Genomic DNA, 60,948 nt, shown 5'->3' with positions numbered 1-60,948 from the left:
TCTTGTACTATTAATGTATCTGCAGTAACCACTGGATTCAGGGGGGGGGGATCCCACAACTTCGCAAGCCCCCCTGTAACTCCCCTTCTTGTACCTATCTAATGTATCTGCCAGTACACTGATCTCAGGGGGGGATCCCAAACTTCCCAGCCCTGTAATCCCTTCCTTGTACCTATCTAATGTATCTGCCAGTAACACGATTCAGGGGGGGGATCCCACAATTCCAGCCCCTGTCCTCCCGCTTCCTTGTACCTATTAATGTATCTGCCAGTACCACTGATTCAGGGGGGGGGGATCCACAACTTCCGCAGCCCCCTGTAACTCCCCTTCTTGTACCTATCTAATGTATTGCAGTACCTATGATTCAGGGGGGGGATCCCACAACTTCCGCTCCCCTGTAACTCCTACTGCCTTGTACCTATCTAATGTAATCTGCAGTACCACTGATTCAGGGGGGGGGGTCCACAATTCCAGCCCCTGTACTCCCTTCCTTGTACTATCTATATGTATCTGGCAGTACACTGATTTCAGGGGGGTCCGAAACTTCCCAGCCCCCTGTAACTCCCTTCCTTATACCTATCTAATGTATCTGCAGTACCACTGATTCAGGGGGGGGTCACAACTTCCAGCCCGCCTGTAATCCTTCTTGTACTATCTAATGTATCTGCCAGTATACTGATTCAGGGGGGGGATCCCACAACTTCCCAGCCCCCCTGTAACCCCCTTTTGTACCTATCTATGTATCTGCAGTACCACTGATTAGGGGGGGGATCCCACAACTTCCCAGCCCCCCTGTACTCCCTTTCGCTTGTACCTATCTAATGTATCTGCCAGTACACTGATTCAGGGGGGGATCCACAACTTCCAGCCCCCGCTGTACTGCCCTTCCTTTGTACCTATCCTAATGTATCTGCAGTACCTACTGATTCAGGGGGGGGGGATCCCACAACTTCCAGCCCGCCCTGTACTCCCCTCCTTGTACTATCTAATGTATTGCAGTACACTGATTCATTGGGGGGGGGGATCCACAACTTCTCAGCCCCCTGTAACTCCCTTCTTGTAGCCTATGCTAATGTATCTGCAGTACCATGATTCGGGGGGGGATCCCACAACTTCCAGCCCTGTAAACTCCTTCCTTGTATATCTAATGTATCTGCCAGTACACTGATTCATGGGGGGGGTCCCACCACTTCCAGCCCCCCTGTACTCCTTGTCTTCTTGTACCTATCAATGTATCTGCCAGTACCATGATTCAGGGGGGGGGGTTCGCCACAATTCCCAGCCCCTGTAACGCCCTTCCTTGTACCTATCTAATGTATCTGCCAGTACCACTGATTCAGGGGGGGGGGTCCACAACTTCCGCAGCCCCCCTGTAACTCCCTTCCTTGTACTATCTAATGTATCTGGCCAGTACCAATGATTTCAGGGGGGGATCCAAATTCCCAGCCCCGGCTGTAGCTCGCCTTCCCTTTACCTATCAATGTATCTGCCAGTACCCACTGGATTCAGGGGGGGGATCCCACAACTTCCAGCCCCTGTGACTCCCTTCCTTGTACCTATCTAATGTATCTGCCAGTACACTGATTTCAGGGGGGGGGATCCACAATTCCAGCCCCCCTGTAACTCCCTTCCTTGTACCTATTAATGTATTGCCAGTACCACTGATTTAGGGGGGGGATCCCACAACTCCAGCCCCCCTGTAACTCCCTTCCTTTGTACTATCTAATGTATCTTGCCAGTACCACTGATTAGGGGGGGGATCCCACGAACTGTCCAGCCCCCCCTGTAACTCCCCTTCCTTGTTACCTATCTATGTTAATCTGCAGTACACTGATTCAGGGGGGGGGGATGCCACAACTTCCAGCCCCCTGTAACTCCGCTTCTTGTACCTATTAATGTATGCTGCGATAGCACTGGATTAGGGGGGGGGGGGATTCACAACTTCCAGCCGTGTAATCCCTTCCTTGTACCTATCTAATTGTATTGAGTACGACTGATTCAGGGGGGGGGGATCCCACAACTTCCAGGCCCTGTACTCCCTTCCTTTACCTATCTAATGTATCGTGCAGTACTACTGATTCAGGGGGGGGCCCACATTCCCAGCCCCCCTGTACTCCCTTCCTTGTACTATCTAATGGTATCTGCAGTACCACTGATTCCAGGGGGGGGATCCCACAACTTCCCAGCCCCCTGTACTCCCTTCCTTGTAACTATTAATGTATCTGCCAGTACCACTGATTCAGGGGGGGGAATCCACAATTCCGCAGCCCCTGTAAACTCCCCTTGCTTGTACCTATCTAATGTATCTGCAGTACCACTGATTCGGGGGGGGGGATCCCACAAATTCCCAGCCCCCTGTACTCCCTTCCTTGTACGCTATTAATGTATCTGCCAGTCTAACTGCTCTCGGGGGGGGGGATCCACAACTTCTCCGCCCCTGTATCGCTTCCTTGTACTATTAATGTATTGCATCTACTGATTCAGGGGGGGGGGATCCCACAACTTCCAGCCCCCCTGTTCCGCTTCCTTGTACTATCTAATGTTCTGCCGTACCATGATTCAGGGGGGGGGGGATCCACACTTCCATCGCCCCCTGTAACTCGCCTTCTTGTACCTATCTATATGTATCATGCCAGTACCAACTGATTTCAGGGGGGGGATCCACAACTTCCCAGCCCCCTGTAACTCCCCTTCCTTGTACTATGCTAATGTTATCTGCCAGTAACACTGATTTCAGGGGGGTCCACAACCTTCCCAGCCCCCTGTAACTTCCCTTCCTTGTACCTATCTAATGTATCTGCCAGTACCACTGATTCTTACTCCATGGGTTCCTCCATTATGGGTTTTTCCATCATGGCTTCCTCCTCTGTTGGTTCTTACTCCATGGCTTCCTCCTCCATTGGTTCTTTCTCCATGGGTTCCTCCATCATGGCTTCCTCCTCCATTGGTTCTTACTCCATGGGTTCCTCCATTATGGGTTTTTCCATCATTGGTTCCTCCTCCATTGGTTCTTACTACATGGGTTCCTCCAATATGGGTTTTTCCATCATTGGTTCCTCCTCCATTGGTTCTTACTCCATGGGTTTTTCCATCATTGGTTCCTCCTCCATTGGTTCTTACTCCATGGGTTCCTCCATTATGGGTTTTTCCATCATGGCTTCCCTCCTCATTGGTTTCTTACTCAATGGGTTCCTCCATTATGGGTTTTTCCATCATGGCTTCCCTTCTTCATTGGTTCTTACTCCATGGGTTCCTCCATTATGGGTTTTTCCATCATTGGTTCCTCCTCCATTGGTTCTTACTCCATGGGTTCTGCATTTAGGGTTTTTCTATCATTGGTTCTTCTCATGGTTTCTTTCTCCGTGGGTGTTCCTCCTATATGTTCATCCTCATTGGGTTCTTATCCCGTGGGGGTTCCTCCTCATGGCTTCTCCTCCATTGGGTTTTTACTCCATGGGCTCCTCATTATCGTTTTTTTCGCATCATGGTTCCTCCTCCATTAGTTCTTATCATGGGTTCTCCATATGGTTTCCATCATTGGTTCCTCTCCATTGGTTTCTATCCAGGTTTTTTTCCTCCTTATGGGTTCCTCTCAATGGCTTCCCTTCATTAGGTTCTTACTCCATGGGTTCCTCCATTATCGTTTTTTCCATCACTGGTTCCTCCTCCATTGGTTCTTACTCCATGGGTTCCTCCATCATGGCCCCCTCCCCCCATTACCTTAGTACAAGTATTACTACTAATATTAAAAACACAAATGAGCCTTTTATTACAGTAAGTTGAATTCTTATACAGTTGTGATTGAAACCAATGAATTGCCCCCCCCCAATGATACAGAGCAACTGGCGGTTACTGAGCGGTTGCTTTTTCTGGGGTTCAGTGCCGGCGGCCAGGCCTTGGCGGGTCCCTAACATTGTGGCCCTGCAGCACCGTAAGCCGTTGGGGTAATTTTTTCCCATTTACTGGGTGAGGGGCAAGGGGACCTAATTCTTCTCCCTCCGGATGGGGCAGGGGGTCCGGCAGCCCCGGGGCAGCTCAGCACTCAATCACATTTTTACACTCTTCCTTCTCCTCCACCCGCTTGGTCTGCCTGTTGATGGGGTCACAGCGCACTCGGGGGGTCCCAGAGAAAAACACATCCACTAACTTGCCCGTCTGAGTGAAGGTGGTCTCACTAGGGAGAGACAGAGGAGACAGTCGTGAGAGACACTCCTACTGGCACACCCAGTCACACCTATTCGCACTCTCCGCCACACCCACTGGCACACTCAGTCACACCCACTGGCACACTCAGTCACACCCACTGGCACACTCAGTCACACCCACTGGCACACTCAGTCACACCCACTGGCACAGTCACACCCACTGGCACACTCAGCCACACCTACTGGCAGACTCAGCCACACCTCCTGGCAAACCCAGTCACACCTATTCGAGCTCTTCCGGCGCACACCATGGCACCTCAGTCACACACCACTGGCACAGTCACACCCACTGGCAACTCGCACCCTACTGGCAGATCAGCAAACACTCTGGCAAACCAGTCAACCTATTCGACTCATCGCACACCACTGGCACACTCAGGTCACACCCACTGGCACAGTCAGACCACTTGGCACAGTCAGTCAACCCACTGGCCAGTCACATCCACTGGACATAGTCACACTCCTGGCACACTCAGTCACACCTCCTGGCACAACCCAGTCATCACGTATTGCCACTCAGCCAACCCACTGGCACACTCAGTCACACTAATTCGGCACAACTTCCAGCACACCCATGGCACACTCAGTACTACTCTCTGGCACACCCAGTCACGACCTATTGCGCACACTCATGCCAACACTGGAACCTCAGTTCACAATTCCCTTACCACCCAGTTACACCCTTCCTGGCAGCACTCAGTCACCTATTCGCACACTCGAGCCACACCCCTGGCACATCTCAGTCCACCACTGCATACTTAGTCACCTACTGGCACACTCATCACCTATTCCACACTCAGCACACCTCCTGGCACACTCAGCACACCTCTGGAGCACTCAGCACACTTGGCACACTCAGCCACCTCCTGGCACACTCAGCCACACTCCTGGCACATCTCAGCCACACCTCCTGGCACATCATGGCCACACACCTCCTGGCACATTCAGTCAACTATTAGACACTCAGTACCTACTGGCACATCAGTCAACCTATTTCGCACACTCAGTCACACCTCCTGGCACACTCAGTCACACCTATTGGCACACTCAGCCACACCTCCTGGCACACTCAGCCACACCTCCTGGCACACTCAGTCACACCTCCTGGCACACTCAGTCACACCTATTCGCACACTCAGCCACACCCACTGGCACACTCAGTCACACTCTGACAGCACCTCAGTCACACCTCCTGGCACCTCAGTCACACCTATTTCGCACACTCGCCACTCCTGGCAAACTCAGCCACATTGGCACACTCAGCACCTCCTGCACTATGGCACACCTCCTGGCACATCAGTCACCTATTAGAACTGCAGTCACAACCTATCGCACACTCACAGTCACACTCTGGCACACTCAGTCACACCTATTCGCACACTCAGTCACACCTCCTGGCACACTCAGTCACACCTATTCGCACACTCAGTCACAACTCCTGGCACACTCAGTCACACCTATTTGCACACTCAGCCACACCTACTGGCACACTCAGCCACACCCATTCGCACACTGCAGGCGCTTGTGACACCCCAACACAGGCAGTTGGGGCGCTAGGCACATATGCCAATGGGGCGGTACTTACGGGTAGTCGGGATACACCGGCTGGCACACCCTCTCCCTCTTTCTCTCGGATTTCCCGCAGGGAGGGGAGCACAGGCCCCACTCACTCCACTCTGACCAATTATTTTCATCATCTGTAGTGCAAAGAAACGTGCAAATTAGTGCAAGCTCCGCCCAGAAACCCAGGACTCCGCCCAGAAACCCAGGATGTGTAACAAATAGAGAAGCGACTCACAGCGACACCCCTCGGCGTTGTAGCAACTGCGGCTCTCCCGGTGGTTGGACTCGCACCATTTGCCCCCGAATTTATCCCCCTCGCACTCCCGCTTCCTGCTCTGCGTCCCCACCTTCTTGGTACACGTGATATCCTCCTGCAGGCGGGCACACGGGCTCCACGGCTGCCATTGGCTCCACGTCCCGTCCACTGGAAGGAGGGAAAAAAACCATGAGATTTGCCCCCGGCCAATGAGACAAAGCAGCCATCATACACAATGAGGAGCCTTAATGGCTGCAATACTGGGAACATCACTTCCTGCTGCAGGATAAGCCCCTCCCACTACTCAAACATGAGTACAGGATTGGCCAACTGTGAAATAACTTCCTAACATGGGAAGTAATTGTTTCATTCCCAGCAAGGGCAGCATTGGGGGCATCAGCGCACTGGCACGCCCACTGGCACATCCACTGGCACATCCACTGGCATGCCCACTGGCACATCCACAGACACACCCACTGACATGCCCACTGACACACCCACTGGCACATCCACTGGACACAACCCACTGCTACAAACGCCACATGGCACATCCACTGGCACACGCCATGACACCCACTGGCAACACCCACTGACAAACGTCCACTGGTACAATCCATGACAAACACTGACACGCCCACTGGCAGTCAGCTGGGGACACCCCACTGAACACCCCCCAACTGGCCACACCACTGGCACATCCGACTGGCCCCGACTGACATCCCCCCCCACTTGGCACACACCACATGGCAGCAACCGACTGCACCCCACAATGACACCATCCCATTGACATGCGCACTTGGCACATCCCCACTGACGACGCGACTTCCTGGCTTTTTGTTATTGCACATGTGTTGCCTGGTGTCGGGACCCTCACAATATCTCCCCCCATGTTTGGGGGCCGGGGAATCACAGACCCTCCTTTCTCTCACTCGGCCGATGCCGCAGGTGACGGAACATTCGGAGTCCGAATTCCAGGCCCCCCAACCCCCGGCAACTGCAGAGAAACAATAGAATCAGCACTTATCGGGGGGAGGGGTGGGTGGGTTCATATAATTATTTGGGGGGGTCCGATCAGCAGCATTTAGTTACCCCGTACCAGGTTATGGTTCTGCAGTGGCAGGTTGGAGACCCAGGAGTTTAACCCCCTACAGATCATATTAAGGATCTCTACACTTCATGAGTGATGTCACAATCGTAACCAATGATCAGATCTGTTGCCCCCCCCAGGGGCTTTAGCCGCTACTTCTGTCAGACTATAACCCCCAGCATTCATAGCCAGCCTGAAGGTTCTACCTGTGAGCTTAGAACCTACCCGAGCAGCAGAACTTGGGCCCATGTGATTAAGTCATGGAACAGGGATGTCACAATGGGGAGGAGTAACGGGGGTATTACCAGTCTTAGGGCAAACGAGGGTATTTCCCACCTGGGCAGAAGGGCAGAGAGGTGCAGTCCTGAACTTGCTGGTCTTCCTGGAGGCAGGGCCTCCCCGGGGGGTCGCGAGAGGGCGGGGGGCTGTTGCACTGGCGCTGGCGATGCTGCACGGGGAAAACTCCGGAACCTTCCTTTATACACGATCCAGAACATTGGCCCCAAGGGCCCCAACTGCCCCAGGCCCCGTGAGCTGCAAGGAAAAGGGCAAACGTGTCATTGAGCCGGTAGGGTAACTGGGGAAATGTATTGCCCCTGCCCCCCCCGGGTACTTACTGGGGCAGATCTGCTTGGTGTCGCACATTTCGGTTTGTAACGAGCTCCCGGCGCAGGATCCGCCGCACTGAGGCGCTGGGTGGTCGCACCGTCGGCTTCTCTGGGTCGTCCAGCTCCTGGCTAGCGTTTTAACCGAGCAACTGACATGGCGACCAGGGGGACAACAAGCCATCCTCTGGGGGGGCACAAAACGGAAAAAAAAAAAAAAAACCCCTTTTTTGGGTTTTTTTTAAGTTGGGATTGGGGGGGGGGGGGGGCGGGGTTTTTTCCGTATGGAACACAGGAAATACTGAGGGGTCTCTGGGGTAAACTGTAGGTCTGTCTCTTAGCAAGAGAGGTCTCTTTGACTCACCCAGGGTGCTGTTCACTCTCCTACCCCTACTCACACTCCTACTCAATCCTATCTAACCCCTTACTCAACTCTCATACCCCTACTCCACACTGCCTACCCTATCACTCTCCTACCCCTCTGCACACTCCTACCTAACTCACTCTCTACCCTCACTCAACTCTCCTACCCCTACTCACTCCTACTCACACTCCTACCCCTACTCACTCTCCTACCCTACTCACACTCCTACCCCTACTCACTCTCCTACCCCTACTCACACTCCTACCCCTACTCACACTCCTACTCACACTCCTACCCCTACTCACACTCCTACTCACACTCCTACCCCTACTCACACTCCTACTCACACTCCTACCCCTACTCACACTCCTACTCACACTCCTACCCCTACTCACACTCCTACCCCTACTCACACTCCTAACCTACTCATCTCCTACTCACACTCCTACCCCTATCACACTCCTAACCCCTACTCACACTCCTACCCCTATCACACTCCTACTCACACTCCTACCCCTACTCACACTCCTACCCCTACTCTCACTCCTACCCTACTCACACTCCTACCCCTACTCACTCTCCTACCCCTACTCACACTCCTACTCACACTCCTACCCCTACTCACTCTCCTGACCCTACTCACACTCCTACCCCTACTCACCTTCCTACCCCTACTCACACTCCTACCCCTACTCACTCTCCTACCCCTACTCACTCTCCTACCCCTACTCACACTCCTACTCACACTCCTACCCCTACTCACTCTCCTACCCCTACTCACACTCCTACCCCTACTCACTCTCCTACCTACTCACACTCCTACCCCTACTCACACTCCTACTCACACTCCTACCCCTACTCACACTCCTACTCACACTCCTACCCTACTCACACTCCTACTCACACTCCTACCCCTACTCACACTCCTACTCACATCCTACCCCTACTCACAACACTCCTACACCCTACTCACACTCCTACCCCCTACTCACTCTCCTACTCACACTCCTACCCTACTCACACTCCTACCCCTACTCACACTCCTACCCCTACTCACACTCCTACTCACACTCCTACCCTACTCACACTCCTACCCCCTACTCCACACTCCTAGCCCCTACTCACACTCCTACCCCTACTCACTCCTCCTACTCAACTCCACCCTACTCACACTCCTACCCCTACTCACATCCTACCCTACTCTCACTCCTACCACACTCCCTACCGCCTACTCACACTCCTACCCCTACTCACACTCCTACCCCTACTCACTCTCCTACCCTACTCACTCTCCTACCCCTACTCACACTCCTACCCCTACTCACACTCCTACCCCTACTCACTCTCCTACCCCTACTCTCACTCCTACCCCTACTCACACTCCTACCCCTACTCACTCTCCTACCCCTACTCACACTCCTACCCCTACTCACTCTCCTACCCCTACTCACTCTCCTACCCCTACTCTCACTCCTACCCTACTCACACTCCTACCCCTACTCACTCTCCTACCCCTACTCTCACTCCTACCCCTACTCAACACTCCTACCCCTACTCTCACTCCTACCCCTACTCACACTCCTACCCCCTACTCACTCTCCTACCCCTACTCACACTCCTACCCCTACTCACTCTCCTACCCCTACTCACTCTCCTACCCCTACTCACTCTCCTACCCTACTCACACTCCTACTACTCACTCTCCTACCCCCCATTCACTCACTCTCCTACCCCTACTCACTCTCCTACCCTAACTCACACTCCTACCCCTACTCACACTCCTACCCCTACTCACTCTCCTACCCCTACTCACTCTCCTACCCCTACTCACTCTCCTACCCCTACTCACACTCCTACCCCTACTCACTCTCCTACCCCTTCACTCTCTACCCTACAACTCTCCTACCCCTACTCACACTCCTACCCCTACTCACTCTCCTACCCCTACTCACACTCCTACCCCTACTCACTCTCCTACCCCTACTCACACTCCTACCCCTACTCACACTCCTACCCTACTCACACTCCTACCCCTACTCACTCTCCTACCCCTACTCACACTCCTACCCCTACTCACTCTCCTACCCCTACTCTCACTCCTACCCCTACTTACTCTCCTACCCTACTCACACTCCTACCCCTACTCACACTCCTGCCCCTACTAACTCTCCTACTCACACTCCTACCCCTACTCACTCTCCTACTCACACTCCTACTCACTCTCCTACTCCTACTCACACTCCTACCTCACTCTCCTACCCCTACTCACTCTCCTACCCCTACTCACTCTCCTACTCACACTCCTACTCACTCTCCTACCCCTACTCACACTCCTACCCCTACTCTCACTCCTACCCCTACTCACACTCCTACCCCTACTCTCACTCCTACTCACACTCCTACTCACTCTCCTACCCCTACTCACTCTCCTACTCACACTCCTACTCACTCTCCTACCCCTACTCACACTCCTACCCCTACTCTCACTCCTACCCCTACTCACACTCCTACCCTACTCTCACTCCTACCCCTACTCACACTCCTACCCTACTCACTCTCCTACCCTACTCACACTCCTACCCCTACTCACTTCTCCTACCCCTACTCACTCTCCTACCCCTACTCACTCTCCTACCCCTACTCTCACTCCTACCCCTACTCAACTCTCCTACCCCCATTCACTCACTCTCCTACCCTACTCACTCTCCTACCCCTACTCACACTCCTACCCTACTCACACTCCTACACCCCTACTTCAACTCTCCTACCCCTACTCACCCCTACTCACTCTCCTACCCCTACTCACACTCCTACCCTACTCACACTCCTACCCCTACTCACACTCCTACCCCTACTCACTCTCCTACCCTACTCACTCTCCTACCCCTACTCACTCTCCTACCCCTACCACACTCCTACCCCTACTCACTCTCCTACCCCCTACTCACTCTCCTACCCCTACTACCTCCTACCCCTACTCACCTCTACCCCTACTCACACTCCTACCCCTACTCACTCTCCTACCCCTACTCACTCTCCTACCCCCTACTCACTCTCACTCCTACCCCTACTCACTCTCCTACCCTACTCACACTCCTACCCCTACTCACTCTCCTACCCCATTCACTTCTCTCTCCTACCCCTATCACTCTCCTACCCCTACTACACCACTCCTACCCCTACTCACTCTCCTACCCCTACTCACACTCCTACCCCTACTCACACTCCTACCCCTACTCACTCTCCTACCCCCTACTCACCTCCTCCCTACTCACACTCCTACCCTACTCACTTCCTACCCCTACTCCTCTCTACCCTACTTCACTCCTACCCCTACTCACACTCCTACCCCTACTCTCACTCCTACCCCTAACTCTCACTCTACCCCTACTCCCACTCCTTACCCCTACTCACACTCCCCACACTCCTACCCCTACTCACTCTCCTACCCTCCCTCCACTCCTACCCCTACTCACTCTCCTACCCCTACTCACTCTCCTACCCCTACTCACTCTCCTACCCTACTCACACTCCTACCCCTACTCACTTCCCTACCCCCATTCACTCACTCTCCTACCCCTACTCACTCTCCTACCCCTACTCACACTCCTACCCCTACTCACACTCCTACCCCTACTCACTCTCCTACCCCTACTCACTCTCCTACCCCTACTCAACACTCCTACCCCTACTCACTCTCCTACCCCCATTCACTCTCTCTCCTACCCCTACTAACTCTCCTACCCCTACTCACACTCCTACCCCTACTCACTCTCCTACCCCTACTCACACTCCTACCCCTACTCACACTCCTACCCCTACTCACACTCCTACCCCTACTCACACTCCTACCCTACTCACTCTCCTACCCCTACTCACACTCCTACCCCTACTCACTCTCCTACCCCTACTCTCACTCCTACCCCTACTTACTCTCCTACCCCTACTCACACTCCTACCCCTACTCACCACTCCTGCCCCTACTAACTCTCCTACTCACACTCCTACCCCTACTCACTCTCCTACTCACACTCCTACTCACTCTCCTACCCCTACTCACACTCCTACCCCTCACTCTCCTACCCCTACTCACTCTCCTACTGACACTCCTACCCCTACTCACACTCCTACCCCTACTCACTCTCCTACTCCACTCCTACTCACTCTCCTACCCCTACTCACACTCCTACCCCTACTCTCACTCCTACCCCTACTCACACTCCTACCCCTACTCTCACTCCTACCCCTACTCACACTCCTACCCCTACTCACTCTCCTACCCCTACTCACACTCCTACCCCTACTCACTCTCCTACCCCTACTCACTCTCCTACCCCTACTCACTCTCCTACCCCTACTCACTCTCCTACCCCTACTCACACTCCTACCCCTACTCACACTCCTACCCCTACTCACTTTCCTACCCCTACTCACTCTCCTTCCCCCATTCACTCACACTCCTACTCCCTTCTGACCCCTGTAGGTACTTACCTGGGCAGCAGTTCTGCAGGGAGCAGGCTCTCACCTCCACCTTGTTGCCCTCGCAGTCCCCTTGCCCCGTGCAGACCCTGTCCCTTCGCTGCACCCCGTCCATACAGGACACAGTACAAGGGCCCCAGGGGCTCCATTCGCTCCATTCGGCAGGACTGGGAGAGACAGAGGGGCCTGAGTTAGAAAGTGTAGGAATGGACCTATTTCTGCCCCAAAGTAGGCGGAGTCCTGGGTTTTATCCCACCGCCCCGGTGTCAGTTCGTGGGTCACTTGCCTCCTATTGGCTCCAGCTCTATAGGTGACTTTATTACAGTCATTCTAGCCCTTTCCCTGGATAGGATAATGAGCAATAGGCTACACCCCATAGGCTGAACCCACAGGCACCCAGTCTGCACCCACACACACACCCAGTCTGCACCCACACACACAGGCACCCAGTCTGCACCCACAGGCACCCAGTCTGCACACCCACAGGCACCCAGTCTGCACACCCACAGGCACCCAGTCTGCACACACACAGGCACCCAGTCTGCACCCACACCCACAGGCCACCCAGTCTGCCACCCACAGGCACCCAGTCTGCACCCACACCCACAGACACCCAGTCCACACCCACAGGCACCCAGTCTGCACCCACAGGCACCCAGTCTGCACCCACACCCACAGGCACCCAGTCTGCACCCACAGGCACCCAGTCTGCACCCACACACACAGGCACCCAGTCTGCACACACACAAGCACCCAGTCTGCACCCACAGGCACCCAGTCAGCACCCACAGGCATCCAGTCTGCACCCACACCCACAGGCACCCAGTCCACACCCACAGGCACCCAGTCTGCACCCACACCCACAGGCACCCAGTCTACACACACACAGGCACCCAGTCTGCACCCACAGGCACCCAGTCTGCACACACACAGGCACCCACACCCACAGGCACCCAGTCTGCACACACACAGGCACCCACACCCACAGGCACCCAGTCTCCACCCACACCCACAGGCACCCAGTCTGCACCCACACCCACAGGCACCCAGTCTGCCACCCACACACACAGGCACCCACAGGCACCCAGTCAGCACCCACACACACAGGCACCCAGTCTGCACCCACAGCACCCAGTCAGCACCCACAGGCACCCAGTCTGCACCCACACCCACAGGCACCCCAGTCTGCACCCACACACACAGGCACCCAGTCTGCACCCACAGGCACCCAGTCAGCACCCACAGGCACCCAGTCTGCACCCACACCCACAGGCACCCAGTCTGCACCCACAGGCACCCAGTCTGCACCCACACACACAGGCACCCAGTCTGCACCCACAGGCACCCAGTCAGCACCCACAGGCACCCAGTCTGCACCCACACCCACAGGCACCCAGTCCACACTCACAGGCACCCAGTCTACACCCACAGGCACCCAGTCTGCACCCACACCCACAGGCACCCAGTCTACACCCACACACACAATCTGGGTCCCGGGTGACAATGGTTTGTCCCCCCCACTCAAGGGCCAATCAGCAGCCATAGAAATCAGTTCCTTTATCTGCCACAGCAGGGGGGCCCCATGTCAGGAGAAGGGTTAACCCTTTCACTACAGACAGACATTACACATTAGTGACCCCCCCCATGAGCTGTATATCAGTGGGGTACACGTGCTGGCCCCCCAGTTTGGGAAACACTATACTCAGGGAGATATGTAGGTGCAAGCTGGCAGTACCCCGGGGGGGGGGGGCATTAGTACTGGGGCAATTCTGTGCCTATATAAAGTGCAGGTTGTGCCCGGCTCCCAGAATGCCCTTCTCTCACCGGCAGGCCTGGCACGGGGCATCGGCGCCACGCTTGAAGCTGTACTTGATATTCAGGCAACAGTCCTCCTCGCTCACCCCCCCGCCCAGCAACTCCCCGCAGCCCCCCGTCCGCTCATCAAAGTCACTGAAACACACGACTTCCTCCGACACTGGGGGGGCAAAAACAAAGTGGCATTAAATACCCTCTCTGCCCCCCCCCAAACACCCTCCCAGAATGAATCAGCCCCCCCAGCACTCACCTGAGCAGGGCAGGAGGGCCCGACCCCCCAGAATGAATCAGCCCCCCCCCCCAGCCACTCACCTGAGCAGGGCAGGAGGGCCCGACCCCCCCAGAATGAATCAGCCCCCCCCCCAGCACTCACCTGAGCCCACCCCCCCGAATGAATCAGCCCCCCCAGCACTCACCTGAGCAGGGCAGGAGGGTCCGACCCCCCAGAATGAATCAGCCCCCCCCAGCACTCACCTGAGCAGGGCAGGAGGGTCCGACCCCCCAGAATGAATCAGCCCCCCCAGCACTCACCTGAGCAGGGCAGGAGGGCTCACCCCCCCAGAATGAATCAGCCCCCCCAGCACTCACCTGAGCCCCCCGGAATGAATCAGCACCCCCAGCACTCACCTGAGCAGGGCAGGAGGGCCCGACCCCCCAGAATGAATCAGCCCCCCCCCCAGCACTCACCTGAGCAGGGCAGGAGGGCCCGACCCCCCCGAATGAATCAGCCCCCCCCCAGCACTCACCTGAGCAGGGCAGGAGGGCCCACCCCCCCAGAGTGAATCAGCCCCCCCAGCACTCACCTGAGCAGGGCAGGAGGGTCCGACCCCCCCAGAATGAATCAGCCCCCCCCAGCACTCACCTGAGCAGGGGCAGGAGGGCTCACCCCCCCAGAATGAATCAGCCCCCCCAGCACTCACCTGAGCCCCCCGGAATGAATCAGCCCCCCCAGCACTCACCTGAGCAGGGCAGGAGGGCCCGACCCCCCAGAATGAATCAGCCCCCCCAGCACTCACCTGAGCCCCCCGGAATGAATCAGCCCCCCCAGCACTCACCTGAGCAGGGCAGGAGGGCCCAACCCCCCCAGAATGAATCAGCCCCCCCCAGCACTCACCTGAGCAGGGCAGGAGGGCTCACCCCCCCAGAATGAATCAGCCCCCCCCAGCACTCACCTGAGCAGGGCAGGAGGCCCAACCCCCCAGAATGAATCAGCCCCCCCCCCCCAGCACTCACCTGAGCAGGGCAGGAGGGCTCACCCCCCCAGAATGAATCAGCCCCCCCAGCACTCACCTGAGCAGGGCAGGAGGGCTCACCCCCCCAGAATGAATCAGCCCCCCCAGCACTCACCTGAGCCCCCCGGAATGAATCAGCCCCCCCAGCACTCACCTGAGCCCCCCAGAATGAATCAGCCCCCCCAGCACTCACCTGAGCAGGGCAGGAGGGACCCCCCCAGAGCCAGCAGCCAACCCAGCGACAGGAGGGACATTTTGGGGTACAAACTCGCCTCTCACTTCCCCACAATAATAAGAGTTTCACTTCCCTCCCGGGTAAAAAGGCTCAGAAATTCCACCCCCAGCCCCCCAGTCCCCCCCCCCGGCCCCTTCTCTGATTGGTCCGTCCCTTTGTGAAAAGAATACAAGCGCCCCCTCCCACGGTGGATGTTGAAATCTCCCTGGGGGGGGGGGGGGGAGGCTGCAGAGATAGGGAGGAAATGATTAGTGAGGATTAAAGGGCAACTAAGGCTGAAATAGAAAAAGAAGCCGGTAACTAGTGCCCCCCCAGGGCCCATTATTAACCCCCCAGGGCTAGAAATGCCCTATTCCAAGCAACTTTGCAATTGGTCTTCCTAATTATTTCTTATAGTTTTCTTTGCAGCTTTCAAATGGGGGTCAGTGACCCCGGCAACCAAACCCTATTGCTCTGTGAGGCTCCAGTTTTATTGTTACTTTTTATTCCTTATCTTTCTATTCAGCCCCTCCCCTATTCATATACCAGTCTCTCATCCAAACCAATCCCCGGTTGCTAAGGTAACTTGGACCCTAGCAACCAAAACCCTATTGCTCTGTGAGGCTCCAGTTTTATTGTTACTTTTTATTCCTTATCTTTCTATTCAGCCCCTCCCCTATTCATATACCAGCCTCTCATCCAAACCAATCCCCGGTTGCTAAGGTAACTTGGACCCTAGCAACCAAAACCCTATTGCTCTGTGAGGCTCCAGTTTTATTGTTATTGTTACTTTTTATTCCTTATCTTTCTATTTAGCCCCTCCCCTATTCATATACCAGTCTCTCATCCAAACCAATCCCCGGTTGCTAAGGTAACTTGGACCCTAGCAACCAAAACCCTATTGCTCTGTGAGGCTCCAGTTTTATTGTTATTGTTACTTTTTATTCCTTATCTTTCTATTCAGCCCCTCCCCTTTTCATAGTCCCATCTCTGGTTTAAACCGCTGCCTGGTTGCTAAGGTAAATTAGACCCTAGCAACCAGCTAGCTGCTCAAATACCAAATGGAGATCTGCTGAACAAAAAGCTAAATAACTAAAATAAAACCATAAAAAATGAAGACCAATTGCAAATTGTCTCAGAATATCAGTCATATCCCTTTTACTGCTGCCCCTACATGGGGCACTTACACGGGTACCTGCCCCTGTGCCATAGACTTGCCTTCTTATTGGTATAGGGAAACCTTCTATAAGAAGCCCTGGTGGGGCATGCTGGGAATTGTAGTTTGGGGAATGGCAGCTTGGCTCTGGTGCAGTAGGGAGGGCTCGGTGCCGAGTATCGGGGGGAGGGAATGGGGCAGGCTGCAGGGGGGGGGAAGCCAAGAGCCCGGGGCAGACAAAGGGCCACATGATTAACTGCCGGGTCCGGATTTAGGGGATTATTCCATAGAAAGATAAAGATGTTTAAAGGGCAAATATTCCCATTGGCAAAGCAAGCTCCTGCCATTCCTCCTGCTGATTGGCTGCTGTTCCCGGGGGATGTCAGAGCGGGCAATATGGCAGCACCCGGGGGCCGAGGGCAAGTTGTGCCAACATGCCAGACTGTGTATCCAGGGCCACAAACCCCACATCAACCTGCCCCTCCCCCTGTTACCCCCAAATCATTCACTTGCCCCTCCCCCTGTAACCCCCAAATCACACACCTGCCCCTCCCCGTTACCCCCAAATCATTCACTTGCCCCTCCCCCTGTTACCCCCAAATCACACACCTGCCCCTCCCCGTTACCCCCAAATCATTCACTTGCCCCTCCCCCTGTTACCCCCAAATCATTCACTTGCCCCTCCCCGTTACCCCCAAATCACACACCTGCCCCTCCCCGTTACCCCCAAATCATTCACTTGCCCTTCCCCCTGTTACCCCCAAATCATTCACTTGCCCCTCCCCCTGTTACCCCAAATCATTCACTTGCCCCTCCCCCTGTTACCCCCAAATCATTCACTTGCCCCTCCCCGTTACCCACAAATCACACACCTGCCCCTCCCCCTGTTACCCCCAAATCACACACCTGCCTCTCCCCCTGTTACCCCCAAATCATTCATTGCCCCTCCCCATTCCCCCCAAATCATTCACTTGCCCCTCCCCTTGTTACCCCCAAATCTCTCACCCCCCCATTACCCCCAAATCACTCACCTGCCCCTCCCCATTACCCCCAATTCCCCTGACCATTCTCAGTATCAGGGGGGTACAGATCAGGGCAAACCATACACATAGGGGTGCCCGCGGTGCGCAGCTTGGTTATAGGCTCCCCTGCAAACCTGATTGGTTTCCCAGCTACAGAACCGCCCACCTATATGACCAATGAGACTTTGGCACAAATGTTTATATATAATATAGTTGGGTCATTTCCCTATGGGGACAAACTGTAAATTACTGTATATCCTTATAAACACTGCTTAGTGATGTCATCAGTTGTAATCGGAGCTTAGTGATGTCATCAGTTGTAATCGGAGCTTAGTGATGTCATCAGTTGTAATCGGAGCTTAGTGATGTCATCAGTTATCATCGGAGGTTAGTGATGTCATTTCTGTCACATGACTCACGGAAACTTGTATATTATAATAAATAAAGTGCCCCCTGTTGTAAAATATAAGGATATTAGAAGTCACCTCGTCCCATGACCTGTATAAAAGCACGAAGCTGTCAGCCTTGTACCTTTATAGGGTCCTGAAACCCCTCAGTGCCTGCTAATATCCTTATCATTTACATTAGGGGGTACATTATCCCTTATAATACATGAGTGATACTCAGAGTTCCCTGTATAACTCAGCCTGCAGCCTTGTGCCTTTATATGGGGGGCACAGAACCCCTCAGTGACTGCTAATATCCTTATCATTTACAGTAGGGGGTACATTATCCCTTATAATACATGAGTGATACTCAGAGTTCCCTGTATAACTCAGCCTGCAGCCTTGTGCCTTTATATGGGGGGCACAGAACCCCTCAGTGACTGCTAATATCCTTATCATTTACAGTAGGGGGTACAGTACCCCTTATAATACATGAGTGATACTCAGAGTTCCCTGTATAACTCAGCCTGCAGCCTTGTGCCTTTATATGGGCACAGAACCCCTCAGTGACTGCTAATATCCTTATCATTTACAGTAGGGGGTACATTATCCCTTATAATACATGAGTGATACTCAGAGTTCCCTGTATAACTCAGCCTGCAGCCTTGTGCCTTTATATGGGGGGCACAGAACCCCTCAGTGACTGCTAATATCCTTATCATTTACAGTAGGGGGTACATTATCCTTATAATACATGAGTGATACTCAGAGTTCCCTGTATAACTCAGCCTGCAGCCTTGTGCCTTTATATGGGGGGCACAGAACCCCTCAGTGACTGCTAATATCCTTATCATTTACAGTAGGGGGTACATTATCCCTTATAATACATGAGTGATACTCAGAGTTCCCTGTATAACTCAGCCTGCAGCCTTGTGCCTTTATATGGGGGGCACAGAACCCCTCAGTGACTGCTAATATCCTTATCATTTACAGTAGGGGGTACATTATCCCTTATAATACATGAGTGATACTCAGAGTTCCCTGTATAACTCAGCCTGCAGCCTTGTGCCTTTATATGGGGGGCACAGAACCCCTCAGTGACTGCTAATATCCTTATACTGTACAGTAGGGGGTTACATTACTCACTATATAATACACACACAGCGTCCCGGGCCCAAGCCAAGAGCGGATTCCTCAGAACCTGATATTGTGCAACTGTTGATATTAGGAGATAGGGGGGAGAGGGGGCGGGGGGGATGGGGGGAAGGGGGGATGGGGGGGAGGAACTTACCGGAATGGGGGGGGGGGGGGGAGTCAGTAACACTGGGGTTAATGCTTCACTCCTTTATCTATTAACTCTCTCAGTACTGCTGCCCATCAGTCAGTCCTGCTACTCAGGGTGCCCCCCCCCCGTCTTGCATTCTGGATCTGTTATTAGTATTTTTTAATACAATAATTCATGGGGGCAGGTGTGCGGGTGATGGGGGCAGTTGTGCCGAGGGTGGGGGCAGTTGTGCCGAGGGTGGGGCCAGGTGTGCGGGTGATGGGGCAGTTGTGCTGAGGGTGGGGGCCAGGTGTGCAAGTGATGGGGCAGTTGTGCTGAGGGTGGGGCCAGGTGTGCGGGTGATGGGGCAGTTGTGCTGAGGGTGGGGCCAGGTGTGCGGGTGATGGGGCAGTTGTGCTGAGGGTGGGGCCAGGTGTGCGGGTGATGGGGCAGTTGTGCTGAGGGTGGGGCCAGGTGTGCGGGTGATGGGGCAGTTGTGCTGAGGGTGGGGGCAGGTGTGCAGGTGATGGGGCAGTTGTGCTGAGGGTGGGGCAGGTGTGCGGGTGATGGGGCAGTTGTGCTGAGGGTGGGGCCAGGTGTGCGGGTGATGGGGCAGTTGTGCTGAGGGTGGGGCCAGGTGTGCGGGTGATGGGGGCAGTTGTGCTGAGGGTGGGGGCAGGTGTGCGGGTGATGGGGCAGTTGTGCTGAGGGTGGGGGCAGGTGTGCGGGTGATGGGGCAGTTGTGCTGAGGGTGGGGGCAGGTGTGCGGGTGATGGGGCAGTTGTGCTGAGGGTGGGGGCAGGTGTGCGGGTGATGGGGCAGTTGTGCTGAGGGTGGGGGCAGGTGTGCAGGTGATGGGGCAGTTGTGCTGAGGGTGGGGCCAGGTGTGCAAGTGATGGGGCAGTTGTGCTGAGGGTGGGGCCAGGTGTGCGGGTGATGGGGGCAGTTGTGCCGAGGGTGGGGGCAGGTGTGCGGGTGATGGGCAGTTGTGCTGAGGGTGGGGCCAGGTGTGCGGGTGATGGGGCAGTTGTGCCGAGGGTGGGGCCAGGTGTGCGGGTGATGGGGCAGTTGTGCTGAGGGTGGGGGCCAGGTGTGCAAGTGATGGGGCAGTTGTGCTGAGGGTGGGGGCCAGGTGTGCAAGTGATGGGGCAGTTGTGCTGAGGGTGGGGGCCAGGTGTGCAAGTGATGGGGCAGTTGTGCTGAGGGTGGGGCCAGGTGTGCGGGTGATGGGGCAGTTGTGCTGAGGGTGGGGCCAGGTGTGCGGGTGATGGGGGCAGTTGTGCCGAGGGTGGGGCCAGGTGTGCGGGTGATGGGGGCAGTTGTGCTGAGGGTGGGGGCAGTTGTGCCGAGGGTGGGGCCAGGTGTGCGGGTGATGGGGCAGTTGTGCTGAGGGTGGGGGCAGTTGTGCCGAGGGTGGGGCCAGGTGTGCGGGTGATGGGGCAGTTGTGCTGAGGGTGGGGCCAGGTGTGCAAGTGATGGGGCAGTTGTGCTGAGGGTGGGGCCAGGTGTGCGGGTGATGGGGCAGATGTGCTGAGGGTGGGGGCCAGGTGTGCGGGTGATGGGGCAGTTGTGCTGAGGGTGGGGCCAGGTGTGCGGGTGATGGGGCAGTTGTGCTGAGGGTGGGGCCAGGTGTGCGGGTGATGGGGCAGTTGTGCTGAGGGTGGGGGCAGGTGTGCGGGTGATGGGGCAGTTGTGCTGAGGGTGGGGGCAGGTGTGCGGGTGATGGGGCAGTTGTGCTGAGGGTGGGGGCAGGTGTGCGGGTGATGGGGCAGTTGTGCTGAGGGTGGGGCCAGGTGTGCAAGTGATGGGGCAGTTGTGCTGAGGGTGGGGCCAGGTGTGCGGGTGATGGGGGCAGTTGTGCCGAGGGTGGGGGCAGGTGTGCGGGTGATGGGGGCAGTTGTGCTGAGGGTGGGGGCAGGTGTGCAGTTGATGGGGGCAGTTGTGCCGAGGGTGGGGGCAGGTGTGCGGGTGATGGGGCAGTTGTGCTGAGGGTGGGGGCAGGTGTGCGGGTGATGGGGGCAGTTGTGCTGAGGGTGGGGGCAGGTGTGCGGGTGATGGGGGCAGTTGTGCTGAGGGTGGGGGCAGGTGTGTGGGTGATGGGGGCAGTTGTGCTGAGGGTGGGGGCCAGGTGTGCAGGTGATGGGGGCAGTTGTGCTGAGGGTGGGGCCAGGTGTGCGGGTGATGGGGGCAGTTGTGCTGAGGGTGGGGGCAGGTGTGCGGGTGATGGGGGCAGTTGTGCCGAGGGTGGGGGCAGGTGTGCGGGTGATGGGGGCAGTTGTGCTGAGGGTGGGGGCAGGTGTGCGGGTGATGGGGGCAGTTGTGCTGAGGGTGGGGGCAGGTGTGCAGTTGATGGGGGCAGTTGTGCCGAGGGTGGGGGCAGGTGTGCGGGTGATGGGGGCAGTTGTGCTGAGGGTGGGGGCAGGTGTGCGGGTGATGGGGGCAGTTGTGCTGAGGGTGGGGGCAGGTGTGCGGGTGATGGGGGCAGTTGTGCTGAGGGTGGGGCCAGGTGTGCAGGTGATGGGGCAGTTGTGCTGAGGGTGGGGCCAGGTGTGCGGGTGATGGGGCAGTTGTGCTGAGGGTGGGGCAGGTGTGCAGGTGATGGGGCAGTTGTGCTGAGGGTGGGGGCAGGTGTGCAGGTGATGGGGCAGTTGTGCTGAGGGTGGGGCCAGGTGTGCAGGTGATGGGGCAGTTGTGCTGAGGGTGGGGGCAGGTGTGCGGGTGATGGGGCAGTTGTGCTGAGGGTGGGGGCAGGTGTGCGGGTGATGGGGCAGTTGTGCTGAGGGTGGGGCAGGTGTGCAGGTGATGGGGCAGTTGTGCTGAGGGTGGGGGCAGGTGTGCAGGTGATGGGGCAGTTGTGCTGAGGGTGGGGGCAGGTGTGCAGGTGATGGGGCAGTTGTGCTGAGGGTGGGGGCAGGTGTGTGGGTGATGGGGGCAGATGTGCTGAGGGTGGGGGCAGGTGTGCGGGTGATGGGGCAGATGTGCTGAGGGTGGGGGCAGGTGTGCGGGTGATGGGGCAGATGTGCTGAGGGTGGGGCCTGATCCCTTCTATATGAATTGCCCCCCTCCCCTCTATATGTTGGCACAGGGATTGCCCATTTGCCCCACACTGAGGTGACAGTTTCTGTGCCTGTGAGTGACAGTGATGGGGGGGGGGGGGGGGGGCAGATGCCCAGACTGGGGGGGAGAGATTTTTCTACCCGACCTGATAGAGGACTGTGACTTGCTGGAATGTCAGTGCGCCCCCTACAGTCTGTTCCGCTGAGTGACCCCCACACCCTACAGCCGGGGGGGCCCTTGCCCCATTATAACTGTAATACAGAGAATATATAGCTAATATTACATTACACATAAACATATTGCAGTTGGTCTCTTTGTTGAGAGAACAAGGCTCCGGGCAGCGAGGGGTTAATAGCCCCGCCCCTCCCGGTGAGTCATGTGACGCCGCTCGCACAGATGATACATATTTATTATATCACTTTCTATATCGGCCCCGTTACCCTGGTGCCAGTCTGTCCCGCCCCCTCCGGCCCGGGATTGGCTGCGCCGCTGGCCCCCTCAGCCCTGTGATTGGCCCGGCGGGGCCCCCTCAGATTGGCCGCTCCCTTTATCTGTCACAGACACAAAACCCCGGAGCACAAAGAAACCCGGCGGTTCCGGGGGGGAGAGAAGCGGGTCGGACCCACCCACGCACGGATAACGGGACCGGGGCAAACGGGAGAGCCGAGGGAGTCACAGGGGCGGCCGAGCGCAAGGCATTGTGGGAATATCCCGGAGCATCCTTTCTGCTGGGTAAGGAATCTCCTGCTTTCAACTACAATTCCCAGCATGCACCGCCAGACACTGCCATTAGCTACTGCTCCTTATACCCCTGCCTGGCACCTACTGCCCCCCCAGTGCCCCCTGTAACTGGCACCCCTTCTAAACTTTATAGGCAGTCATGGACCATTAGGTGCCCCCCTGGGTCTGGCACCCACTGGCACCCACAGGGCTTCACCCTCTCACACACATACCCACATAACCCAGATCCAAAGGATGGAGGTTGCTAAGCTTCCTGCCCCTAGCAACCAGGCATTTGTCTGAATGACAGAGGGACAGGGCAGGGGGGGGGGGATGAGCAATAATAATAACTATGTCAATTCAGCCCCATGGTCACCCTGGTGTCCGGTTGCTAGGGGCCACTAACCTTAGCAACTGTTAACGGAAGGGAAATCCAGGGGCGGAACGCTAAAAGTTTATTTAAAGAGACAGGAGCAGTAAAAATGTAAGGGGCACCCCCACCCCCTATGTCTGGGCATAGTCTGTGCCCCCCCCCCTACCCCGGGGTCACCCTGGCACAGCACTGAATTATATTGGTAATATTGGGGGGCAAGGGGGTGCCCAAGTGACTAGTTAGTCCTCCTACAGGGGGCTGGGGGGGGGCACATGTTATTGCTAGGTCTGTAGTAACAACTGGGTGGCATAGATTGGGGTGCCCGCTGGGCTCCGTGCCAATATGGCTTCATGCAGTACATTGGGAGTGTACGATGCCCCTTTACCCCATGGCACGGAGTGTGAGCCCTTGGGCACAGCTGGGTAGGTGCCAGCCTGGGTACAATGATGTCAGATAATGGGCGCTGACTATTCATGCGCTGGGTGAGTCACTGCCTGGCACAGAGGGGCATTGCCAGCTGGGTGGGGGCAAACAGGGGCACCGGCTGGCACAGAGACTGGCATTGCTTTAGCCTGTGTGTAAATGCCACCCTCTGGGCACCCTGCGCTTCCTGCTGTCGTTGCCATGGGGTCTGGGAGGAAGTGGCTCGTGCAACGGGAATATGTGCCCCCAGTGCGCGAATGAACCCTCCCAGCTCTTTGTTCCCCCAGAGGGGGAGGGGCCACTCTCTATTCCTGATGCCTTGGAATCTGTCAGCGGAATCCCATTATCCCTTAGCGGAACGTATCTGTCATTATTCCTGGGTGCCCCCCCCCCCCCACTGATCCCCTGAGCCCCCCCCCCCCCATGGGGATCCACTGAGTGACAGAGAGGCTTTAGCTTTAGGGGGGGAATGTGTCGCTGCCTCTGTAGGATGAGAAAATTGTATGCGGTGCCTGAGCCAATCAGCACGAGCTGTCCCTGGTCCTGAAATCCTAAAAACTATGGCCCCTCCCACCCATATGTATAAATACAAATATACAGAGAGGGAATGTTCTGGGCACACAATAAGCTGTACCCCCATACTGTACTGTCTAAGGGAAACACTATGGCACCCCCTACCCATATGTATAAATACAAATATACAGAGAGGGAATGTTCTGGGCACACAATAAGCTGTACCCCCATACTGTACTGTCTAAGGGAAACACTATGGCACCCCCTACCCATATGTATAAATACAAATATACAGAGAAGGAATGTTCTGGGCACACAATAAGCTGTACCCCCATACTGTACTGTCTAAGGGAAACACTATGGCACCCCCTACCCATATGTATAAATACAAATATACAGAGAAGGAATGTTCTGGGCACACAATAAGCTGTACCCCCATACTGTACTGTCTAAGGGAAACACTATGGCACCCCCTACCCATATGTATAAATACAAATATACAGAGAAGGAATGTTCTGGGCACACAATAAGCTGTACCCCCATACTGTACTGTCTAAGGGAAACACTATGGCACCTCCTACCCATATGTATAAATACAAATATACAGAGAAGGAATGTTCTGGGCACACAATAAGCTGTACCCCCATACTGTACTGTCTAAGGGAAACACTATGGCACCCCCTACCCATATGTATAAATACAAATATACAGAGAAGGAATGTTCTGGGCACACAATAAGCTGTACCCCCATACTGTACTGTCTAAGGGAAACACTATGGCACCTCCTACCCATATGTATAAATACAAATATACAGAGAGGGAATGTTCTGGGCACACAATAAGCTGTACCCCCATACTGTACTGTCTAAGGGAAACACTATGGCACCCCCTACCCATATGTATAAATACAAATATACAGAGAGGGAATGTTCTGGGCACACAATAAGCTGTACCCCCATACTGTACTGTCTAAGGGAAACACTATGGCACCCCCTACCCATATGTATAAATACAAATATAAAGAGAAGGAATGTTCTGGGCACACAATAAGCTGTACCCCCATACTGTACAGAAGGCCATTTTCTGTGACATCCCATAATATATCGTTGTAGGCAAGAAATCCATCATATCAATAGACACAGGGAAGGTGCTGAGATAATTTATGGTTAATACATACTGAAGGGCAGGAGTGTTTAACCATTTAGTATCTGTAATGGCAGACAACACATTGTGCGGCAGATACAACCGACAGTCAGTTGCCACCAATCAGTAGGAACGAGGTAGAAGTCGCTGTGATTTGCCGGGGGGGGGTGAAGGTTTCCAGGAATGGCTCCTTCTGGCCTACGGAGATGTAACTGGGGGTCTCGTTTAGCAGCCGAGGGGTTAAGAGCGTGACTTGATTTTCCATGTCATTAAGAGAATGTGCTGAGGCTGTTGCCATGGCAACGTGTGAAGAGCGGGCGTAGAAAAGGGATAGGAAAATAAAGAAAGTGGCCAAAGCGAGGTGGTTGGCTGGCTGGCAGTGTGGGGGCGGCGGCAAGGCACAAAGATGTGCCGATGGGGGTCATTAGCCGATGGGGTAGGTGAATAGAATGGGGACAGGGAGCTCGGGGTTTGGAGGTGCCCCCCCTAATTGCTAAGCCTTAATTCTACTTGTTTTACCCCTGCAGATCTGCCCCTGCCCGACAATGCGCCACACAAACCCGACTCGGAGTCAGAGGATGAAGCCCCGTCTTTGGATGGAGACCTGCCTGTTTGTGATTGTCCTTCACTCTGTCTTCTTCTCCACGTTGGGAGTGTGCCCCCCCCAGTGTGTCTGCGAGACCCGCCCTTGGTTCACCCCGCAGTCCGTCTACCATGAAGCCAAGACAGTCGATTGCAACGACCTCCTACTCACTCACATCCCTGAGAACCTGTCCACCGATATCCAGGTTCTGCTTCTCCAGAGCAACAAGATCTCTCACTTGACTTGGGAACTCCAAGAGCTGAGCAACCTGACCGAGTTGGACCTCTCCCAGAATCACTTTCAAAGCATTGACGACTTGGGCGTGTCCAACCTCTCCCAGCTCATCACTCTGTATCTGGAAGAGAACCAGCTCCGAGAGTTGCCCGACTACTCCTTGAAGGACCTGGGAAGCCTGGAGGAACTCTACATAAACCACAACCAGATCAGCTACATTGGCCCCAGGGCCTTCTCGGGTTTGGGAAGACTCTTAAGGCTACATCTGAATGCCAATCGCTTAGAGATCATCGATCCCAGGTGGTTTGAAGACCTCCCCAATCTTGAGATACTCATGGTAGGAGAGAACCCCGTTACTGCTCTTCAGAGCCTGAACTTCCAGCCCCTCGGCAGACTGCACAGCCTCGTTTTGGCCGGAATGGAACTGGAACACATTCCAGAAAACGCCTTTCAGGGACTGGATTATCTCGAGAGCCTCTCCTTCTTCGATAATCGTCTGACGGAGGTTCCAAAGGAAGCGCTCAAGAACCTGAAGCTGCTAAAGTTCTTGGACCTCAACAAGAATCCCATCCCTGAAATCCGGGGCGGTGATTTTACAGGCATGGAGCACCTGGAGGAGCTGAGCCTGAATTCCATGGAGGAACTGGAACGGGTGGAGGCTGAGGCCTTCCAGGATCTCCCAGAGCTGATCAAGCTGGAGATGTGCAATAACCCAAGGTTGTCGTACCTAGACCCAGAAGCCTTCTCCAGTAATCTAGGTGCCCTGAAGACTCTGCTGCTCAACAATAATCGCCTAGCAATGGTTCCGCTGAAAATATTCCAAGCTCTGCCGGGACTACTCGAGATCAGCCTGTACAGCAACCCCATTCGCTGTGACTGCCAGAACTGCTGGAAGGGTCTCTCCAAGCTCAGACTCATCGAGGCCCAGGCCACGTTGTGTATCAACCCACCTTTGGTCAGTGGGCACCTTTTCCAAGAAATTCAAGGGCAGGCATGGCTGAACAGATGCCCGCCACTAATAGATACCCACCTGATCCCTCCCCAGTTTCAAATTGCCCGGCACCAACCGGTAAAACTCAGCTGCCAGGCGAGTGGCCACCCAAAGCCCGAGATCTACTGGATGACGCCACATGGGGAAAGAGTAACAGGCACCAACGGGCGAGTGAAAATCAACGCGGGAGGCTCGCTGGAGATCACTGACGCGGTGGAGGAAGATTCAGGCTCGTACACGTGCCAGATGTGGAACTCCGACGGGACGGACAGCAAGAGCGTCTTCGTCTCCATTAACAGGACTCAGGAACCAGAGGCCATGAGTCTTCTGATGGTCACCAAGAAGGTCCACTCCAACTTTGCCGTGGTGGAATGGAAAATGCTGAGCGGATCGGGGGTTTCCCCAAATGTTCTGGTCCCGTTCCAGTGGTCCTCGGCTACAATGAGGATACACAACCCTCACATCAGTTACACGGCCAAGGTCCCCCTGGAGGTACAAGAGTACAACCTCACCCACCTTCAGCCCTCCACCAAATATGAAGTTTGCCTCACCGTATCCTCCGTTTCCCAACCGAGTCAACAGTCTTGTCTCAATATAACCACCAGAGACGCTTCTTTCTCCATGGCAGTGGTGGGTCGACCAGTCAGCATCGCCCTATCGGCTGCCCTGGGTTCCCTGGTGGCCGCCCTGTGTATGGCCGCCCTCATCATATACATTGGGTGCCACTGTAGGCACAAAAGCTGTGGCCACTCCCTGAAGAAGTACATGCAGAATGCCCCCTTCATTCCCCTCAATGAGTTCTACCCGCCCCTGATCAGCCTTTGGGAAGGGGAACTAGACAAAGACAAAGAGAGCGCTCTAGAGCAACCGGTTCTAGGCCTCGCCCAGGAAGACAAGGTCTGCCCCCTGGTGGCCCAAATTGACACCTCAAAGACTTTCATTTGGCAGCCGTAATGATGAACGTGGCAAAATATCCGGTGTTTGTGTAGGCACAAAGTGGCACTGCTAGAATCCTTTGTCACTACAGTATTAAGGTGGGGGTCTTAGAGCAAACGTCACCCCCAGCCAACGTGAGCAAGGTGTCCATGTACCCACCTTCGGTGTTTTGTGGGTAGGTTTTAAGAGACTGCCCCACCGCCAGTCATGGTTGGCACCCAAGTCATGGGTCTCCGTGCCAAGGCAGAGGATACCACGGGGGGCTCGGAGAGCCTTTATACAGTTGGAACCCAACGTGGGGGTACGATGAATAGGGCCACCCCCGGGGAACTACTTGGTCCAGTGAGGACATTCGGGGACCCTGTGACATAACGACCAAGACTTTTTTGGGGTTTCCCAGTACAGCTGTCCCTTCTGCACCCCAGAACTTCAGAGGCAGCCAACGTTACGGACCTTTTCAGAACCCCTGTTTGGGCCAATGGGGAGCTGCCAAAAGGGGCAGATAAGGACCTACTGGTCAGGGGCTGACTATGGAGGGGCCAATGAGAATTATGGGGGTGCCTTTGAGTTACGCCGTTGTACGTCGTTTTCTGAGTATGTTGGTGCTTCATAAATAAATGGTGAAAATGACCCAATGATTGCGACTCATGAACCGGACACAGACACGAGGCAGCTCCATTGTTAAAAAATATATTTACAGGCTGTAACAATATATAAGGTTTTACAATAATCTTCCTTGATACAATTGTGTAATGAGTCGGACCTTAATACAGCTGTGTAATAAGTCGGCCCGTGATACGGCTGTGTAATGAGTCGGACCTTGATACAGCTGTGTAACGAGTCGGCCCGTGATACGGCTGTGTAATGAGTCGGCCCGTGATACGGCCGTGTAATGAGTCGGCCCGGGATACGGCCGTGTAACGAGTCGGCCCCGGATACGGCCGTGTAACGAGTCGGCCCCTGATACGGCCGTGTAACGAGTCGGCCCCTGATACGGCCGTGTAACGAGTCGGCCCCTGATACGGCTGTGTAATGAGTCGGACCTTGATACAGCTGTGTAACGAGTCGGCCCGTGATACGGCTGTGTAATGAGTCGGCCCGTGATACGGCCGTGTAATGAGTCGGCCCGGGATACGGCCGTGTAACGAGTCGGCCCCGGATACGGCCGTGTAACGAGTCGGCCCCTGATACGGCCGTGTAACGAGTCGGCCCCTGATACGGCCGTGTAACGAGTCGGCCCCTGATACGGCCGTGTAACGAGTCGGCCCCTGATACGGCCGTGTAACGAGTCGGCCCCGGATACGGCCGTGTAACGAGTCGGACCAGGAAGGAGCGATGTGGCGCAATATCGGGGCAATTTCCCCTCCTACTGCAACAAACTATTGTCATGAAAAAGTGCACATTGTGTTCAGTGAGTCCCAAGCGGCTCAGACAATGAACCCGTGGCCCCCAGGAGCCCCCATGTGCTGGGCAGTAGGAGACGTACGGGGGAGGCTGTGTGCACTGCCCCATAGGAAACAATGAGCCCTGTTTAAGTCATTCGTGTAGTTCAGCCCTTAAGGCAAAGACAGCTTTCAGGCCCCTCCCCCTGCGACCAACATTAGTTCCAACTGGAGAGTCACGTGGCCAACTGGCCAAACACTAACGGCCTGATGTGCAGAATAAACAGTCAGCTCCCTGGCCCAGGGCTCATTGCGATTGGGACATTGGGAGCGTGTGATTGGGCGGGACGTGCCGTGAGTGGGTGGGACACGCTGTGAGTGAGTGTGATTGGACGGGACGTGCCGTGAGTGTGAGGGACATGCTGTGAGTGTGATTGGACGGGACGTGCCGTGAGTGGGTGGGACACGCTGTGAGTGAGTGTGATTGGACGGGACGTGCCGTGAGTGGGTGGGACACGCTGTGAGTGAGTGTGATTGGACGGGACGTGCCGTGAGTGGGTGGGACACGCTGTGAGTGAGTGTGATTGGACGGGACGTGCCGTGAGTGTGAGGGACACGCTGTGAGTGTGATTGGACGGGACGTGCCGTGAGTGGGTGGGACACGCTGTGAGTGAGTGTGAGGGACGTGCCATGAGTGAGTGGGCGGGACGTGCCGTGAGTGAGTGTGAGTGGGCGGGACGTGCCGTGAGTGTGAGTGGGCGGGACGTGCCGTGAGTGTGAGTGGGCGGGACGTGCCGTGAGTGAGTGGGCGGGACGTGCCGTGAGTGAGTGGGCGGGACGTGCCATGAGTGAGCGTTAGAAAAAGCTTCCCTATAATAAATACCCCTGTAACCCTCTCAGTGCCAGGTGGGGCAGACAGGGAAATACTCAGGAAATAGTGCAACCTGCCAGCGACTCCCACCCCTAAATACTGGCGGCTGATTGGCACACAGAGCAGGATCACTGACCAACCGCAGCCTGGCACTGCCCCCAACGTAAAAACAAACCCTAGAAATGACAATTCCCCGCCGCCACTAGCAGAGGCTGCTGGGAGTTGTAGTGCCACCTACTCATACCCTCCATTAAATAAACCACATGACCGTGCGTAGCAGCAAAAGTCTTGCCCCCCCCCGGCGCATTTGCCCAGAGACTGCCCGTTACCCCCCTCACCCTGCTGATTGGCACAGAAACTGGCACCGAGTATCTTTTCAATATGAAATAAGAATAAAGCGCGGCACAAACCCACCGGGGGCACCATGCCCCCCCCCAGGTGCCAGTCTATTACATTCACTTACAGATTGGCATTGGGGGTGCGACAGTGTGGGGGGAATGAGCCCCATACACACAGGGCTAATATCCATGCCAGCCCCTGGTACCCCCCAGGGGGGCTATTAACACTGCATTCCCCCGGCGCAGGGAACTCTGCCCTCATATTAAGGCTAAAAAGATCCAAATATAAATTTTATTTATAATCTACCCCCCCCCCCCCCCACAACCCACGCTGGGGACCTACCCGTGTGTAAGTGCCCCCTCCCTGAACAGAACCAGCAGCTTAAAGGGGAAGCTTCACCCCTTGGGTCCCACACAGACCCCGCCCCACATGTGGGAGGGATTTATACAAAATTAAAACGCCCCCGAGAGATCCCCGCCCCCCCTAGCGTAACCCTACAGTCAGAATAGCCCCAAGTGGCGACAAATGGTACTGCAAGCCCTTAGCTAGAAACCTGCAGCGCCCCCCCCCAAACAAATCAGCCAAAGGCTGGGGGGCTAAAGGCATTCTGGGAAAAAGAAACTACAGGACCCCATTAAACAGAAGCCTCAACGTTCCATGTACAAAAACTGTAGGGGTAACTCTAACTATAATAGCGGGACCCCCGTCCCTGCCTATTGGCAAAAAGAGGGGGGGCCCACCTTGTGCTTAGAATTTAAAGCAACCAATAGGATTTGCTCTCACTCGTACTATTATTTCTGTGCCCCCCCGTACACATTAATGTGGGGGCTCAAACCACATAGACGCAATACCGTCTTTACTCCACAAGGTGGAGCCCCATTCCTCTCTCTCTGGCCAAGGCCCCTCCCAAAGCTGGGAGGGGCTGAGCCCACAAGCAGGGGTTCTATAAAGTAATTACAGAAATAACGGATATATATTAATGACTCTTAATTAGCCTCGGCCAATGAAAATGCCCCAAAAACCCAGGAAAAAAGCCCCTTATTTTACCCCCCCCCCCCAAAGCCCTTTCAAGGACAAGACGCCCTTATAGTAGGAAATGAAAGGCCTTAGGAAGCAGAGAGTGAGCCCCCCAATAAAGCAATAAATACCCCCGGCAGCGGGGCCCCCCCTCTCTGCCTGGCGTCTGTGGAACATTCCTGAGGAGCTCTTTGGAATCATGTGACCTGGGATCACTGAAAGGGAATGTAGACTGTTCCATAGGGCATCCAAAGAGAGGGGGGGAGCGAATACAGAAACGGGCGGTGGGAAAGGCTCCAACGAGGAGCAAGTCGGGCCCTTAGGGCCCCGTTAGGGTTACGTTACTATCCCTTCTATGGGTTATAGAAAAATATACATTTACTGTAAATTGCGGTGAGCGAATGAACTCCCGAGGCAGCCAATCAGCACAGAGCCCTGACCCAGATAGGAACCGAGAGCCCATAAATAAACAGAACCATTCGGGCCCTTGTTTCCCACCCGGGGGGGTCATGTCCTGCCCTCCTGGGAGGCAATAAAGCTGCATATTGTGATGAGGATGAGATCCCGGTCCCCCCCACCCCCCCGGTGACGGGTTCGGACCGGACTTGTAGAACCTCTGACAGAAAATAGAGAAACTTCAGAAAAATAGCGAAATATCCCAAAAAATAGACCTTCTTTTTTGTTAGAATCACAGAGCAGCTAAGAAGTGTCGTCCCCGGCAGTCACGTGACCCACGGGGCGGCCATATTGTCCCACAGAACTCCAGGCCACGTTGGCGTCTCCTTGTGTTTGTCCGAGAGCAAATGTATCGCGTAGGCGTCCATCTTTAATTGGCCGGCCCACGCGTTGCAGCTTTTTGGTTGGAGGAAATTGGCGACGCCCTTCCGACGCCCCCCCCCTCGTACACGACCAAGTAGCCAAACCCCTTTCCCTTTATCTCCAGCAAAGTAGAAAAATATTTTCTGCCCCCGCCCACCCAAGCCTGAGCTCCAGTCTGGGTAACGCCCCCCATATTCAAGTATGTCCCGTCAGCCATTGGCCGATTCCCTGATAAAACGACAGACCTCCAGGATAATAAACCAATGAGAGGAGGGTCTATCCAATCAATAAACGACCCCGTCTCCCATCATTCCTTGCTCTATCCATTGGCCTCCAACACTGCGACTACGGAAAACTCGATCCCGTTCCTCCCGCTGGAGGCGTGGCCTCTCTACCGGCCGAACGTACAGAAGTCCCGGGGCCACCGGAGATATTGGTGCCACCTTTCCTTCAGCAAATAAAGGTTTCATGAAGGTTCTGTATCCCGGCAAACTCCCTCGGAGAGCGCTTGGGGCAGAAAAGGCGCCCTCGGGCAAATGAAAAAGCGCGGGAATGTCGGCTGCGCGGGTCCCTTATGGCTTTTGGGGTCCGGGAGAGAGAACGACAGGGGTGGAGAGTCCGTCGACGCTCAGGGTGGGGACGTGGATTTGGTTGTTGCCATTGGTTGGGAACTGGAAGGAGAGGGAATAACCAATGAGAGGCCTTTCCCCACCTAGTGGCCCCTACTGGCCATTACACCCTGACAGAACAGCGGCCACTTACCTGGAAGGAGAGCTTGGCTGGGCTCCGGGGGGCGATAGGGCTCAGGGTGCTCCAGAAGTGAATAGAGGGTGGGAGGGAACTTGGGGTGAGCAGGAGGGGAGTCTGGGGGCGGAGACAGAGAAGCATTAATGCTGATTCAGCCACAGGATTGTACTAATATTATAGCACTGCCATCTCTAGTCCCGCCCACATTATTATAGTACCACCCACTGCCCCTCCCCCTGTAAGTCACCGTATTATAGTCCCACCCACTGCCCCTCCCCCTGTAAGTCGCCTTATTATAGTCCCACCCACTGCCCCTCCCCCTGTAAGTGCTTGTCGGTTCTCTAGTCCCACCCACTGCTTGGCAGACAGACTCCCCCTGTAAGTCACAGTATCCTAGTCCCACCCACTGCCCCTCCCCCTGTAAGTGTCCATTAGCACTCTAGTCCCGCCCACTGCTTAACAGACTCCCCCTGCAAGTCACAGTATTGTAGTCCCACCCTCTGCCCCTCCCCCTGTAAGTACTCGTCAGTTCTCTATTCCCGCCCCCTGCTTGACAGACTTCTCCTGTAATTCACAGTATCATAGTCCCACCCACTGCCCCTCCCCTATAAGTACTTGTCAGTTCTCTAGTCCCACCCACTGCCCCTCCCCCTGTAAGTACTCGTCAGTTCTCTATTCCCGCCCACTGCTTGACAGACTTCTCCTGTAATTCACAGTATCATAGTCCCACCCACTGCCCCTCCCCTATAAGTACTTGTCAGTTCTCTAGTCCCACCCACTGCCCCTCCCCCTGTAAGCGCTTGTCAGTTCTCTAGTCCCACCCCCAGTTTGAGTCCCAGACCCCTTGCCCCTCCCACTGTAAGTGCCCTAGTCCCACCCCCAGTTTGAGTCCCAGACTCCTTGCCCCTCCCCCTATATATTAAGGCTTTTAGCCCCTGACATAGGTTCCTCAGTAAGCTCAGAGGGGCCGACCCCCCCACAGTACATTCTGGCATCTCTACGACCCACAGAACCGCACCCAGGCCCAATACCCCAGTTGCCCCTCTGGGGCGGAACTGCACTCACCAGTGAGTGGGAGGTGATGACAGAAGACGCGCTCCCCGGGGGCAGAAGTGAGTTCATAGCAGAGTTCATCTTCTCCTGGCCAATCACAGCAGAGTATGGCAGCTCCAAGTCCTTTGGCTTCTTCCCTTTCACTGACTGCCCCTCGGCGGAGGAAGTTGGGGTGGGGGGTCCCCCATCCCTGTCTCTCTGCTCGTTCTTCGTATCCTCCTTCTCCGGGGAGTCAATCACAACCAGGATCTCCTGGGTCATGGGGGGCTCCGGCACCTTCAGCTCAGGCAGAACCGTAGGGAACAATGGCGCATCGGAGAGGCCCTCGCTTCCACCAATGGGGTCTTCTGCCGCTGCCTCCACCTTAATATCAGGTGTGGGGGGGTCCACGGTCACCTGGGTACGACACAAACACCAATGGGAGGTTTCTGTACACAAACTGCTGGGCAAGATGTGGGGGAATAGTGACGGCACATTCATTATGGGGGAACCATTGTATTATACAGAGCCAGTAATGGCGGCACATTCATTATGGGGGAACCATTGTATTATACAGAGCCAGTAATGGCGGCACATTCATTATGGGGGAACCATTGTACCATTGTATTATACGGAGCCAGTAATGGCGGCACATTCATTATGGGGGAACCATTGTATTATACAGAGCCAGTAATGGCGGCACATTCATTACGGGGGAACCATTGTATTATACCGAGCCAGTAATGGCGGCACATTCATTATGGGGGAACCTTTGTACCATTGTATTATACGGAGCCAGTAATGGCGGCACATTCATTATGGGGGAACCATTGTATTATACAGAGCCAGTAATGGCGGCACATTCATTACGGGGGAACCATTGTATTATACCGAGCCAGTAATGGCGGCACATTCATTATGGGGGAACCATTGTTTTATAGGGAGCCAGTAATGGCGGCACATTCAGTGGAAGGATCATTACCTGTAACTGGAGCTCCTCGGAGCTGTGAATATTCACTTCTACAGACAGGGCCTCACTGTTCTGCTCAGCCACTTCGTACGGGGGTGGTACCTCGATGCTCTGCCCTTTCACCTGGAGTGAGGGCGGGGCTTCAGTCAGTGGAGGAGGGGCTTCCAGCTTGCTAGTCTTGGGCTGGCCTGCAGGGGGGGCTTGCAGGGACTGGATGGTGAAAGTGGAGTAGAGGCCGGAGCGCATGTACTCATTGCGACTCGTCTTAGAGCTGCTCCGAACCATCTTGGGGACAAAGGGGGAGCTGTCGGCGGATTTGGGGGGCTGGCTGGGCTCGCTCACACTCTCTCTGCACTTGCCATCGTCCTTAGAGACCTCACTGTTGCCGGGATCCGGGTAACAAACAAACTTGTACACAAACTTCTGCCCACTCACCTTCTTAATAATGTTCTGAAATGAGACAAGATCCAACGATCATCAAAGGCACTTATTATATGTATAACCTATGGTACCAAATACTCTCATGGTACAAATACTCTCGTGGTACAAATACTCTCGTGGTATCAAATACTCTCGTGGGACCAAATACTCTCTTGGTATCAAATACTCTCATGGTATCATATACTCTCATGGTACCAAATACTCTTATGGTATATTCTTGTGGTACCAAATACTCTCATGGTATCAAATACTCTTGTGGTACCAAATACTCTCATGGTACCAAATGCTCTCACGGTACCAAAAACATTCACTACTCTCATGATACCAAATACTCTCACGGTACCAAATACTCTTATGGTATATTCTTGTGGTACCAAATACTCTCATGGTATCAAATACTCTTGTGGTACCAAATACTCTCATGGTACCAAATACTCTCACGGTACCAAATACTCATGGTATCAAATACTCTTACAATACCAAATACACTTATAATATCAAATACTCTAATGGCACCAAATACTCTCACTACTCTCATGGTACCAAATACTCTTACGGTACCAAATAATCTTATGGTACCAAATACTCTTGTGGTACCAAATACTCTCACTACTCTCATGGTACCAAATACTCTTGTGGTACCAAATACTCTCATGGTACCAAATACTCTTATCATACCAAATACTCTCATGATACCACATACTCTCACGGTACCAAATACTCTTGTGGTACCAAATACTGTCACTACTCTCATGGTACCAAATACTCTCACTACTCTTGTGGTACCAAACACTCTCATGGTACCAAATACTCTCACTACTCTCATTGTACCAAATACTCTCATGGTATCAAACACTCTTAAGGTATCAAATATTCTCATGGTATCAAATACTCTTTAGGTACCAAATACATTCACTACTCTCATGGTATCAAATACTCTCATGGTATCAAATATTCTTGTGGTACCAAATACTCTCATGGTACCAAATACTCTTGTGGTACTTGCACACTGCCCAACGCTCTCATACTAGTACTCTCCTAGCCATACTGTTACCCTCACAGCCATACTAGTACTCTCCTGGACATACTGTTACTCTTACAGCCATACTAGTACTTTCCTGGCCATACTGTTACCCTCATGGCCATACTAGTACTCTCCTGGCCATACTGCTACCCTCACAACCATACCAGTACTCTCCTGGCCATACTGTAAAAAGTGAGAGTAGGGTTCACCTGGTGATAGTAATAAGTGCGAGTGAGGCTCACCTGGTGATAGTATTAAGTGAGAGTGGGGCTCACCTGGTGATAGTAATAAGTGAGAGTGCGGCTCACCTGGTGATAGTAATAAGTGAGAGCGAGACTCACCTAGTGATGTTAATAAGTGAGAGCGCGGCTCACCTGGTGATGTTAATAAGTGAGAGCGCGGCTCACCTGGTGATGTTAATAAGTGAGAGCGCGGCTCACCTGGTGATGTTAATAAGTGAGAGCGCAGCTCACCTGGTGATGTTAATAAGTGAGAGCGCAGCTCACCTGGTGATGTTAATAAGTGAGAGCGCAGCTCACCTGGTGATGTTAATAAGTGAGAGTGGGGCTCACCTGGTGATGTTAATAAGTGAGAGCGCAGCTCACCTGGTGATGTTAATAAGTGAGAGCGCGGCTGACCTGGTGATGTTAATAAGTGAGAGCGCGGCTGACCTGGTGATAGTAATAAGTGAGAGCGCGGCTGACCTGGTGATGTTAATAAGTGAGAGCGCGGCTCACCTGGTGATAGTAATAAGTGAGAGCGCGGCTGACCTGGTGATGTTAATAAGTGAGAGCGCGGCTCACCTGGTGATGTTAATAAGTGAGAGTGGGGCTCACCTGGTGATAGTAATAAGTGAGAGCGCAGCTGACCTGGTGATGTTAATAAGTGAGAGCGCGGCTCACCTGGTGATGTTAATAAGTGAGAGCGCAGCTCACCTTGTCATAGTAATACCGGAGAGCGCGGCTGAGTTTATCGTAGTTCATGTTGGTCTTGTTCTTTCGCAGCCCCCACAGTCGCGCCACCTCCTCCGCATCCAGGAGCTTGAATTCCCCGTCGTTGGAGGTCCAGGAGATGAGGTGCCGGTGGCTCTGCTCTTCCAGCAACTGCAGGAGGAACTGCCAGAGGGTCCCAGAGGGGTCCATGACTGCGGGAGCAAAGAGACAGTCAGGCACTTGGGCAGAGAGAGGCGTGGGGCAATGGGAGACGGGGGCGACACACAGGGGGAGATGAGGGGGCAATAGCAGCAGCGGGGGGGACAGACAGTGGCCCTAGGGTAGTTATTGGTGCTCACCTGACTCTCTCATTGTGTTCCATGCCCGGCCTCTCTCTCACTGCTCAGCACTCTCCCCCACCGCTCCTCGCTCTCCCCCGCACTCACGCTGTTTACAAGATGATGTTGTGGAGAAGCGGACACGGCCATGGCAGAGAGGAGCGACAGAGTGGGAGGGACAGGGGGACAAGAGACAGCAGCGAATGAATTCACAGCACAACAACCCCCCCCAGATGCCCCCCCTCCCCACATTGTCCCCCCCCTCTCACCTGGAGACCTGAGCGACGAGAGCGCCCTCCCCTCCTGGTTACCTGACTGTCTCTCAGGGGACGCTCTCCCAGCCGCAGGCAGCTCTGGCCCCCCTGAGGGCACCCAAGGACACTGTGCCAGCCCTGGGCATGGCAGGGAGGGTGGGCAGGGCACTAGGAGACAAGAGAGGGCCGGGCCCCCATGTGTTGCCCCCCTGTGTCTGTGCAGCCCTCCTGCTCCTCTCCCTCCTGCTCCACTGCTGCCTCCGCTGCTCCACTGGCAGGGAGAGAATCCTGGCTGCACGTCAGGAGAAGGGGAGGAGCCTGGGGAAGGGGGAGGCGCCACCCATACGGGGAGAGTGGGTGGCACAGCGCCACCGAGGGGCACACACAGGAGCCTCCTACCCCCCAGCACTGGGTGCAGCAATTCAGCCCCATGGGGGGGGGGGGGGCACATAGGGCTAATGGGTCCCACACAGACTAGGGAGTAACTACAGCCATTCCCCCGGCACGTTGTGCAACTACAACTCCCAGCAGCCCTCACAGAGGTTTTGTGGGGAGATTATCAGTATTTACCCCGAGTCACAGCCATGGGGCAGAGAGTCTGGGGGGGGGGGGGGGCAAATAATCAGAGGGGAGGAGGGGCATCCACATTTAGAACAAGGATTGGTTCAGATGGGGGAATGTTTAGCCTGTACCTCGTTACTTGCCATCTCAAGGCTCTGTTGCCATGGCAACTAACAGACTGGAGCAGCAACCTGTACAGCACAGCTCCCCTTAACCCTTTGTCTGCCAGAGCCGCACAGCAATTAACTCCTCCCATGCCTGAGCCCCCCTGTGCTGCAAACTGATAGCTCCCGGGGTCAGTGTGGGCTCATAAATAGAACTATATGCCTGCCCCCAGGCATTCAGCCCCTTCCTATGCTGATGGTGAGATCCCCTTTCCTCCCCACCCCCAATGTATCACTCATTCCCCCTCTCTGGGTAGGGAACCCCATAACCTGACTGCCCTTACAGTAAGGAACCCCTTCCTATGCTGATGGTGAGATCCCCTTTCCTCCCCACCCCCAATGTATCACTCATTCCCCCTCTCTGGGTAGGGAACCCCATAACCTGACTGCCCTTACAGTAAGGAACCCCTTCCTATGCTGATGGTGAGATCCCCTTTCCTCCCCACCCCAATGTATCACTCATTCCCCCTCTCTGGGTAGGGAACCCCATAACCTGACTGCCCTTACAGTAAGGAACCCCTTCCTATGCTGATGGTGAGATCTCCTTTCCTCCCCACCCCCAATGTATCACTCATTCCCCCTCTCTGGGTAGGGAACCCCATAACCTGACTGCCCTTACAGTAAGGAACCCCTTCCTATGCTGATGGTGAGATCCCCTTTCCTCCCCACCCCAATGTATCACTCATTCCCCCTCTCTGGGTAGGGAACCCCATAACCTGACTGCCCTTACAGTAAGGAACCCCTTCCTATGCTGATGGTGAGATCTCCTTTCCTCCCCACCCCCAATGTATCACTCATTCCCCCTCTCTGGGTAGGGAATCCCATAACCTGACTGTCCTTACAGTAAGGAACCCCTTCCTATGCTGATGGTGAGATCCCCTTTCCTCCCCACCCCCAATGTATCACTCATTCCCCCTCTCTTGGTAGGGAATCCCATAACCTGACTGCCCTTACAGTAAGGAACCCCTTCCTATGCTGATGGTGAGATCCCCTTTCCTCCCCACCCCAATGTATCACTCATTCCCCCTCTCTGGGTAGGGAACCCCATAACCTGACTGCCCTTACAGTAAGGAACCCCTTCCTATGCTGATGGTGAGATCTCCTTTCCTCCCCACCCCCAATGTATCACTCATTCCCCCTCTCTGGGTAGGGAACCCCATAACCTGACTGCCCTTACAGTAAGGAACCCCTTCCTATGCTGATGGTGAGATCCCCTTTCCTCCCCACCCCAATGTATCACTCATTCCCCCTCTCTGGGTAGGGAACCCCATAACCTGACTGCCCTTACAGTAAGGAACCCCTTCCTATGCTGATGGTGAGATCTCCTTTCCTCCCCACCCCCAATGTATCACTCATTCCCCCTCTCTGGGTAGGGAATCCCATAACCTGACTGTCCTTACAGTAAGGAACCCCTTCCTATGCTGATGGTGAGATCCCCTTTCCTCCCCACCCCCAATGTATCACTCATTCCCCCTCTCTTGGTAGGGAATCCCATAACCTGACTGCCCTTACAGTAAGGAACCCCTTCCTATGCTGATGGTGAGATCCCCTTTCCTATCCCCTCCCCCCCAATGTATCACTCATTCCCCCTCTCTGGGTAGGGAACCCCATAACCTGACTGCCCTTACAGTAAGGAACCCCTTCCTATGCTTATGGTGAGATCTCCTTTCCTCCCCACCCCCAATGTATCACACATTCCCCCTCTCTGGGTAGGGAATCTCATAACCTGACTGCCCTTACAGTAAGGAACCCCTTGAACCCCTTCCTATGCTGATGGTGAGATCCCCTTTCCTATCCCCCCCCCCCCCAATGTATCACTCATTCCCCCTCTCTGGGTAGGGAACCCCATAACCTGACTGCCCTTACAGTAAGGAACCCCTTCCTATGCTGATGGTGAGATCTCCTTTCCTCCCCACCCCCAATGTATCACACATTCCCCTCTCTTGGTAGGGAATCCCATAACCTGACTGCCCTTACAGTAAGGAACCCCTTCCTATGCTGATGGTGAGATCTCCTTTCCTCCCCACCCCCAATGTATCACTCATTCCCCCTCTCTGGGTAGGGAACCCCATAACCTGCCTGCCCTTACAGTAAGGAACCCCTTCCTATGCTGATGGTGAGATCTCCTTTCCTCCCCACCCCCAATGTATCACTCATTCCCCCTCTCTGGGTAGGGAACCCCATAACCTGACTGCCCTTACAGTAAGGAACCCCTTCCTATGCTGATGGTGATATCTCCTTTCCTTCCCACCCCCAATGTATCACTCATTCCCCCTCTCTTGGTAGGGAACCCCATAACCTGACTGCCCTTACAGTAAGGAACCCCTTCCTATGCTGATGGTGATATCTCCTTTCCTCCCCACCCCCAATGTATCACTCATTCCCCCTCTCTGGGTAGGGAACCCCATAACCTGCCTGCCCTTACAGTAAGGAACCCCTTCCTATGCTGATGGTGAGATCTCCTTTCCTCCCCACCCCCAATGTATCACTCATTCCCCCTCTCTGGGTAGGGAACCCCATAACCTGACTGTCCTTACAGTAAGGAACTCCTTCCTATGCTGATGGTGAGATCTCCTTGCCTCCCCACCCCCAATGTATCACTCATTCCCCCTCTCTGGGTAGAGAACCCCATAACCTGACTGCCCTTACAGTAAGGAACCCCTTCCTATGCTGATGGTGAGATCCCCTTTCCTCCCCACCCCCAATGTATCACTCATTCCCCCTCTCTGGGTAGGGAACCCCATAACCTGACTGTCCTTACAGTAAGGAACTCCTTCCTATGCTGATGGTGAGATCCCCTTTCCTCCCCACCCCCAATGTATCACTCATTCCCCCTCTCTGGGTAGGGAACCCCATAACCTGACTGTCCTTACAGTAAGGAACTCCTTCCTATGCTGATGGTGAGATCCCCTTTCCCCCCCACCCCCAATGTATCACTCATTCCCCCTCTCTGGGTAGGGAACCCCATAACCTGACTGCCCTTACAGTAAGGAACCCCTTCCTATGCTGATGGTGAGATCTCCTTGCCTCCCCACCCCCAATGTATCACTCATTCCCCCTCTCTGGGTAGAGAACCCCATAACCTGACTGCCCTTACAGTAAGGAACCCCTTCCTATGCTGATGGTGAGATCCCATCTCCTCCCCACACCCAACGTATCACTCATTCCCCCTCTCTTGGTGTCTAGTGGCACCAACTGAAGCACTAGCCCAGGGTGACGTTCTGGTGACCAGCCAAAATGGCCTCCTCTATATCAGTCAATCAGACCTCTATGGCCTTGGCCACAGAAGTCACTCCATAGCCAGAATGTCTCTTCAGGTCTGTTTTCCCACTGCACCCCTAAAGATATTCATATTCTCAAGGGGAAGAGGGGTGCGCTTAGAACCATTCATATGTGATGTCAAAGCCGCCCAACCAACATGCTCCATGGAAAAATGGATAAACAACACCCCCCTACCCCAAACACACAATAGAGACAGGCAGACGCAGACTGGGGAAGTGCACCCCTACTCCTTCTCCGCTCCCAGGGGTCCCCTTTACTTGGAACCAGAGGCATGTAGGGGTTGGGGGCGGGTCCCCGGTTAGGGGCGGGGGTGCAGGTAAGGTTTGGGGGTCAGGAACCCAGAGTCCTTATCTCATATCACACAATGTTAACGACCGAGCGTCTGAGGGGGCGGGGTCTGACCATTTAGTTCTGTAGGTAGTGAGGCAGGTTAAGGGTTAAGCTTGACAGTCGGACTGTTTTTTTTTTATTTGTAAATAAGAGCAAATGATACAACACATTCAGGGGCCACATTTAGCCGTGTCTGGGGGCCACAAGTGCAGGGGGCTCCCTATGCCCAGAACCCCAGTTTGACTTAACCCCGTCACTTCTGTGCCCGGGATGCAATAGCCCCGCCTAGCCCAGTGTAAAGAGCTGCCTCCGTGCCCAATTCGGGCGTGTCACACGTGCAGCGTGTATTATCTACAGTGAGAAGCAGCCCCCGGAGTTGGCGAGGGCCACACAGTCTCCCCGGAGCTTGGCGGGGGCCACACAGTCAGTACAGAAACCAGCCAAACCCAACATGGCGGCGCGCAGAGCGGCGCGTTCCCTTTTATTTGCCCTCCGTCAACTTGGCACCTTTGTGTCATCCGGCAACTCCTGCAACTCCCGCAGACCCTGAAACGCAACATTCATAGAGAGTTCAGTTCTACCCCATACTGGGTATAGGGACCTTAGATTGTAAGCTCACTGGGGCAGGGACTGATGGGAATGTGATAGGGACCTTAGGTTGTAAGCTCACTGGGGCAGGGGCTGATGGGAATGGGATAGGGACCTTAGATTGTAAGCTCACTGGGGCAGGGACTGATGGGAATGGGATAGGGACCTTAGATTGTAAGCTCACTGGGGCAGGGACTGATGGGAATGGGATAGGGACCTTAGATTGTAAGCTCACTGGGGCAGGGACTGATGGGAATGTGATAGGGACCTTAGATTGTAAGCTCACTGGGGCAGGGACTGATGGGAATGGGATAGGGACCTTAGATTGTAAGCTCACTGGGGCAGGGACTGATGGGAATGGGATAGGGACCTTAGATTGTAAGCTCACTGGGGCAGGGACTGATGGGAATGGGATAGGGACCTTAGATTGTAAGCTCACTGGGGCAGGGACTGATGGGAATGGGATAGGGACCTTAGATTGTAAGCTCACTGGGCAGGGACTGATGGGAATGGGATAGGGACCTTAGATTGTAAGCTCACTGGGGCAGGGGCTGATGGGAATGGGATAGGGACCTTAGATTGTAAGCTCACTGGGGCAGGGGCTGATGGGAATGGGATAGGGACCTTAGATTGTAAGCTCACTGGGGCAGGGGCTGATGGGAATGGGATAGGGACCTTAGAGTGTAAGCTCACTGGGGCAGGGGCTGATGGGAATGGGATAGGGACCTTAGAGTGTAAGCTCACTGGGGCAGGGACTGATGGGAATGGGATAGGGACCTTAGATTGTAAGCTCACTGGGGCAGGGGCTGATGGGAATGGGATAGGGACCTTAGAGTGTAAGCTCACTGGGGCAGGGGCTGATGGGAATGGGATAGGGACCTTAGATTGTAAGCTCACTGGGGCTGGGACTGATGGGAATGGGATAGGGACCTTAGATTGTAAGCTCCACTGGGGCAGGGGCTGATGGGAATGGGATAGGGACCTTAGAGTGTAAGCTCACTGGGGCAGGGACTGATGGGAATGGGATAGGGACCTTAGATTGTAAGCTCACTGGGGCAGGGGCTGATGGGAATGGGATAGGGACCTTAGAGTGTAAGCTCACTGGGGCAGGGGCTGATGGGAATGGGATAGGGACCTTAGATTGTAAGCTCACTGGGGCTGGGACTGATGGGAATGGGATAGGGACCTTAGATTGTAAGCTCCACTGGGGCAGGGACTGATGGGAATGTGATAGGGACCTTAGATTGTAAGCTCACTGGGGCAGGGGCTGATGGGAATGGGATAGGGACCTTAGATTGTAAGCTCACTGGGGCAGGGGCTGATGGGAATGTGATAGGGACCTTAGATTGTAAGCTCACTGGGGCAGGGGCTGAGATAAGAGATAATATACTCCCCCCACCATACACTCCGCCCCCTGCGCCGGACTCACCTCCAGTACCAGTCGGATATGGGCTTTGATGCTCGCGGCGTCCCTAGACAAACTGTCGCTTACCCTGAAAGAGAGGGGCGGAGAGATTACAGGTGGGCGGCGCCCCTGTGTCGGGCAGTTTGTGCATTAGGGGTAACCAGCAGTGACAGACTAGTGAGCAGTAACTACCCCCTTGCAGCGGACAGTAGACTGGGGAGGGGGTAATACTAAGCGCCCAGGGGTGTATATACTGACATCACACGCACCCCCCCCCCTTGCTTGTAGCTCCTCCCAACATCCAGCCAATAGCAAAGGAATCCCACTCCAAATTAGCATATTAAATGAGCGCATCACCTCAGTGGCAGAAAGTGAGTCTGAAGGAGAAGAATGAAAATCAGCAATGTGTGTGGGCGGGGCCTCTGTGCCAGGGGGAGGGGCCTCTGTGCCAGGGGGAGGGGCATCCTTACTCAGTCAGCATTTTGTTTTTCTTCTCAATGAACTTCAGCGCCTCCGGCAGCGTCAGATCCAAGTAGAACCCAAAGCCCAAAGCCACGAAGATCCTGGAACAGTCGGGCCTGGGGGGGGAGAGAGCGATAAAGAAGCAGCAACAAAGTAGCACATGGGGGGAGGGGTTAGGAGGAGCCCTCATAGGGCATTGGAATACAGGGCGCCCGGTTATACCGTTACACAGGGCGCCCGGTTATACCCCCGTTACACAGGGCGCCCGGTTATACCCCCGTTACACAGGGCGCCCGGTTATACCCCCGTTACACAGGGCGCCCGGTTATACCCCCGTTACACAGGGCGCCCGGTTATACCCCCGTTACACAGGGCGCCCGGTTATACCCCCGTTACACAGGGTGCCCGGTTATACCCCCGTTACACAGGGTGCCCGGTTATACCCCCGTTACACAGGGTGCCCGGTTATACCGTTACACAGGGTGCCCGGTTATACCCCCGTTATACAGGGTGCCCGGTTATACCCCCGTTACACAGGGCGCCCGGTTATACCCCCGTTACACAGGGTGCCCGGTTATACCCCCGTTACACAGGGCGCCCGGTTATACCCCCGTTACACAGGGCGCCCGGTTATACCCCCGTTACACAGGGCGCCCGGTTATACCCCCGTTACACAGGGCGCCCGGTTATACCCCCGTTACACAGGGCGCCCGGTTATACCCCCGTTACACAGGGCGCCCGGTTATACCCCCGTTACACAGGGCGCCCGGTTATACCGTTACACAGGGCGCCCGGTTATACCCCCGTTACACAGGGCGCCCGGTTATACCCCCGTTACACAGGGCGCCCGGTTATACCCCCGTTACACAGGGCGCCCGGTTATACCCCCGTTACACAGGGTGCCCAGTTATACCCAGTTACACAGGGTGCCCGGTTATACCCAGTTACACAGGGTGCCCGGTTATACCCCGTTATACAGGGTGCCCAGTTATACCCAGTTACACAGGGTGCCCGGTTATACCCAGTTACACAGGGTGCCCGGTTATACCCCCATTACACAGGGTGCCCGGTTATACCCCCGTTACACAGGGTGCCCGGTTATACCCCCGTTACACAGGGTGCCCGGTTATACCCCCGTTATACAGGGTGCCCGGTTATACCCAGTTAAACAAGGTGCCCGGTTATACTCCCGTTACACAGAGTCCCCGGTTATACCCAGTGACACAAGGTGCCCAGTTATACGAGGTGCCCGCGGGTAGAGGGAAACATCACTTACACTTCTGCATTCACAAAGAAGTTACAGCCCAGGTCCACCTGTGTCTGCAGCGTCTCGGGGGGCAGCTCCTGGGGGAACAGCAGAGATCATTGGCACCACAAATGCCCCTATTCCCACCCAATAAGAATTTCCTGGGCAACAGACTGGCACACTAAGGGCAATAAGGTATCACTGGAGCAGAACATGGGGTCAAACACATTATTGGCCCTCTGGAACAATATCACTTCACTGTTGCAGTACCCCTTATCCTCCACTAGGCATTATCCTTCCTCTTCACCATCACTGAAATGGGGCAGGGCTCAGCCCACAAGCAGGGACACGCCTCTAATGGTAGATCCATGTGGTGCAGCATATACAGCAGCCTGTGTGTGTATTTATACTCATTAGTGTCACACACTGGGGCGGCAGGGCCACTACTTACCCTATGGGGGGGGGGGGGGGGCAGGGCCAGCACATACCCCTATGGGGGGGCAGGGCAAGTACTTACCCTATGGGGGGGGGGGGGGCAGGGCCAGCACATACCCCTATGGGGGGGCAGGGCAAGTACTTACCCTATGGGGCGGCAGGGCAAGTACTTACCCTATGGGGGGGGCAGGGCCAGTACTTACCTTATGGGGGGCAGGGCCAGTACTTACCCTATGGGGGGGGCAGGGCCAGCACATACCCTATGGGGGGTCAGGGCCAGCACATACCCCTATGGGGGGGCAGGGCCAGTACATACCCCTATGGGGGGGCAGGGCCAGTACATACCCCTATGGGGGGGCAGGGCCAGTACATACCCCTATGGGGGGGCAGGGCCAGTACTTACCCTATGGGGGGCAGGGCCAGTACTTACCTGTAACCTCTCGATCACGTTTTTGAGCTGCAGGTATTGGCTGATCTTCTCATACACGGCATCGCGGCTCTCTAGCACCTTCCTGCAGCGAGACGGGGGCAATTACTGTGAGGGTATCACACATGCTGGGTACAATCACCCTAAGATGCCCCCCACTGGTTCCCTTAATGCCCTGTGCATAACACAGTCGGCTCAGGGGCATTTATTCTTTTCTATTTAAGTTTCTCTTGGAATTGTCACTGCTATTTGGTTACTAAGGTTTAGTTACCCTAGCAACCAGGCAGCAGTTTGGATGTGTGGATGGAAGTTGAGGCTACAGGTTATTAAATACCATAGACTAGGGGTTAGGGGTATGAGGGGATATAAGAGGGGTATGAGGAGGGTATAAGGGGGAGAATGAGGGGAGTTAGGGGTATGAGGGGGAGTATGAGGGGGAGTATGAGGGGGGGGTTAGGTATGAGGGGATATAAGAGGGGTATGAGGAGGGTATAAGGGGGAGAATGAGGGGAGTTAGGGGTATGAGGGGGAGTATGAGGGGGGGTTAGGTATGAGGGGATATAAGAGGGGTATAAGGAGGAGTATGAGGGGGGTTAGGAATATGAGGGGGTATAAGAGGGATATGAGGGGGGTATAAGGGTATGGGGGGGAGTTAGGGGTATAAGAGGGGTATGAGGGGGAATTAGCAGTATGAGGGGGGTATAAGAGGGGTATGAGGGGGTATATGAGGGGAGGGGGTATAAGGGGGTTATATGAGGGGTATGAGGGGGGTATATAAGGGGGGGGTATATGAGGGGGTATATAAGGGGGGTATATGAGGGGGGTTAGGGGTATAAAGAGGGGGTATAAGAGGGGTATGGGGGGGGTATAAGAGAGGTATGGGGGGGAGTTAGGGGTATATAAGAGGGGGGGTATATGAGGGAGGGGTATATAAGGGGGGGTATATGAGGGGGGTTAGGGGTATAAGAGGGGGGGTATTGAGGGGGTAATATAAGGGGGGTATATGAGAGGGGTTTAGGGGTATAAGAGGGGGGGTATATGAGGGGGGTATAAGAGGGGGGGTAATAGAGGGGTTATGATATGAGGGGGGGTATAAGAGGGGGGGTAATAAGAGGGGGGGTTGTATATGAGGAGGGGTATAAGGGGGGTATATGAGGAGGGGTATATAAGGAGGGGTAATATGATAGTGAGGGGGGGTATAAGAGGGGGGGTATATGAAGAGGGGTTATAAGGGGGTATATAAGAAGGGGTATATGAGGAGGGGGTATAATAAGAGGGGAGGGGGTATATAAGGGGGTATAATGCGGAGGGGTATAAGAGGGGGGGGTATATGAGGAGGGTATAAGAGGGGGGTATATAAGAGGGGTATATGAGGGGTTTAGGGGGTATATAAGAAAGGGGTAATATGAGGGGGGGTTAGGGGTAATATAAGAAGGGGTATTGAGGGGGGTTAGGGGTATAATAGAGGGGGTATATAGAGGAGGAGGTAATAAGAGGGGGGTATATAAGAGGGGTATATGAGGGGGGTATATAAGAGGGGTAATAGGGGGTTAGGGGTATATAAGAGGGGTATATGAGGGGGGTTAGGGGTATATAGAGGGGTATATGAGGGGGGTTAGGGGTATATAAGAGGGGGGTATATAAGAGGGGAGGGGGTATAAGAGGGGGGGGGTATATGAGGAGGGGTATAAGAGGGGGGTATATAAGAGGGGTATATGAGGGGGGTATATAAGAGGGGTATATGAGGGGGTTAGGGGTATATAAGAGGGGAGGGGGGGTATATAGAGGGGGGGGTATATAAGAGGGAGGGGGGGTAATATAAGAGGGGGGGTATATAAGGGTGGGGAGGGGTAAGTGCCACGGACAGGCCACAGGACTTACCGCAGATCCCCACGGAGAGTTTCCCACACAAACGCCTCGTATCGCTGCACCTTGTGCCCCAGCCCCGCCATCCCTTCCCGGCACCCCCCGCGGCTCCTGCGTCACAGCCCCGCACTTCCGCTTCCACCATTTTTGTTTTGGGCGGAAACTCCTTCCTAACCCTGGGGATTTCCGTTTCCGCTGGCTGACTGGCTGAGGAACATGGGGAGCCCCGAGTTGCTGTTGGACTCCAGTATCCGCCTGTGGGTCGTCTTACCCATCGTCTGTATCACCTTCCTCAACCGCCTCTCTTCCGCCCGATTTACCCCGCCTGCTGCAGGGGGAGAGCGCCCCGAACTGGAGCCCCTCAGCGATAGGTCTGTACTGGACATCCCCATATAACTGACCCCCCCATATACTGACCCCCATATACTGACCCACCCCATATACTGACCCCCCCATATACTGACCGCTCCCCCCATATACTGACCCCCCATATACTGACCGCCCAGTATAACTGACCCCCCGGATCTGACCCCCCATATACTGACCCCCCATATACTGACCCCCCCCCATAATACTGACCCGCCCCCATAATACTGACCCCCCCCATATAACTGGACCCCCCCCCCCATATACTGCCCCCCCCATATACTGACCCCCCCATAATACGACCCCCCATATCGACCCCCCATATACTGACCCCCCCATATACTGACCCCCATATAACTGCCCCCCCCATATACTGACCCCCCATAAATACTAGCCACCCCCCCATATACTGACTCCCCGGATACTGAGGACCCCCCCCATATACTGACCCCTCTCCGCCAGGATAGCCCGCCCGGATACTGACCACCCCATATACTGGAGACCGGACGTCGACCCCCATATACTGACCCCCACCCATGATATGAACTCCCCCCCATATACTAGGACCCCCCTCAGTTGCTCCGGCCCGCCTGAGCCCTTTCGGATCCCGTTGTAAGACGGACCGAGAGAATGGTAGCAGTTGTGGGGCTCCGGTCCTTCATGATACAGTCCTGTGTCATCTCCCCACTCACACGACTATCGCCCTCCTGCCCGTCTAACATGCCCCCCCCCATATACTGACCCCTCCTCCCCCATATACTGGCCCACCAGCCCCGGATTACTGACCCCCCCCCCATATACTGACCGCCCCCCATAATACTGACCCCCCCATATACTGACCCCCCCCCATGATACTGACCCCCCCATTATACTGACCCCCCCCCCCATATACTGAACCCCCCCATATACTGAACCCCCCCATATACTGACCCCCCCATAAAATTACTGACCCCCCATTATACTGACCCCCCCCCTGACCCCCCCCCATATACTGACCCCGCCCCCATATACTGACCCCCCCATATACTGAACCCCCCCCCATATACTGACCCCCCCGGATACTGACCCCCCACCCCCCCGGATACTGGACCCCCCCATATACTGACCCTCCCCCCATATATTGACCCCCCCCCCCGGATACTGACCCCCCCCCATATACTGACCGCCCCCCCCATATACTGCCTCAGCGATAGGCTCCCTGTACTGACCCCCCCCCCCTGGATACTGACCCCCCCCCCGGATACTGACCCCCCCCCCCCGGATACTTGACCCCCCCCCCCATATACTGACCCCCCCCATATACTGACCCCCCCCATATACTGACCCCCCCCGGATACTGACCCCCCCCCCCCCCCATATACTGACCCCCCCCCCCCCCATATACTGACCCCCCCCAATATACTGCCCCTCAGCGATAGGTCTGTGCCCCCCCCCCGGATACTGACCCCCCCCTCCCATATCCTGACCCCCCCCATATACTGCCCTCAGCGATAGGTCTGTGCCCCCCCCCGGATACTGACCCCCCCCCGGATACTGACCCCCCCCTATACTGACCCCCCCCCATATACTGACCCCCCCAATACCTTCCCCCAGCGATAGGTCTGTGCCCCCCAGATACTGACCCCCCCAATACCTTCCCCCAGCGATAGGTCTGTGCCCCCCTGATACTGACCCCCCCCAATACCTTCCCCCAGCGATAGGTCTGTGCCCCCCTGATACTGACCCCCCCCAATACCTTCCCCCAGCGATAGGTCTGTGCCCCCCTGATACTGACCCCCCCAATACCTTCCCCAGCGATAGGTCTGTGCCCCCCTGATACTGACCCCCCCAATACCTTCCCCCAGCGATAGGTCTGTGTCCCCCTGATACTGACCCCCCCAATACCTTCCCCCAGCGATAGGTCTGTGCCCCCCTGATACTGACCCCCCCCAATACCTTCCCCAGCGATAGGTCTGTGTCCCCCAGATACTGACCCCCCCAATACCTTCCCCCAGCGATAGGTCTGTGCCCCCCTGATACTGACCCCCCCCAATACCTTCCCCCAGCGATAGGTCTGTGTCCCCCTGATACTGACCCCCCCAATACCTTCCCCAGCGATAGGTCTGTGTCCCCCTGATACTGACCCCCCCAATACCTTCCCCCAGCGATAGGTCTGTGTCCCCCTGATACTGACCCCCCCCAATACCTTCCCCCAGCGATAGGTCTGTGCCCCCCTGATACTGACCCCCCCCAATACCTTCCCCCAGCGATAGGTCTGTGTCCCCCTGATACTGACCCCCCCAATACCTTCCCCCAGCGATAGGTCTGTGCCCCCCTGATACTGACCCCCCCCAATACCTTCCCCCAGCGATAGGTCTGTGCCCCCCTGATACTGACCCCCCCCAATACCTTCCCCCAGCGATAGGTCTGTGTCCCCCTGATACTGACCCCCCCAATACCTTCCCCCAGCGATAGGTCTGTGCCCCCCTGATACTGACCCCCCCAATACCTTCCCCCAGCGATAGGTCTGTGTCCCCCAGATACTGACCCCCCCAATACCTTCCCCCAGCGATAGGTCTGTGCCCCCCTGATACTGACCCCCCCCAATACCTTCCCCCAGCGATAGGTCTGTGTCCCCCTGATACTGACCCCCCCAATACCTTCCCCCAGCGATAGGTCTGTGTCCCCCTGATACTGACCCCCCCCAATACCTTCCCCCAGCGATAGGTCTGTGCCCCCCTGATACTGACCCCCCCCCAATACCTTCCCCCAGCGATAGGTCTGTGTCCCCCTGATACTGACCCCCCCAATACCTTCCCCCAGCGATAGGTCTGTGTCCCCCTGATACTGACCCCCCCCAATACCTTCCCCCAGCGATAGGTCTGTGCCCCCCTGATACTGACCCCCCCCAATACCTTCCCCCAGCGATAGGTCTGTGCCCCCCTGATACTGACCCCCCCCAATACCTTCCCCCAGCGATAGGTCTGTGTCCCCCTGATACTGACCCCCCCAATACCTTCCCCCAGCGATAGGTCTGTGTCCCCCTGATACTGACCCCCCCCAATACCTTCCCCCAGCGATAGGTCTGTGTCCCCCTGATACTGACCCCCCCAATACCTTCCCCCAGCGATAGGTCTGTGTCCCCTGATACTGACCCCCCCCAATACCTTCCCCCAGCGATAGGTCTGTGCCCCCCTGATACTGACCCCCCCCAATACCTTCCCCCAGCGATAGGTCTGTGCCCCCCAGATACTGACCCCCCCAATCCTGCCCAGGTGCCCCGGATACTGACCCCCAATCCTGCCCAGGTGCCCCGGATACTGACCCCCAATCCTGCCCAGGTGCCCCGGATACTGACCCCCAATCCTGCCCAGGTGCCCCGGATACTGACCCCCAATCCTGCCCAGGTGCCCCGGATACTGACCCCCAATCCTGCCCTGGTTGCCCCGGATACTGACCCCAATCCTGCCCAGGTGCCCCGGATACTGACCCCCAATCCTGCCCAGGTGCCCCGGATACTGACCCCCAATCCTGCCCAGGTGCCCCGGATACTGACCCCCCCAATCCTGCCCAGGTGCCCCGGATACTGACCCCCCCCCAATCCTGCCCAGGTGCCCCGGATACCGACCCCCCCAATCCTGCCCAGGTGCCCCGGATACCGACCCCCCAATCCTGCCCAGGTGCCCCGGATACCGACCCCCCCCAATCCTGCCCAGGTGCCCCGGATACCGACCCCCCCAATCCTGCCCAGGTGCCCCGGATACCGACCCCCCCAATCCTGCCCAGGTGCCCCGGATACCGACCCCCCCAATCCTGCCCAGGTGCCCCGGATACCGACCCCCCAATCCTGCCCAGGTGCCCCGGATACTGACCCCGCAATACCCGCCCTCAGCGATAGGTCTGTGCCCCCCATATACTGACCCCTCCCGGATACTGACCCCCCCCAATCCTGCCCAGGTCCCCCAGATACTGACCCCGCATTACCCGCCCTCAGCGATAGGTCTGTGCCCTTCTGTACTGAGCCCCCAATCCTGTCAGGTACCAATAATTACCCAGTGGCCCCTTCCTTGCCCCCCGTAGCATTATATGCTCAGTGCTTGGGCCCCGGGGCCCCTCAGTATAACGCGCTGTTCCATTCTCTCAGCCAGGTGCTGATCCGGAGCCGCATTCTTAGGGAGAACGGGAAATACATCCCCCGACAGGTGAGTGGGTCCGACGGCTTCCTGTCCGTTTATGGGGGGGGGTTTGGACGACATGAGCCCTTTGGTAGCATTTGGGGGGCCCCTCATACTCTTGAGTGCTAGCCCAGACCCCATGCCTGTAGGAGACCGGACTGGCCCTATAGAGGCCTGAGAGTGGTAGCCTGGGGCTGACGTTGGGTAGATGCCAGGGGGCACTAGCCCAGACCCCATGCCTGTAGGAGACCGGACTGGCCCTATAGAGGCCTGAGAGTGGTAGCCTGGGGCAGATGCGCACTAGCCCAGAGCCCAAGCCAAATGGTTACTCAGCGATACTCTATGGTTCTAGCACCATTTGACACCTTTGGACCCTTGTGAGACACAGTACAATATAGTAAGTTGCCCGGGGGCCATTCTCCTACCATAGAAGCCCCTGAGCTGGGGCAAGTCTGGTTGGGCACAGAGCTGACTTCCATCTCTCTTTTGCCCCCCCCAGTCGTTCCTCATGAGGAAGTTCTATTTCAATGACCAAGAGACGGGATTTTTCAAGAAAACCAAGAGGAAAGTGATCCAGCGGAACCCAATGACCGGTAAGTGCCCCGAGACCCACTCGTGCCCATCCGGTTCCGCCACGAGGAGATACAACCTACCTCTCCCTTCTCTCTAGACCCCACTATGATGACCGACATGATGAAGGGGAACCTCACCAACGTTCTTCCCATGATCCTGATTGGAGGGTGGATAAACTGGGCTTTCTCTGGCTTCCTGACCAGTAAGTTCCGGACTCATAGGGGGGCAGTTCTAGGCTCAGGGTCTCACCTAATCACATGTCCTTTCCAGCTAAGGTTCCGTTCCCCTTGACGCTCCGATTCAAGCCCATGTTACAGCGTGGCATCGAGCTGGAGTCACTGGACGCATCATGGTGAGCAGTGGGGTCTGGTTGTGCCTAAGCGCCCCCCTGTGGCTAATCTGTATCTGCCCCTAACCTCCCTCTACTTGCAGGGTTAGCTCCGCCTCCTGGTATTTCCTCAATGTCTTTGGCCTGCGCAGTATGTACACCCTGCTCTTGGGGCAAGATAACGGTGAGTGAGGGGCAGAAGGGCTATGGGGGCGGGGCTTATAGGATTGGGCAGGACTCAGTTCTATGTGGCTCTTCCCTCAGCCGCCGACCAAAGCCGGATTATGCAGGATCAGATGACGGGGGCCGCCCTCTCCGTGCCGCCGGACACCAACAAGGCTTTCAAGGTGAGTTCCTTCCCCTTTGGTTCTGGTTCCGACCCATTGGCCCAAAGACTCACTGTGACTTCTCGTGTCCCCGTCAGGCTGAGTGGGAAGCCATGGAGATCTCGGAACATCACTGGGCGCTGGAGGCCATCGAGGAAGATCTGATCGCTCAGGATCTGGAACTTGCCGGGGCTCAGTAGAACCGGGATCCATTGGGAATCGGTTTAGTGCCAAATAAAGAGTATTTTTCCTACAAACACAGTAGTGGTTATGTGTTTCCTCTGCTGATTGGCCAGGTATGGGTAGGGGGCGGAGCTTTCTCCATGTATCCTCTGTGAGCAGCTATTGTGTAGGCTCCTCTAACAGCCTGCCTACTGGTATTGGTGCTGGTGCCAACCTAGTGATACTGGCGCCGACTCCTACTGATGTTGGTGAGATGCCTACCTAGTGATACTGGCCCCGACTCCTACTGATGTTGGGGAGATGCCAACCTAGTGATACTGGCCCCGACTCCTACTGATGTTGGGGAGATGCCAACCTAGTGATACTGGCCCCGACTCCTACTGATGTTGGTGAGATGTCTACCTAGTGATGTTGGCGAGATGCCAACCTAGTGATACTGGCCCCGACTCCTACTGATGTTGGCGAGATGCCTACCTAGTGATACTGGCCCCGACTCCTACTGATGTTGGCGAGATGCCTACCTAGTGATACTGGCCCCGACTCCAACTGATGTTGGCGAGATGCCTACCTAGTGATGTTGGCGAGATGCCTACCTAGTGATACTGGCCCCGACTCCTACTGATGTTGGCGAGATGCCTACCTAGTGATACTGGCCCCGACTCCTACTGATGTTGGCGAGATGCCTACCTAGTGATACTGGCCCCGACTCCTACTGATGTTGGCGAGATGCCTACCTAGTGATACTGGCCCCGACTCCTACTGATGTTGGCGAGATGCCTACCTAGTGATGTTGGCGAGATGCCTACCTAGTGATACTGGCCCCGACTCCTACTGATGTTGGCGAGATGCCTACCTAGTGATACTGGCCCCGACTCCTACTGATGTTGGCGAGATGCCTACCTAGTGATACTGGCCCCGACTCCTACTGATGTTGGCGAGATGCCTACCTAGTGATACTGGCCCCGACTCCTACTGATGTTGGCGAGATGCCTACCTAGTGATGTTGGCGAGATGCCTACCTAGTGATACTGGCCCCGACTCCTACTGATGTTGGCGAGATGCCTACCTAGTGATACTGGCCCCGACTCCTACTGATGTTGGCGAGATGCCTACCTAGTGATACTGGCCCCGACTCCAACTGATGTTGGCGAGATGCCTACCTAGTGATGTTGGCGAGATGCCTACCTAGTGATACTGGCCCCAACTCCTACTGATGTTGGCGAGATGCCTACCTAGTGATACTGGCCCCGACTCCTACTGATGTTGGCGAGATGCCTACCTAGTGATACTGGCCCCGACTCCAACTGATGTTGGCGAGATGCCTACCTAGTGATGTTGGCGAGATGCCTACCTAGTGATACTGGCCCCGACTCCTACTGATGTTGGCGAGATGCCTACCTAGTGATACTGGCCCCGACTCCTACTGATGTTGGTGAGATGCCTACCTAGTGATGTTGGCGAGATGCCTACCTAGTGATACTGGCCCCGACTCCTACTGATGTTGGCGAGATGCCTACCTAGTGATACTGGCCCCGACTCCTACTGATGTTGGCGAGATGCCTACCTAGTGATGTTGGCGAGATGCCTACCTAGTGATACTGGCCCCGACTCCTACTGATGTTGGCGAGATGCCTACCTAGTGATACTGGCCCCGACTCCTACTGATGTTGGCGAGATGCCTACCTAGTGATACTGGCCCCGACTCCAACTGATGTTGGCGAGATGCCTACCTAGTGATGTTGGCGAGATGCCTACCTAGTGATACTGGCCCCGACTCCTACTGATGTTGGCGAGATGCCTACCTAGTGATACTGGCCCCGACTCCTACTGATGTTGGTGAGATGCCTACCTAGTGATGTTGGCGAGATGCCTACCTAGTGATACTGGCCCCGACTCCTACTGATGTTGGCGAGATGCCTACCTAGTGATACTGGCCCCGACTCCTACTGATGTTGGCGAGATGCCTACCTAGTGATGTTGGCGAGATGCCTACCTAGTGATACTGGCCCCGACTCCTACTGATGTTGGCGAGATGCCTACCTAGTGATACTGGCCCCGACTCCTACTGATGTTGGCGAGATGCCTACCTAGTGATACTGGCCCCGACTCCTACTGATGTTGGTGAGATACCTACCTAGTGATACTGGCCCCGACTCCTACTGATGTTGGCGAGATGCCTACCTAGTGATACTGGCCCCGACTCCAACTGATGTTGGCGAGATGCCTACCTAGTGATGTTGGCGAGATGCCTACCTAGTGATACTGGCCCCGACTCCTACTGATGTTGGCGAGATGCCTACCTAGTGATACTGGCCCCGACTCCTACTGATGTTGGTGAGATGCCTACCTAGTGATGTTGGCGAGATGCCTACCTAGTGATACTGGCCCCGACTCCTACTGATGTTGGCGAGATGCCTACCTAGTGATACTGGCCCCGACTCCTACTGATGTTGGCGAGATGCCTACCTAGTGATGTTGGCGAGATGCCTACCTAGTGATACTGGCCCCGACTCCTACTGATGTTGGCGAGATGCCTACCTAGTGATACTGGCCCCGACTCCTACTGATGTTGGCGAGATGCCTACCTAGTGATACTGGCCCCGACTCCAACTGATGTTGGCGAGATGCCTACCTAGTGATGTTGGCGAGATGCCTACCTAGTGATACTGGCCCCGACTCCTACTGATGTTGGCGAGATGCCTACCTAGTGATACTGGCCCCGACTCCTACTGATGTTGGTGAGATGCCTACCTAGTGATGTTGGCGAGATGCCTACCTAGTGATACTGGCCCCGACTCCTACTGATGTTGGCGAGATGCCTACCTAGTGATACTGGCCCCGACTCCTACTGATGTTGGCGAGATGCCTACCTAGTGATGTTGGCGAGATGCCTACCTAGTGATACTGGCCCCGACTCCTACTGATGTTGGCGAGATGCCTACCTAGTGATACTGGCCCCGACTCCTACTGATGTTGGCGAGATGCCTACCTAGTGATACTGGCCCCGACTCCTACTGATGTTGGTGAGATACCTACCTAGTGATACTGGCCCCGACTCCTACTGATGTTGGCGAGATGCCTACCTAGTGATGTTGGCGAGATGCCTACCTAGTGGTACTGGCCCCGACTCCTACTGATGTTGGCGAGATGCCTACCTAGTGATGTTGGTGAGATGCCTACCTAGTGATACTGGCCCCGACTCCTACTGATGTTGGCGAGATGCCTACCTAGTGATACTGGCCCGACTCCTACTGATGTTGGCGAGACGCCTACCTAGTGATACTGGTGCGACTCCTACTGATGTTGGTTAGATGCCACCATACTGATACTGGCGCTGACTCCTACTGCTATTGGCCGATAAATAACCCACTCAGGTAGCTATGGCTTTTGGAGTTTTATTATTTGTTCATACAGTTGATATGCAGCAGCAGGAGGAGGATGGTTGGACCTCTTGGCTCCTCCCCTGGGTGATAATAGTAACCGTATTATAACTTATTGGGGAAGAAGGGCGGCCCCCGTGGGCCGGAGTAACTGCGGTCACCCCACCCCCTCACTCAGCATCGTTCTTCTCAGAGACCCATTGGTCGTTCTTGCACACGTGTATGTGCCCCAATGCCCCCGCCCACCGGCTGACTCCATACTGTATCTAAGGGTAACTAACCCACACCTGCCTAAAATACTGAGCTCTGCCGCCGGTCCAGTCCGGCTTCTTTAGTCCTGAGAAATAAAGGAACTTGCTTGGAGATGCCCCACGTCGTCCAGCGGCAGAGAATGACCCATCCTTCGCCCCGTTGCTGCCGCCATTACCCGAAAGCTGCCAACCGTCTGCCAGCCAATGAGATGGTTTGGGTTCTTGGTGTTCCTCTGATCAGGGCGGGGCCATTAATGACGCCGTCTCTTGGGCCTCGATGCAAGAGTAGAGGAGGAGCTCACGAGGGAGAGCTGGGAAAGGAGGCGGAGCAGGGGGTGTGGCAGGAGTCCCTGGGTGGGGACAGCAGCACTGTGGGTAACATTGGGGGAGATAATATGGGAACTGTAGATGCCACATGCTGGCACGGCCTAATATCCTCATTCACTTGCCCCCGGCTGTGGGCACAGAGAGCGGGTGAGGCTCTGCCCGGCGTCGCTTCTTCTTCTTCTTCCAGCCATCTGGATCATAGTCTTCTAAATGGCGCCCAAAGCCCAAGGACTTCACCCGAGGACCAGGCTGAGCCGACGCGACTGCACGTGAACTGCAAAACGAGACGGGGCAGAAATGTGTGGAGATACCAGCTTGTTGCCCCCAGCACCCCCTTCCTCTGGGGCAGTCTCCCCAAAAAGTCAGATTCTGGCTATAAGTACCCTTTGGCCTTCAGCTGTGGTACAGGAGGAGATGTGAGGGCAATTACATATCAATCTGACCTACCCACTGCATAATCTACCCCGAAGGAACTGCCCCTGCACTCTCCTGGGGTACACTGACCATACATGAGAAACTACCCTGAGGAACTGCCCTGCACTATCAGTATGAGGCCCCAGTGATCATACATGAGAAACTACCCTCAGGAACTGCCCCTGCACTCTCAGTATGAGGGCCCCACTGACCATACATGAGGAACTGCCCCAGCACTCTCAGTTTGAGGGCCACACTGACCATACATGAGAAACTACCCTGAGGAACTGCCCCTGCACTCTCAGTATGAGGCCCCAGTGACCATACATGAGGAACTGCCCTGCACTCTCATGGGACACACTGACCATACATGAGGTCTACTCAAGGAAGAGGGGGCTACTTACCTGGCTCGGGCACCGGCCTGTGCTTTATCTCTGGCTCCAGGCTGATCTCCTTTAGTGCAAAGATGGACGTGGCTGGAAGAAGGGAATCTGCATTAATGCCCCCCATACACACCCATATGGGGCAATAATATCTACAGGGCAGCAGCAAGTAGAAGACTTTGTGTTTGCCCTGGGGGGGCACTTACTGTCTGGTAGTTTGTGGATCCTCTCCCCCAGTTCCTGGAAGTACAAGTGCCTCATTGCTTCCTCTGCTGAAATCCGGTTCCTCCCTTCCAGCTGCCGGAGGAAACACAACCGGTTTGGGCATCTGGCGTTTCTACTGCTCCGAGGTTCCCCCCGACCCCATATTACTGACCCCCCACCGTGCCCACCCCAGCGCCCTACTTACCTGCAGTAGTTTGGTCAGGAGATTGGCTCCATCGGAGTCCAGCCTGTAAGGACAGAAGGTACATGTTTAGGAACGTTTGGCTTTGGGTACAGAACCGGCGGCTTGGGGGTGGGTCACGTGGGGCAAGTACCTTGCAGCGTGTTTCTGGATGGGATCCGGGTAATACCGAGGGTAATTATACGACTTGAATTCTTCATTGGACAGAATGCCAGGCCAGGTTTCTTCAGTAGGGGTTCCTAGGAAGGAGACATGTGAGGGACACAACCCAGGCTCCTACTCTGCCCCTTATCCAAACTGTTAC

General features: G+C 55.3%; 6 protein-coding genes across 12 annotated transcripts in view; 2 read left to right on the top strand and 4 right to left on the bottom strand.

Moving 5' to 3' along the window:
• Positions 1-3,745: 3,745 nt before the first annotated feature.
• cfp (complement factor properdin) lies at positions 3,746-15,885 on the bottom strand (the record flags this gene model as incomplete). The annotated part of the gene is given in 13 exon segments (NM_001011066.1): positions 3,746-4,174; positions 5,791-5,902; positions 6,004-6,196; positions 6,860-6,861; positions 6,863-7,018; positions 7,448-7,645; positions 7,729-7,839; positions 7,841-7,849; positions 7,852-7,871; positions 7,873-7,903; positions 12,572-12,726; positions 14,384-14,534; positions 15,800-15,885. Coding segments are annotated over 13 exon segments (1,338 nt in total), but the record flags the coding sequence as incomplete, so codon positions are not given.
• A 7,465-nt stretch (positions 15,886-23,350) lies between these two features.
• On the top strand, positions 23,351-29,251 carry lrrn1-like (leucine rich repeat neuronal 1-like). Its single transcript, NM_001112985.1, is given in 2 exon segments — positions 23,351-23,437; positions 26,405-29,251. A coding segment is annotated over 1 exon segment (2,217 nt). The 5' UTR covers positions 23,351-23,437; positions 26,405-26,422; the 3' UTR covers positions 28,640-29,251.
• Positions 29,252-29,295: 44 nt separating this feature from the next.
• On the bottom strand, positions 29,296-39,376 carry elk1 (ELK1, member of ETS oncogene family). Of its 3 annotated transcripts, XM_004919748.4 has the most exons (7): positions 38,803-39,375; positions 38,555-38,642; positions 38,199-38,407; positions 35,811-36,248; positions 34,862-35,245; positions 33,812-33,913; positions 29,296-33,720 (listed from the first exon to the last, which is right to left on the bottom strand). In XM_004919748.4, exons 2-7 carry the CDS (start codon positions 38,565-38,567, stop codon positions 33,622-33,624), a joined length of 1,245 nt encoding a protein of 414 aa, XP_004919805.1. In that variant the 5' UTR covers positions 38,568-38,642; positions 38,803-39,375; the 3' UTR covers positions 29,296-33,621. The 3 variants fall into 3 exon arrangements, with proteins under 3 accessions (XP_004919805.1, XP_002941754.3, XP_031746756.1); XM_002941708.5 differs by lacking the exon at positions 38,555-38,642 and having other exon boundaries at positions 38,803-39,376; XM_031890896.1 differs by lacking the exon at positions 38,803-39,375 and having other exon boundaries at positions 38,555-38,788.
• Positions 39,377-43,224: 3,848 nt separating this feature from the next.
• On the bottom strand, positions 43,225-49,681 carry uxt (ubiquitously expressed prefoldin like chaperone). Its single transcript, XM_031891493.1, has 6 exons — positions 49,569-49,681; positions 47,691-47,772; positions 46,856-46,923; positions 45,588-45,695; positions 45,142-45,205; positions 43,225-43,670 (listed from the first exon to the last, which is right to left on the bottom strand). Exons 1-6 carry the CDS (start codon positions 49,637-49,639, stop codon positions 43,620-43,622), a joined length of 444 nt encoding a protein of 147 aa, XP_031747353.1. The 5' UTR covers positions 49,640-49,681; the 3' UTR covers positions 43,225-43,619.
• A 22-nt stretch (positions 49,682-49,703) lies between these two features.
• Positions 49,704-55,561, top strand: tmem111 (transmembrane protein 111). Its single transcript, XM_031891492.1, has 8 exons — positions 49,704-49,924; positions 54,043-54,100; positions 54,573-54,666; positions 54,744-54,848; positions 54,917-54,998; positions 55,079-55,158; positions 55,239-55,321; positions 55,399-55,561. Exons 1-8 carry the CDS (start codon positions 49,770-49,772, stop codon positions 55,498-55,500), a joined length of 759 nt encoding a protein of 252 aa, XP_031747352.1. The 5' UTR covers positions 49,704-49,769; the 3' UTR covers positions 55,501-55,561.
• Positions 55,562-58,862: 3,301 nt separating this feature from the next.
• cdk16 (cyclin-dependent kinase 16) overlaps positions 58,863-60,948 on the bottom strand; it is an 11,719-nt gene continuing 9,633 nt past the window's right edge. For 3 of the 5 annotated variants that reach the window (XR_004223833.1, XR_004223835.1, XR_004223834.1), the window contains 4 exons: positions 60,778-60,883; positions 60,648-60,690; positions 60,260-60,535; positions 58,863-59,715 (listed from right to left, as the gene is read on the bottom strand). Coding sequence is in view for 2 of the 5 variants with exons in the window: in XM_031906810.1 (XP_031762670.1) it covers positions 59,675-59,715; positions 60,260-60,331; positions 60,445-60,535; positions 60,648-60,690; positions 60,778-60,883 (353 nt within the window). In the remaining 3 variants the exon portion in view is untranslated. 5 annotated transcript variants of the gene reach the window in all.

Source organism: Xenopus tropicalis, chromosome 8 (assembly GCF_000004195.4).
Source record: "Xenopus tropicalis strain Nigerian chromosome 8, UCB_Xtro_10.0, whole genome shotgun sequence".
Taxonomy (NCBI): Eukaryota; Metazoa; Chordata; class Amphibia; order Anura; family Pipidae; genus Xenopus; species Xenopus tropicalis.
Note: the sequence above shows the minus strand (reverse complement) of the source record. Positions and strands in the feature narration are given on the sequence as shown.

Coding starts and splice junctions, on each gene's coding strand:
- uxt (XM_031891493.1), bottom strand. CDS start 49,639: ATGGCGGGGCTGGGGCACAAGGTGCAGCGATACGAGGCGTTTGTGTGG. Junction 45,696..46,855: donor TTCTTTGTGAATGCAGAAGT/GTAAGTGATGTT, acceptor CTCCCCCCCCAG/GCCCGACTGTTCCAGGATCT. Junction 45,206..45,587: donor AAAAACAAAATGCTGACTGA/GTAAGGATGCCC, acceptor CCTCTCTTTCAG/GGTAAGCGACAGTTTGTCTA.
- tmem111 (XM_031891492.1), top strand. CDS start 49,770: ATGGGGAGCCCCGAGTTGCTGTTGGACTCCAGTATCCGCCTGTGGGTC. Junction 49,925..54,042: donor CTGGAGCCCCTCAGCGATAG/GTCTGTACTGGA, acceptor CCATTCTCTCAG/CCAGGTGCTGATCCGGAGCC. Junction 54,849..54,916: donor TTTCTCTGGCTTCCTGACCA/GTAAGTTCCGGA, acceptor TGTCCTTTCCAG/CTAAGGTTCCGTTCCCCTTG.
- elk1 (XM_002941708.5), bottom strand. CDS start 39,238: ATGTGCCCCCCCCCCCCCCATGGGGCTGAATTGCTGCACCCAGTGCTG. Junction 38,408..38,802: donor CTCGTCGCTCAGGTCTCCAG/GTGAGAGGGGGG, acceptor TTGCTCCCGCAG/TCATGGACCCCTCTGGGACC. Junction 35,246..35,810: donor CCGAGGAGCTCCAGTTACAG/GTAATGATCCTT, acceptor TGTCGTACCCAG/GTGACCGTGGACCCCCCCAC.